At 34.9% G+C, this 53,062-nt stretch overlaps 1 protein-coding gene across 1 annotated transcript; it reads left to right on the top strand.

The window, feature by feature from the left end:
• The first annotated feature begins 30,561 nt into the window (after nt 1-30,561).
• LOC129233490 (transferrin-like) lies at nt 30,562-51,660 on the top strand. The gene is made up of 8 exons (XM_054867512.1): nt 30,562-30,676; nt 31,404-31,540; nt 34,235-34,408; nt 40,080-40,329; nt 44,014-44,129; nt 44,690-44,930; nt 50,581-50,830; nt 51,367-51,660. The coding sequence occupies exons 1-8, from the start codon at nt 30,636-30,638 to the stop codon at nt 51,616-51,618; spliced, it is 1,461 nt and encodes a 486-aa protein (XP_054723487.1). The 5' UTR covers nt 30,562-30,635; the 3' UTR covers nt 51,619-51,660.
• Nucleotides 51,661-53,062: the final 1,402 nt, after the last annotated feature.

The raw sequence follows: 53,062 nt of genomic DNA, 5'->3' as shown, positions 1-53,062 counted from the left end.
TTTTAAGTGGGATAATGTACAAAAGAAAAATAAAATTTATAAACGCTTTTTACATAAAATTTCCCCTAGACGCATTTGTGCAAGCCGTCGAGCGGTCAAAAAAATAAGAGGGAGTAGGAAATTCCTAGCCCCTTAATTATTTCAAATGCATTATATCTTGAAAATTTGGAGTGCCCCGATTCCCCCCCCCCCACACTCGTATCTTAGTTCTTAAATGATGGGTTTGGTTACTGGAATCAATGGAAGTTATCAACCTTAGCCTAATGCATTTTCATTCATAAACATTTTTTACATTGAAAAAGGAGCTCTTAACACGTGTCTACCGAAACACGTGTCTGCAATTTAAATCGGATGTTTGTACATTATAATGTTGTTATTAGTTGAATTAAGCATTTTAAGCTTTGAAAACTTGTTGTAAAGCGAAAAATTTTGCATATATACCTGTTTTATGTTTGCAGTTATAACCCCCCCCCCCCCCCTGCACCATTTTTGGGGTTGGCCACATCCTAATTCGTTTTCCTCGTGCCAATACCTATCAGAAAAACCAACTGCCGTAATTTTATCACAAAAATTCCACGGACAACCACTTTTTCACCCCCCCCCCCTTCACTATGTTCAAGGTTCCTAACATTCTAATTTGTTTTCTGCTTACCAATACATTTCAGAAAAACTAACTCCCGTTTTTGTGTCACAAAAGTTTAACGGAAAACCACTTGCCCCCAGCGCGGTTTTAACCCCCTTCCCTCCCCTTCACAATGTTCAAGGTTTGTAACATTCTAATTTGTTTTCTGCTTGCCAATACCTTTCTGAAAAACTAACTCCCGTTTTTGTGTCACAAAAATTTAACGGAAAACCACTTGCCCCCCAGCGCAGTTTTAACCCCCCTCCCTCCCCTTCACTATGTTCAAGGTTCGTAACATTGTAATTTGTTTTCTGCTTGCCAATACCTTTCAGAAAAACTAACTCCCATTTTTGTGTCACAAAAATTTAACGGAAAACCACTTGCCCCCCCCCAGTGCAGTTTTATTCCCCCTCCCCCTTGCCCCCCTGCACCATCTCCAAGTTTGGCAACATCCGAATTCGTTTTCCTCGAGCCAATACCTTTCAGAAAGACAAACTCCCAAATTGTATCACAAAAATCGCTCAATCTCACCTACTTTAGGGCAGTCGAGATTTCTCTCCGCAAATAAGCGCCCGAAAAGTCACTTTTCCCCTTCTTTTGGCGCTTGGAATTGCTACTTGCGAGAATTTCCTTTCGAGACCGCTTTTTTCCCTATAGCGCCATCTAGTGAGGCGATCAGAACTAATCTCGCAAGGTGAATTTCGAGCTTGGAATAAGCACCCAGAACAGGACCTCCAGGGCGCTTATTCCAAGCTCGAAATTCACCTTGCGAGATTAGTTCTGATCGCCTCACTAGATGGCGCTATAGGGAAAAAAGCGATCTCGAAAGGAAATTCTCGCAAGTAGCGATTCCAATCGCCAAAAGAAGGGGGAAAGTGACTTTTCGGGCGCTTATTTGCGGAGCGAAATCTCGACTGCCCTAAAGTAGGTGAGATTGTGCGATTTTTGTGATACAATTTGGGAGTTTGTCTTTCTGAAAGGTATTGGCTCGAGGAAAACGAATTTGGATGTTGCCAAACTTGGAGATGGTGCAGGGGGCAAGGGGGGGATTAAAACTGCACTAAGGGGGGGGGGCAAGTGGTTTTCGTTAAATTTTTGTGATACAAAAATGGGAGTTAGTTTTTCTGAAAGGTATTGGCAAGCAGAAAACAAATTACAATGTTACGAACCTTGAACATAGTGAAGGAGAGGGAGGGGGGTTAAAACTGCGCTGGGGGAGGGGGGGGGCAAGTGGTTTTCCGTTAAAATTTTGTGACACAAAAATGGGAGTTAGTTTTTCAGAAAGGTATTGGCAAGCAGAAAACAAATTAGAATGTTACAAACCTTGAACATTGTGAAGGGGAGGGAGGAGGGTTAAAACTGCGCTGGGGGCAAGTGGTTTTCCGTTAAATTTTGTGACACAAAAACGGGAGTTAGTTTTTCTGAAAAGTATTGGCAAGCAGAAAACAAATTAGAATGTTAGGAACCTTGAACATAGTGAAAGGGGGGGGGAGGGGAAAAGTGGTTGTCCGTGGAATTTTTGTGATAAAATTACGGCAGTAGTTGGTTTTTCTGATAGGTATTGGCACGAGGAAAACGAATTAGGATGTGGCCAACCCTAAAAATGGTGCAGGGGGCGGGGGGGGGGGGGGTTATAACTGAAAACATAAAATAGGTATATATGCAACATTTTTCGCTTTGCAATAAGTTTTCAAAGCTTAAAATGCTTAATTTAACTAATAACAACATTATAATGCACAAACATCCGAATTAAATTGCAGACACGTGTTAAGAACTTCTTTTTCAATGTAAAATGTTAGTTTGTGAATGAAAATGCATTCGGCTACGGTTGATAACTTCCATTGATTCCACTTTCTTGTAACCAAACCCATCATTTAGGAATTAAGGTAAGGGTGGGGGGGGGGGAATCGGGGGCACTCCAAATTTTCAAGATATAATGCATTTGAAATAATTAAGGGGCTAGGAATTTCCTACTCCCTCTTATTTTTTTGACCGTTCGACGGCCTGCACAAATGCGTCTAGGGCAAATTTTATGTAAAAAGCGTTTATAAATTTTATTTTTCTTTTGTACATTATCCCACTTAAAATTTAGTTTTTCACAAAAGTACTGGTTGTTTCTGAAAATTGTATGAATTTCAAATTTACACAGAATATACAATCCCTTTTTTTGCGTTTTAGCGGGGGGGGGGGGGGGTGACATCACAAATTACCGCCCCGGGTGTCACCCATGCTAGGTACGCCACTGACGTAGGTAATTTTTTTTTCCTTTTTTTTTTCTTTTTGTCTTCTTTTGCTATAAAATCCTCCTCCCCCCTTTTTTCCTAAATTCTTTATTTATTACCTACTGTCAATATTCAATTTCAATTGAATTCAATTTGTAAGATAATTTATTTTCCTTTATTGAAATTTGATATTGATTAACTAATTACAAAACAGTAGAAAGGCTGGTAATTTCTGGGGAGTTGTTTCTAAAATTTGATTTTCCATTTCGCCAACATCAAAATTAGCAATATTATATAAATACTGTATTCGATTATACTGTAAGCATTTGTAAATTGGCTGCTATATAATATGATGCATTTCAAGGAAAAGAGAATGCTTCAAAATGCTCCTTTTTTCTTTTCTTCTTCAATTTAGGATCTTTCCTTTGGGTTGAACTTTAAAGTTCTTTATCAGCTGAAGAGAAATAATGATTGAAAAATTTATTCCTTTTACGAATATTTTTCAATATACATTTACAGAAGCAGAGTATTTATTTATTTTAAACTGCTCTTGTAACTAAGATTGCTGTTTTGACTTTTTAATCTTGAAAATAAAGATGGAATTGTGTAATCATAGGTACAAGTTGCTTGTTTTGAAAAAAAAAAAAATCTAGAAAAGTACTGTTTTGAGGATATCTTAAGATTGGGTCTTGGAAAACAATACCTAGAAAAAATGGAATTTGAAAACCGGAATATTGAAGAAGTAATACTTTTTATTTAGCATATGCTTATTTAATTATAATTTTAAAGGAGAAGAGAAAAAAAAATCTGGAACATGTCTTTGAAACTGAGATTGTTTTTATAATTGCAACTGGAGCGGGGGGAGAGTTGGTTTTCACATTACTAATCCTAATATGGAAGATTATATATTCTGTTATGTCTGCTCCCATCCCCAAAAGCTCAATTAGCACAACAAACCTTTTACATTTTGTAGGGGTGACCCTCCCCCCGAATATCCGGAAGACTCCCCCTCCAAAAGCAAGAGCCCCCCAAATAAAAAAATACCCCTCAAGCCCCTTTAAAAATTTCAATGGCGCAATTAGCGCCATTGAAATTTTTACCCCCCCCCCATTTTAGTGTTTTTTTTATTCAATTTGAATTAGCAGATTTTTTCATCAAGACTTTTGGATGCCTCTAAACCTTTCGCACTCTGCACTTCATTAGACACGGCAACAACATAATATTCAATCCACGATTACGAACTATTTATAATTTTTCATCTGCATTTATGACGGTTAAGATTTTTTTTAGTATCATTATTTTTTTTAAGTTATTATTATTATTTCGATTATAGTTTCTTGGGAAAAATATATTTCATATAAGACATTCTTACTAATATAGATGGTGTTATATAGTAAATCAACAAAATTTACGGATAATTTTTATCAAATTTATGTATTGGCTGTTTTAACCTCTTCGATTTTTGTTTTAGACACTGTAATATTGAAATATGCAAAAAATACGACTTACTTTTTGCCATTCGACTAAGCTTTTTGCACCGGAGCATTCTGCCATTTTTCCTTTGTGTACTATTTTTTAAAATTCTCGGAGAATTAATTTTTAAGAACATCAGGATTTGCTTCAAGAAAATCTAAAATTATTTCGGCGTGATTCTTTGTAACGTAAAACGTATTCTTTGAAGAATAGCCATTAGCGTGCCAGTCGTCAAAGTTCGCGCTTTTCCGTCCAAGAATTAAACAAAACAAAACTAGCTGCACTGAAAGGGCATTGGTTGGAAGAAGTCACGTGTACCTCCTGGCCGAACAAACTAATCGAAAAAATTGGCGCCTCTTCGAAAGACAGCTGCGAGCTGTTCAGAATTCAACGTTGCGAGATTTTTTCGATAACATCGATCACGTGACGGGAAATCTCGAAGTCGAAACGTAAGTAGTTTAGAATGACCACCCAGTTATGTACGAAACTGGAAGAATAATCAACGCCTTAAGAGACAGAGTCCACTGAGCTTTGCTGAAAGCGAGGGTTTCCTTTTTAATGAAGTTGAATATGTTTCACTGACTTGTGGTCTGGATGCTGCCCCATCATTACATGAACGAGTTTTCTTCAAACCTCACTTGTGCTCGTACACCAACAAGAGCTCCCAACACCCGGAGTATCTTAGACAACTTGCTTTGTAGGTTATTCACCAAATCCCATGTGATGCATTGCAAATATATACTGACGGTAGCAGGGGTGACGGCGCTATCTCCGGTAGCGGTGTTTATATCAGAGAAGGAAACGGCATTAAGATTTGTATTAAAAACCCCGATTTTTGCTCCGTCTTCCGGGCCGAACTTCTAGCTATTGAGGAGGCTCTGAATTATTGCGTCACAGAGAGTGTCAGTACTGATATTTGGATCTTGAGTGATAGCCGAAGCTCTATTCAGCATCTGTCTGAATGGTGGAAACAAGGTGACAAAACGACTCTGAACATAATCCAACATCTAAAACACTTGAGTAAACGTCTCACCATTACTTTTCAATGGATACCGTCACATGTTGATGTATTTGGAAATGAGATTGCTGATGGGCTGGCTCATCAGGGGAGCCGAGAGATCTCTCCCCATAACGTATGCCTTTCTTTTTCAGAAATTGCAACCCGTGTTAAGCAAAGCATCGGTTCCTCTTGGAGAGCCTTGTGTTACATTTTCTGCCATCACATGGTCAAAAATGTACTGAACCAAAACTTTAATATAAATTCACATGCTAAGCATTGATTAAGCACTATAAAAGCAGAAATGATTTTTTTTTTTAAAGTGCAGTTAATTGATTTGGCAACTGAGGCCTCCATTTATCGTCTGCAACTTTGATTGTTCAAAATTAATTTATATTTTTATTTCAACAGTAATTTCTTTAGTGGCAACCTTGGGTTTGTTTATTATCATTCGTTGTCAGAATTTATTTGTATTTGTTCTACAAAAAGAAAGATTAACAAGCACAAAAATGATTGATAACTAGTATTTGCAATGCAAGTTGAATGAAATGGATTTCTTCTTGAGGATTATTTTCTTTATAGAGGATTTTGTGAATTTTAAAGCAAATTTTGGGGAAATTATCACAACTTGGAAGATGCCAAGTCCCTGCAATAATTTTCTCTTCCAGCGTTCATTAAGAATTCTTTAGTATTTATGCAGCTTTTGTCGTCAAATTTCTTTCATCCAAAGCGTAGGAAGAAATGTACTATCAAAGAAAAAAAATGAATAGTACAATCAACTATGGTCAAGTGCAATTCTTGATTGCGTAAAAAACATGAGCGAAAGAGAAACACTGACAGATTTTCAAATGAAGCACCTGAGCTTAATTTCGTAATTATTTCGTTTATTTTTGTATAAAAACTATTAGGACAGTAATTTTTCACAAATGTATTACATACTATAAATATGTATAGTGACAGCTTAAGTTTACACAATTTTTAACCCTTATTTCGAAAATGTCTTCACCAAAATTTAAAAAGTTCTCTGGGAAATTTTCGGGGGAGGGGGGAGGAAGAAAGGTGGATGTGTGATAAAAATAAATTTGAGCTCATTGTTAAGAGAATTACCCTCATATATACCGAGTGGTTATAAAACAAGTATTCCTATTTGGAGCAGTCTGTAGCTTAAAGGAATCATCCGATTACAACCGAAAAAAAAAATGCTTATGAACTGAACATGCTAGTTTTTATGATTGACCGACACTGTTGTTTTCGCACAACTATTTTCTTTATTGTTAGTAATATACAATTTAACGTTTTCTCATTTTACTCTTTCGACATTATAAATGCTGTGTTTCGTTCAAGCTTTTTCAGCAAAGCATCGTTTTATCAACCCCTGACAAACAAAGGAAGGGGGTTGTAAGTTTGACGTGTTTGTGTATCTATGTGTCTGTCTGTGGCACTCTGGTGCCTAAACGGATGGACCGATTTAGAAAAAAAAAATTGAACTTTGACATTTTGAGTTCAAATTATGTTTTTCGCAATCACGAGTGTGGGTGTGGGGGGGGGGGGTATGTTTGTTTGTGTGTGGGTGGGGGTATGTTTGTTTGTCTGTGTGGGGTATGTGTATGTGTGTGTGTAGGCATGTGTGTTTGTATGTGTAGGTGGCTGTTTGTATGCGTCCGTGTATGTGTTTGTCTGTGCAGGTGCATGTGTGTGTGTGTAGGTATATGTGTGTATGTAGTTGTATGTGTAAGTGTAGGCAAGTAAGTGACGCAACCTGGAGACGTTTTTCGCTACAGGAGCAGCATCGTGAGGCGGCCGGCCGACGGTGGTGCTGCAGAGGGAGGCGGGGGGGAAATAAAATCAGCGTAACGCCAAGGACAGTCAAGTAAGAACATTAATCAATCGTGATTGCTCAAAAAATGTTCGATAAGAGAGTTGATTGAGAGTGTTCTTAGCTAGGTTGCAGCTTTGAATGACATTAATTAATGAAGATATTATTTAAAAACCTCTAAATGGTTTTTCGCGATTTTTGCAGTGAAAACATATTAAAAATTTTTTTAATTTAATACCAAAATGAAGAGGTTTTTTTCCCGCGTCTGATAGAATGTGTTTGGAACTTCCATGTTTCATATAATTTGAATTATAACGTTTTTTAAAGCAGATTTTAATAACGGCTGAGCCTTTATTCACGCGTTTGATAACCGAATTCATTGTTAGCCATAGAGTAAAAAAAATTACACAGAGAGGCTCTAAATTTTATGGTAAAAACGAGATGAATTCGAAGCCGGAATTATAGGATACAGTGGTGCAATGATGAGCGAGGTTATGATAACATGATCGCTTCGAGAGAATAGTTATCACCAATCTCGCAAAGAGACCGAATAAAGTAGCTGGCTGATTGGTTTGCATTTTAATTTATGATGTAATGCAATTCCAAAAACGTGCTTCATAAACTTGCAACAATATGTAAGTTTAAATTAACAACCAATTGAGATTCAGTAATAGAATGCTTTGAATCCAAATTTGTCTCAAGATATTTAGCAAGAAGCTAAGGATCTTGGGATACAGCGGTGCAACTTCCGGCTTCAATTTCTTAGTATAGCGGGGCCTCTCTATGCAATTTCCTTACTCTATGTTGTTGGCCGAGAAGGAAATAAAACGCAATGATTTAAAATTTTCATCTGTTGCCAGTTTCTATTTAATAGCAAATAAAATATTTGACATTGATTTTTAATAGTATAAGGCTTTCAAAAGGATTTTCAATTTTCCCTTTTGATTCTATAGTTGCGACTCAGTCGGGGTTTTTTAAAATTTTTAATTTTATCGTTGCTTGTAAACTGAAGATTTTGCGTAACTGAAGTTTTGCTCATAGGCACTGAACCCTGTTGGCTTCTGAATTATCAAGCTTTTATTTTAAAAAGAATTGCAGTCGTAACTTTTTTGTTTACATTTTCTCTCTAAACAGATCATGCGTTAACCATTGTAGTACGGATTAGTTTTAGGAACTTTAAAAATATTCTCGCTAATACGTAGGTATCTCTAAATTCTAACTATTATCTCATGCTGATGGTATTAAAGGATGGTTACATTTTCAACTTTTGACAACCCAATAAATAGGGGTTAACTTGCAATTCTAGGCCAATTACATTGTTTAGCAGATTTTTAAAAAAAAATTGCTACATTGATGAAAATCTTGAATTTCTATTACATATCCAAAGATTAAATTAGAAGCTACAAGTAGAAGCAGCAAAAAGAAAAGCAAAAAAAATTTCGATTGTAAAGCAAAAGAAATTTCTTTATCCCGTCCCTTTAATTGTAGAGGAAAATGAATGTAAAATTGGACATGTCTCGTAGGCCTTGTTAAATGACTTTTTCTTTTAATTTGTCTTATGAAACGAGAATTCCTGCATCATATCTGTTGGATGCTTTCCTAGAATGAATAAATCATTCAAATAAAATCTTACAAAAAAATCAAGCTGACATTTCAAAATAAGCTTGAATTTGCTTCTTTTGAAATGTGTTTAAGAATCAAGCAAGCGTTTTATGAATAGGAAAATTATTTCAATTTACTTTCGCATTTTATGATTGCTGTCTTGTGAAATGTTTAAAAAACATTCTGTCAAACGTCTGTCTTAAATTACGCAATAGTTTATATTTTAAATCATGAATATAAAACCGTTTGATAGATTTCACTTTTAGAGGAAAAAAGCGTAGAAGTTGGGGCTCCCAAACTTTTATCCGTTGCTAATTTAGAAATTAGATTTATTAATTTAGAAATTAGTTTATGACTACTCACGTAATTTGTGCTACACTGTAAGTCTTCGAAATACTTGACATTCTGCTTATATATTTTTCTAAAATTTACATTTCATTTTTTATTAAAAAAAAAAAACCGGATGAAACACAGCGCAGCACAAGCATACAACAGCACAATTCATAAGTTCTCTTTGCACCATCACCACGTAGAGCAAATATCTTCAGAAGCCTCCTCAACTACTGTTAGGTGTATGTTGCGATATGATGTATGCGTATGATGCGTCGGAGCACCTTTACGCACGTTCTTGCTGCGACTTACTTCTAAGCGTACCATGGCGCTTTTTTCGCTCCGGACTCTCTCAAATTTTTAAAATATTTTCAGGCTACTTAGTTTTGAAAATCACCATTTAATTTTTAATTGATTTACAAATTCGTATCTTATAACTTACAATCATGTAATGCTATCTGCATGCCCGTTCAGCTTTTACTTTACACGCCATTCAGTCTGTAATAAATTTACTTTATTTTAAAAATGGTACGACATTATATTCAAAACACTAACAGAACCACGTTAGGTGTCAAAATATATGTGTGTAGACGTGCCTCGTGTCCGGAGCAACCGACTTGGACTAAAAAATTTTTAAATTATTTTTTTTTTTTTTTAACGGTTAAAAACACAAACTGAGCAACAACTGAATTTACCAATTTGGACTCAATTAGCTGCTTTATAAAACCGCAATGTCTAAAATTTCCTAAGTTAAAACATAAAATTTAGAAAATTCATTGAAAAAAATCAACGTAAACGTGCCCCGGTCTACCCTAATGTATACCAAGCAGTTTGATTGCTCTTCACACGGAGCAACCCTACTGGTTTTGTGTTCCTTGAGCTAACATGTGTGTCTTTATAACCTCTCAGAGTTTTACATGTAGAAACAGTTCTATATCAGCTAACAGTTTGTTGAGTACCTATTTATGAACGCAGTTTAATACTTTGTAGTGGTAAAGTTGTACTTTCTGTTAGGGTTTTTATTTAAAAATTTCAGAATAACAACATAACTCCTAATTCAAAAATTACGACCTACTTTGGTCCAGAAAAAAAAAAACTTGAAAAAATTCGTCAGAAAGATACGTAAAAGAAAATAAAAGCTAATAGTGAAATTCTAAACAGGAAAAATGCAAGAAAAAACCCCAGGAATTCTCAGCAACGGATAAAGAGAGCGATTACAGACTAAAATCCAAAGTGCTCCGTTACATGGCTTTTATTATGGAAAATGAAGATGAAGTGAAAGTTTCAGGAGGTTTAGAAAACGTTGACCCAGCTGACATCTACTTTTTACAAATGTTGTTAAATTTGTTGGAAAGTTTACGGAATTTTTTATTGTAGAATGGAACGAACCCAGGTTTCCAGGGATAGCTGTTTATGCGACAGAAGAGAGGAGCTATTGTGGAGAGCATGGAACACACCAAAACTTTTTGGTTGTTACCGAAAATTTAGGACCCTTTGGTTCACGAAAGGTGTTATCTGAATAAAATTATTCAACCTCCAAAACAGATAAAAAGGTAACTTTTTTTCCGCCGGTGATTTCTGGAACAATAACCAAGTATGCGCCCACATTTTCAAAAAAAAAAAAAAAAAAAGAAATTAATTTGAATTTTGACATCTTGAATTTAAATTATGTTTTTCGCAATCACGAGTGTGTATGTGGGCATGTGTGTTTGTATGTGGGGGGTATGTGTGTTTGTGTGTAGGGGGTATGTGTATGTGTGTGTAGGCATGTGTGTTTGTGTCTGTGTGCAGGCATAAGTGTGTGGGTGGTTCTGTATATGTGTTTGTGTGTGTGTATGTGTAGGTGTATGTATGCGTATGTGTGTGTGTGTGTATGTGTAGGTGTATGTATGCGTATGTGTAGGTGAGTATGTAAGTGTATGTGTGTGTGCGTGTACGTGTTTGTGTGTGTGTATGTGTAGGTGTATGTATGCGTATGTGTAGGTGTATATGTGTGTGCGTGTACGTGCGTGTATGTGCGTGTATGTATGCGTGTATGTAAGCGTGTAAGTGCAGGATATGGATGCAACCTGGAGACGGTTTTCGCTAGAGGTGCAGCATCGTGAGGAGCCGGTCGACGGTGATGGTGCGGAGGGTGTTCGTTTGAAAATAAAATGATAGCACGCCAAAAACAGTCAAGTGAGAACAATAAGCAATCGTAATTGCTCAGAAAAAAAAAAAAAAATCGAATTTTTGGCATCTTGAATTCAAATTATGTTTTTCGCAATCACGAGCGTGTGTGTTTGTGTAGGCGCATGTGTGTGGGTGCGTGGGTGCGTAAGTGTATGTATGCATGTGTGTGAGTGAGTGTTGTGTACGTGCGTGTGCGTGTAGGTGTTCGTGTGTGTGCGTGTGTAGGCGTTCGTGTGTGTGTGTGTGTGTGTGTGTGTGTGTGTAGATGTTCGTGTGTGTGGGACATGGACGCCACCGCCCAGCAAAAGTGGATTTCGGGGGACAGTGCTCAGGACCAGCCGCGCCGCCGCCGGTGGACAGTGGTGCTGCAGGCCTGATCCAAGCTGAAAAAAGAACCACAACGCCAAAGACAGTCAAATGAAAGCAATAAGCAATCGTGATTGCTCAAAAGAAAAAAAAGAAAAAGAAAAATTAATTTGAATTTTGTCATTTTGAATTCAAATTATGATTTTCGCAATCACGAGTGTGTGTTTGTATGTGTGTGTGTGTGTGGGGCGGGGGGGGGGGTATGTGTATGTGTAGGCAGGTGTGTTTGTGTCTGTGTGCAGTCATGAGTGTGTGGGTAGTTGTGTGTATGAGTGTTTGTGTGCGTGGGGTTGGGGTATGTGTGTGTGTGTGTAAGCATATGTGTTTGTGTCTGTGTGCAGGCATGAATGTGTGGGCAGTTGTGTGTATTTGTGTGTATGAGTAGGTGTCTGTATGCATGCGTGTGTGTATGTGTTTGTGTATGTGTGTGTATGTGTTTGTGTGTGCGTGTGCGTGCGTGTGTGTTGGTGCGTGTATGTATGCTTGTGTGTGTGTAGGATATGGACGCAACCTGGAGACGGTTTTCGTTAGAGGAGCAGCATCGTGAGGCCAGCCGACGCGACGGGTGGTGCTGGCAGAGGGTGGCGCCGCACCGGTGGGAAAAATGATAGCACGCCAAAAACAGTCAAATGAAAGCAATAAGCAATCGTGATTGCTCAAAAAAAAAAAAAAAAAAAATCTTTAGAACAAATATGTGTGATTCAAACTTCTCGTAAAAATGCATTTTTCTTTCAAATAAATAGTTTTTCCTTTGAACACATATCTTTCTTTGGCTCTAATTAGTTCTACAATGTTTTAAATAGGGAAAAGCACTTCGGGCCAAAGTAACCCATACGTAGGGGTAACATTGGCACAAATAAAAAACATTTAAATAGGGTAACAATACTTTGAAACAAAGTAATCTCTATTCAAAAATTAAATTAAGAGAACTCCAGATGTGTGAAAAAGGTTTCTACTGCTTGGAAATATGAATAGTTACAAAATTATTCAGAAAAGAAAAGAAAAGTTCCAAAATGTGGGCCAAAGTAGCCCGTGTTTACGGCACGTCATTTAGTTTTTGATTATTATTTTAATTCCCCTTTCATCCTTTTCAAGTCACAAGTTTAAATTTTCCACTCTGTACACGAAAATTGAATAAAAAGTTGTAACCTCCTAAAATACGGGTAAAAAATTAAAGCTTAGTATTTTGTAAAATGTACTGAAATAGTTATTTTGATCAGTATGAAGTAGAAAAGGAAGTACCGTAAAACCTGTAAAGTTGACCAGCTTTGTAAGCTGACCACCTGTCTATGTTGACCGCTTTTGTCAGGAACGGAATTAGTCCTATCTTGTATAATGAAGGAAAACCTCTGTAACTTGACCACCTTTCTATCTTGACCACCTGTCTATCTTGACCACTATAATGTACCCAAAATTTGGTTTGGAGTATTGTAAAAAACCCTTTGTAAGTTGACCACTTGGTTTATTTTTTAAAACTTAATTTAGCAAATTATTTTATTTTATTATTATTATTATTATTTTTACAGCTTTCCAAGAATATTTTTGATGCCAGACCAGCTTAAGAACACTTTTATTCTCCAAACTTGTTTTTCTTTTGTTGTTCTATTTGAGATTACCTTTTGTACTCTCTGTTCAATGGAAACATGTGTTAGTAGAAAAGTGCAAAGTATTTTTTTCCAGTTGCAATATTTTGTGGCAAGACTGGAATTGTGCTAGACTAAAAGTTACTTGCATTGCAGTATTTCTGGTGCAAGGGATTAAGAAATAGGACATTTTCATTTTCAACTGTCTTTTTGAACTATGAGACTCCAGTTTGTTGCTCTTTGTGTTATAGTTTTACATAAAATGGCTTCAAAAAGAAAGTTGAACTTGAGATTAATAAAAAGTATGAAATATTAAAATTAATTGAAAAGGGAGAAATCCAGAGAAAATTAGCTGACACATATGGAATTTCAAAAACTAGTGTCTAATAAGTGCGCCAAACTTCAATAAAGAGTTATTTTGTTGAAAAGTAGATCATCATGGTTATAAATGTAATAAATGTATATGGAAAAAAAATACGCGAAAAATTTGTTATTCTTGATTAGCTATGAATTTTTAGGAACTATTAATATCAAATAAATTTTTATAAACAATGATTTTTTTTTGATAAATTTACTGAAATTTTGAATTTACATGACACATTATACGTCATTCTGAGAAAATAACCTCTAAAAATATTTGAATAACATTTTAAATTATTGTTTTAAAGTAATGTTAAACAATGAAAGTGAGTTGAATGGAAAGAGTAAGTGTCAATTAGTCAAAAAATAAATACATGGTGCAAGAAATGACAAAAAAAAAAAAAAAAAAAAAAAAAACATCATTACCTCCTTTATAAGTTGACCACCTGTCTAAGTTGACCACCAAAGTACTGCACCGCAAGTGGTCAACTTACACAGGTTTCACTGTATTCAAAAGTGTATACTTGAATGGTAAAAAAGAATTCCATGGCGAGAAAAGACAATTTGTCCTCATTCAAATCGGTACTAAGAACTCAATCCTGGTCAAGAAAACTGAAGTGTTGATGAAAAAATAACATTTTTTGAGATACAGTCGAGTCCCGACTTACGCGAGGGATGCGTTCCAAGACTACTCGCGTAAGTCGAAATTTCGCGTTGTGAAAAAATATATGTACATAATTTTTTTAGAATCGTACCGCATTCCTTTAGACACTTATAAACACCCCTCAAACTGCTTTAAAGCCTTTCTCAACTATACATTACAGTTTCTTACATAAAGAACAGAACTTTTACTGTATTTAAAAAATAAAAAGAGTTATTCAACATGAAATACTTTAAGATGCACAAAATGAATGATCAATGAGAGGGAAAGACATAAAATAAAACAACAAGTTACGCACAGTACGTAGTAATAATAAAATGATGCACTGTAATAGTACTATACACTGTACAGTAGATACAGTAACATATTTATGAGTTAAAAAGGGAAGATAATGATAATTTATGCTCTATAATCATTTGTGGCTCAATTTGTGACAACAGCCCCTCTTCCTGATCTCTTTAACCCATAATACAAGAGCAGCTTCTATTATCATTTTATTTACTTTGCTAGACTGATCTGCAAGCTTAAATATATTGAAACTAAGTTCTTAACTTTTACGGATATCGTTTTGTTTCGACTTTAAATTGTACGCATGGAAGATCCACTTATATTTATTGTTGCGCTATCATCAGCGTTTTGTAGTTAGTTGTCCAAGCATCTCGAGAATCTAGCCCCCCCCCCCCCCCCCTTTTTTTAAATCAGAAACTTTTTTTTCGTCCCATCTTCACAATGTGTAGATAAAGGTGCCACTAAGGAACCAATATATTTCATCAACTTTAATATTTAGAATGAAAATACACTACTGGCCATTAAAATTGCTACACCAAGAAGGAGTTGTCAGAATGAAACAAAATTTTGCGCTCGTGATGGCAACATTAACAATAGAAAACGATTACAAAATGAAAGCAAAATGATCATTTATTACTGGGAAAATGTCACATGAATGGAGGTTTAAGTACCCTGTTGCGTCACATCTAGCTGGAATGTAACAGTCGACACGGTCGAGCATTGAGGTACAGCAGTTTCGTACGATGTCCTACGTCCTCTCGTACCACAATTGCTGTAAACGCGCCACCAATTCAATCAAACTTACAGGCTGTCCAATTTACCGTCTCAAGTGATCCCAGATATGCTCGATTTGTGACAAATCAGTGCATCGTGCAGACCAGAGAAAGTGATAATGTGGAAGAGGAAATCCCTTGACACCCTTGCTGTGTGTGACCGAGCATTGCCATGTTAAAAAATGGCTCCTGGGAGCCCCGTCGTGAGTGCTAACATATGCGTATGAGTTTGATCGAATGAGTGGCACGTTTACAGCAACAGTGGTACGAGATGACGTAGGATATCGTAGGAGACTGCTATTCCTCAATACCCGATTGTATCGCTTCGTACATCGTACATTCAAGCTAGAGGCGATTTAACAGGGTACTTAAACCTCCATTCATTTGAAAATTTTCCAACAATAAATAATCGATTTACTTTCATTTTGTAATCATTTTCTAATGTCAATTTTGCTATCACGTGAGCAAAATTTAGCTTCATTCTGGCAATTTCTTCTTGGTGTAGCAATTTTAATGGCCAGTAGTGTAATAAATGAAAGATGCTGAGCGGTTATTTGATGCACTAACAACTCGATGCGTATAGACTAGTTTGATGTGGGAACTTTCGCTCTCAGTGATTCTTAAAGGGATATAATAACATTCACGAAATCAATATTTAGTAGCCAATAACAAAACCGATACTTCCGTCTAAAAAATCGCGTTGTAGACGAAAAAATCGCGTTAGCTCTAAAATTTGTAACTTCGGAAAAAATTCGCGTTATAGCCATTTCGCGTAAGTCGAATCGCGTTGTAGCGGGAGTCGACTGTATTTCACTTTTTTTCACATGCGATACAAACACCTTGTAAACTGCACCTGCCGTTCATCCGTTTTTTTTAAAAAGTTTTAAACTTTTAATGTGATACTTAGGAATTAAGAAGTATATATGTTAATGATAGCATCATTTATTTTTAAAAGTTAAAAGTTTTTCTCAATGGACTTCTGTTTGCTCTGAAGTAGGGGTCGCTTGAAAATTATGACACATGGAACACATTTCCTTTATATCAAAACAGGAGAAAATTAGAACTTTTATCAATTTTAAAATGCGTTTCAAAGAGATTGAAAAGTATACTTTATTCAGCAAAAATAATCTTCCTGAGAGAAATCAAGAATCTGACTACATGAGTAATTGCCTCGCGTTCAATCTTCGAGTTGAACCGAACCATTGCTTCGGTCACTCGTCTGGTCTGCTAATTATATATTAGCTACCAGTTTGCTTCGCGCTCTTGGCTTCCTTAAGAGGTTTTCCATCTCCAGCTCAGTCACTTTCCTATGCCGGGCTGATGAGTGCTAATTAGCACGAAACTGCAGTCCTCGGCGTGAAATGACTGAGCGGGCGGTGTATTTCACGTACATGAGTAATGTTAGATTGGATATTCATTGTCAGGAGTACGTATTGTAATCCAATCAAGCTCATAAAATGGAAACTTTTCGATAATTTTGAATGGATTTTAACCTTTTTTTTTATTATTTGCTGTTGGCGAAATAAAGCAATGGGAACTTCTTATTTTACAATTATTTTTTTTTTTTTTTTGGCCAAGTCGGAAACGTGTATTGCACAATTCCTATCCAAAGTGAATAAATTTTTAACAGTTGACAATTGATACAAATCAATTTTTATTTTCCAGATGCCAGTATATTATTCTTTCTCAAAAGTTTCTCTTTTAAGCACAAAAAGACCTTAAAGTTATAGAAAACATGATTTTGAAGTTAGTTTTCTGCAAAATCAACTTCATTTTTTTAATTTCGAAACAACAAAAAACATCCTTCTAATTTTTTTGAACATAGCATGAGCATGATTTGTTCATACTAGAAAAAAATATATGATGCATATACGAGTTGGGTACTCCTGTGATGTTTTTCACCAAGACCACGAGAGTTTTATGATGCTTTAAATAAAGCAAGCTTTTATCTACTAATTTTTGTGCAGTAAAACAATATACACTGCAAGAAATTTTATTTAATATGGTCATCAATATTAAATGAACATTCCGATTTAAAACAGTGTTCCGAACACCAGGTTAAAGTATCGTTCGTTTTCGCATATATTCACACCGTAAACTTTTACATGAACATGTGAGGCAGTGAGAAGCAAAAGGATGTAAGTGGCAAAATTAAAAATTTGGAGATAACCAGTACAAATTGTAGGTGAACCTCTCCTCTGTCTTGGGGCAAGAGATAGTACTAGTAGTCCTAGTAGGTGCTGTTATACAACATGATTAAAAAAAATCAATAAAAGCGTACCTAGGACGTTATCTTTAAAAGCGTTTTACTCAAAACTTGAAAATGTCCCCTTACATCACTTTGCTTCTCACTGCCTCATATTAACAAATGTTTACGCTTCCAACTTAAATTAGGTTTTTTAAACACACAATCCGGAACACTTTTCAAGTTTAAACACAACTGATTTTCACGGATTCATGCACATGTTTCGGAGTAGGAATTTTTCATTGTTGCTCAATAGTTTGATAAGAAAAGTATTCAACTTTTTCTTAAATGTAATAACTATTTACAAATTCTTTAGGTTGTTTTATTAAAAGTTTGTGCTTTTCAGCTCAACACTTCTTGGAAATTTCAAGAGGGAATGGAAGGGAAAACTAATTATTTTCTTCGTGTGACGTAGTTTTTCATTTGACAAGTCGCAATGACACATACTAACCGACACTTCAAATTCGTGTGAGTGCGGACAAATGAGATAAATAGAAGCGCAGCAACATTTAGGAATGGCATATCAGTCTTCAGTATGATTTCCTACGTGTTGCTAATAGGAATTTTCGCCATTGCCCGGTCGAATCGTAAATATTCAGATTTTTTACTGCAATTTCTTAGCATAGAAATAAACAGTAGCTCAATAATGTTTTTTCCTGGATTTTATGTGGTTTTTCTTTCTTTATTTATAACTCAACTTCTCTTTAGTCGCTGTAATAAAGTTATTAAATGTGCATCAGAAATAGTGAATACTTAGGTATGTTTTTTTCCTACAAAGATCGAATGCTAATTTTTCTTTTGATGAGTTAAAAAAATAATACTTATAAGTGGATTAAAAGGAAGTGCGGGGGTACCTTTTTCCATGTTAAAAGCTTTATGCAATAAATAAGTTTCTCATCTAAGCAAAAAATAAATAATCAAAATAAATAAATAACGAAAATAAAATTTATGAAAACTACATAAGTTAATTTGAATAAGCAGGGGGTCCATGAGGTGAGATTCAAGGCATAGACTGCGCCATTGAAATTTTTAGGGAACAAGTTCAAACCGCGCAAAAAAAAAAAAAAAAAAAAAAAACTCTTGAGATATTTTTCACGGGCTTACCAATGAAACTATAATCAACGATAATTATTTCGAGTAGAAACAGTCATCTAAAGCCATTTTTGACCCACAAATCAAGATAAACCTCGATTTAGAATATGGAATCCACTTAAAATGATAAACTAGGGAGTGTTCTAATTACCTCTCGAACTTCGGGTGGCATTCTCTTTGTGTTTTAAGGACTTTAACAAGCCGAAAAGGTCGAACAAATATTATCTTTTTTCGCAGAGATGCTCTTAAATTATGAATTGCTTTAAAATCGGAATGAAAATATTGGAATATGTTTTTTAAATGAAAGATACCCTACGTACTACTTTGTACCCTTTTCGACATGTATACAAAATTTCATGACGATCTGTTGAGCAGTTCAGGCGTGAAAACGTAACAAACAAACGAACTCACTTTCGCACTTATTAATAATAATAAGGATATATACTATTTTCTTCCCATGCCTAAGAACGCATGTTTCAGTACTATAGATTTATCGTATATGCTCCTTTAAAAGGTATAAAGTGAAACTTTGCAAAAATCAAAAGCCGAATCACATTTTAAGTAGAGTTTGACTTAATATAAGCATGGAATCTGAAAGTTGCGATGTATACAAAGCCTAACGTAAATGAATGTGGGACTTTCAATTGGTTGATCAATTTGATTGCATGAATTTTCAAAAGTATTATTCTTGTTGTTTATAAGGCTTGTCCTAGAAAATTTTCCAGTTTTGCAAAACAATCTTGAGTTGTGTCTTTAATTAAATCATTAATTGACTGTTAATGAATGAAAATATTAGACATTAAATAATTAACTTTCAGTTTTTTTTTTTTTTTTTTTTTTGCTCGGAAATCTTAATGAAAAAAATGACATAGAAACGTGAAGAGGTAACATCCAAAATTTTGTACGAGTAGTTCTAAAAGAATAAGAAATCTTACAATGATAGAAAAGTTGATTTTTTCACACTTGCTGGGCCTCAAAAGATTAGTATTGAGATTACGAATAACCATCCAGATTCTGAAAGAGCATTTACATTGAAAAATTCGGCCTCAATATTCTTGTCAAGTCGTCAATGTAGCGGTAGTAGTTCACTGACCTTTCGTGAAAGCACAATAAAGTTTTTTTAAACATTTACTGTGAAAAGATACGAAACTCGCTGAACTTTTACATATATCAAACAATTCTGGTTACAAGGGAGCAAAAGGTTTTAAAATAACTGCAAAATTGATGTGGACTATCAAGAAAAAAATGCGACTATATTCTCGAAAATGTTTAAAACAATTATAATGATTTTTTCTTATAAAATTAGTATACATTCGTAATAATGCGTAAAGAAAATGTCTTATTAACTGCAAATTTTCTTAGTTACTTACAGTCAAATATGTGCAAAACTTTCTGGGACAAACCGTGTATTATTTATTTTTTGCAGCGGTAAGGATTTGTGTTCCGGAGTCTTTATCTAGGTCTTGTGCATTAATGTCCCAAGATGAACCTAATTCATTTACTTGCGTCGTAGCCACAGACAGGTAAGCCGTTTAAAATGCGATGTGTGTTACAAGAAATATTCTTTTCATTGCTAACCTGAATTATCTGCATTAAAATTCTTTTTTGTTCTGATCTCGAATAAGTGGTTTTAGTGACTACTTTTTTTTGTTTGTTTGTTTATTGCGTTTTTGGTTGTTTTTCCTCTTGTGTCTCATTTTTCTTCGCATTTGAATGTTTTTTTTTTTTTTTTCAATTTGCTTTGGACCTTTCTCTTTTTTATTAAAAAAAAAAAACCTCTAAAATTTTAAGTTATGTACTGCAATCGTACAAAAATTGCTAAAATCTTTTTAAAAAAAGATAAAATCTTAAGTTGTTTAAACTTAATTGTTACCTGAATTTGACCGTAAAATAACATTTAGTAGATGAGAAAAAAAGATGAAATAATCGTTTTAATAAAGCAATATGGATTTAAAAGTTACTTGCAGAAGTCTCTCTCCACTGTAAGGGTGAACTGAAGCTTCCATTAGCATTCCGTTGTTTTAATTATTTGGATTCGCTTCGGCTTTTATACTGTCTTAGCACGACCCAAATAGTTAAACTTTTGTAACACCTAATTAACTATTCAATTTACAATGAATATGAAAATAAGTTTCACGTTATTCAAAAATAAATAAATAAAAAATTAACCCAAGAAAGTGAAATATTTTTGCTCAAATAAACCTGTCAACCCAAAGGGTTGTCCAAAAAACCAGGCGTGGGAGCACAAGCAGGAACTTAAAAAGAATCGTGCAATCATGCATGCACTTCAAGTATTCACCAATTACATCTGCAGACGTCCGAAAGAAGTTTCTCCAGGCATAAACAACCGAATCTACACCACAACTCATACAGCGCCCTCTGGAAATACGGGAGATTTATTTGCCGCACCCTGTACATTTTAATGCAATATTTTAAACACTTGTTCTAGAATGATGCTCTTATGCTCTTGTTTATTTATTTGAGCATTTTTAAACCTTAAAGACTTTTTTTTTTTTTTTGCTTTTTTTTTTGGAACATTGAAAAGTAATTTGAAATGAGTTTTTCAAGGTCGTCAAAATCCACTATACTAACTAATAATCTTGCTACATATTAAGGGCCTGCTTCACCAAAATTACCGGGGCATATGCTCCTGTTAGAAATTTTCAGAGGGAGAATTCCTTTTTTGGGGAAACTTTGCTACTATTCATTTATGGCGCGTTTCTTTTGCTTGTGTGAGTTCTCTTCACAAGACAATGCTGTAGGTGGAAGGGAGCACCGCGCCGTTCCCATGATTATTCGATCTGCTTTTGATTGGTACATATGAGGCAGTGAGAACCAAAGGGATGTAAGTGGACATTTTAAAGTTTTGAATAAAACGCGTTTAAAGATAAGGTCATAGGTAGGCTTTCATTGAAAAGTGTTTCTAAATCATGTTGTATAACAAAACCAACCAGGGCAACTAGTACTATCTCTTGACACAAGACAGTGGAGAGGTTCACCTACAATTTGTACTGGTTATCTCCAAATTTTGAACTTTGCATCTTACATCCCTTTGCTTCTCACTACCTCATATCGTTATTTTAACTATGCAAAAAAATAACTAGTTTTCAATTTATTGCAGAATTGATATTTTTGCTCATAAAAACTCAAATCGGGAATCTTCAGAAGTTTAAACACCGTTGACATCAGAATAGTGTTATCTATAAACCAATTACTAAACCACAATGGTACGGTCACAAGCCCCGATCTGCTATAAAATTGCAAAAATTGCAAAACGAGCTATGTTGTTAAATATCATAAATAAATACAATTTTGCATAAATAACAGTGTCATACATTATTTGGTTTTGAAATTCATAAATGAATTACAAACATTCATAACTTTGAAAAGCATTCTCAAATATTTATTTCCAACGAAATTAAAAATCATAAAAATGGTCTGCAATAAAAAGTTTTTTTTCATAATATTTTTTAGGTTCAACTGCCTGAGAAAGGTGTCAATAGGTGAAGCTGATGTCACAAACATTGATCCAGCTGGAATTTGGTTGGGAGGAAAGTTTTTCAATTTGAAGCCAATACTTACTGAGCTCGTAGACGGACGTAAGTAGTTAAAACCCTAATTGAGTCAACATATCCAAATAGTTATTTGTTATAACATAAACTAACAGTGCACTTAAGTAGGAATGGTTATCTATGTATATATATATAAAAATGAATGTTTGTCTGTATGTCATCCATGAACTCAAAAACTACCCGGCAGATTTGGCTGAAACTTTCACCGTTTGTTATTTTTGGTACTGGGAATGTTTATAGACCAGTTCGAAAAAAATCCGATCGATAGTTCCTTTTTTATTCCAATTTAAGTCACAATCCATTGGATAAATACGAATAAAATTATCGGCTGCAGAAATTAATTCGCGTGAAAGATCTCAATGATAAGAAGTTAACTGTTGCCATTTTTCTTGAGTTTGAACAAATAAATTCTTTCTTTATTGTTTTATGGCTTTTCATGCAACGGGGGATTTAAATCTTTTTCTATTTGATATTTTTAGCGATTGATTGATTGTGCAAACTGCGTGAGTACAAAATTTGAGTATAGTCACGGCTTCACTTGATTCGGAACTCCAGCGCTCGAATACGCTACCTTGCAGTGATTTACAAAACTGCCGATGGAACTAAAACATTGCCACGTTTTAGTTCCATGGTGTCTGTTGACGTAAACACAGGCAGTTTGTTCTGAGTATTTATTAACGCAATCGATGTGTCTTAGTTTGCTTTCAGCTACAGAAATTAATTCGTCCCCTAAGAGTATTCTCGAGCTTCTCAAAATAATGTTAGTTTTCCTTATTTCTTTCAAAAAAGTATTAAATGGTGGACGCGTAAACAAGAAAACTCAGGATTAACAAAATTGGATAACTTTATACCAGGTAAAATTTTTTATTGTTTTGTATGAATTTGTAAGAATATGAGTTTTTTTTAATCTTAAATTAATTTAACTAATCATATTTTACAGCAGCATTTAGTTGGAATGGACAGTATGCAAAATATTTTCTTGGATTTATTATCGTAGAACAAAATGAAAAATGTTTAAACTAGAAAGAATTTACTTTATTCCTTTTATTCTCAGCTGAAAGGTTTCGCCAAATTTGTTTAGGGTTATAATTTTGGTATTGTGCGAGCAAAGTAGCCTTGGCGAGATTTCGCGTTTTTAGTTAAACCATTTTTAATTTTTATCATGAGTGGAATAAAATGGTAGTAAGATTACAGAATTCGATAAGTGAAAAGAAATAATGGTCAATCAACTGAAAAGAAAACTACCACCATATATCCGTGAGAATTTTGTTGATGATTTGCATAACATGACACAATTAAATCGTAACTCAGAAATTAGAAAAATCGAAACAGAAAATTTTTAAATGAACCGATTCGGGAATTCGAGAGAAATAACTCAGCTACAAATGGAAAAAAAATAAGCGCTAGCCAAGCAAGGCAAAGAAGTATCATCTTCTTTCGATAATAATTTGTAATGTCATATTGAATTTTCTAGCATTAATTGTTGTTCTTGTCAGGCTACAATTATTATTTAGTTTTATCAAGAATTGATAAATATGGAATACAACATCATGGAAATAGCTGCTTAGAACTACGAACTACGTAGTTTGCATTAATCTTTGGCGTTTAGTAATGCTTCTTGAATTCTCATTTCTTTCTACGTGGGCCAGAATATCCACAAGACTTTGAAAATTAATTTAAAAAGAATAAAGCGAAAAAATCATACGTACGAACAAAAATCACAACACTTTTAGCATTTTCTTCGTTACCATGTGCGTTTGTTTTAGTTTTCAATTCCGCCATTAGACAGTGACTTCAGTGCCCCCTACAGTTCGTTGGAGTTGCGAATACCTGAACCGATTATTATGAAAATTGCTATATATATGTATTTTTCCACGGAGAAAGTGCATAATATGCTCATTGAAGCCACTCGCCACCAGGTGGCACTGCAGAGTAGCAACTTCTGCCCCGTTCTACCGATTGTCATGAAAATCAGTATAATGATGTATTTTTTTGTTGGCGTAGCAACGCGCGTCGGGTACAGCTAGTTTACTAATAAATTTGGAACAATGGCAATGAAGATAGTTAAGTATTTCATGCGTCTCGTCACAACAATACCACTATACTCAAAGAAAAGAAATTAACTCTAATTTGAATTCCGAAACTTTGAATTCAAATTATGTTTTTCGCAATCACGAGTTACGACAAGACTCTACTGGTTAGAGTTATTGTTTCTAGAAATGGCTCCCCCGCCCAAGCATGTCCCTCCTCCTGGGTGCTTACGTGTATATAGTTGTGTGCGTGTGTATGTGGGCTTACGTGTGTGCACGTAGGCGTGTGTATGTGTGTAAAGGCGTGCGCGCGTAGGCGACTGTGTATGCGCATGCGTGTGTAGGACATGGACGCCAGCGCCCAGCAAAAGTGCATTCCGGGGGACAGCGCTCAGGACCAGTCGCGCCGCCGCCTGTGGACGGTGGTGCTGCAGGCCTGGTCCAAGCTGAAAAAGGAACCGGAACATCAAGGACTGTCAAGTGAGAAGAATAAGCAATCGTGATTGCTCAAAAAAGAGTGAGATGCAATCAAACGTTTCATTCGTGAAACTTGACTGCTATAGTTCAAGATATAATGCGAGGTTTCACATAAAAATTAGTGTAAAGATGGACCTTTAATGATATGTATGTTACTTTTCTTCTTCTTCTTTTTTTTTTTTTGACTCAAATGGTCTAAAGAAGAGTATTAGAATGAAGCGTTTTTCTTTTAAAGCTTGACTGCTACTTTAAGTTCTTTACATCTACATCTTCTTGTAGAAACAACTCAAAACATTATTCAAAGGCTTGTAGAAGAATCGGTGTAGAAGTTGGCTTAAACAGGGGCAGGTGCTTCTTTGTTTTTAGTGCCAATCGATCCAATAGAGGAGGCGCAACCGTTCGTTTTTTCCGTTTTATTTAAACAAATGCAAAAAACCGCGCTCTCCTAGTAGGGATAGTACATAAGTTTGAAGTTTTGGAGGGATATCAAATAGTACCAACCTGGTTGCTGTAATAATTAAACTTACACTTTTACCGCAACAACGCGTGAGTGCTGAGTAATCACTTAAAAGATATACATAGTAGAAAGTTTTTTGATAGCTACAACATACTATTAAAGATAGAAAAAATGGCAATGAGTTAACGCAAGGGTGTGTTACTTAAAGTAGGCAGAACCAATGATGAGCGTTGGGAGTTTACGACGCACTTTTTGCAACTGCCTCATTGGATGTACGACCATCCTGAGGCGATTTTCTTCTGTTTCTCCTACTCATAGGCACTCTAGTCAAAAAGTACCACTGCGAATTATGAAGTGAATAGAAAGACAACATACACTTAGCCTCCATTACTCCGCGTTTTTAAAGTGCCGTCTGTTATAAAAAGAATAATCTTTTAAATGTAAGCTTATTAAGTTTTCTTTAAGGGAAGTCAGTACCCTAAATACTTTCAAAAATTCGATTTTTTGATTTTTATATATTTTGAAACTCCATTTCAATACCTTTTTAATGATACAAACCCTCTTGATCGTGCTCATATTAGAAGTAAGTTAAAATAAGCTTTAAAAAAAATTTAAACCTATTTTTATGAGGTATGATTTTCCCCTTTAAATTGCAATATCTCGAAATGGTATTTTTGAAACTAAATGTTCCTTTTTCTCAGAAACTAAATTGTGTTAGGCTTTGAAATTTTTACCACTTATTCCATACATCTAATTGCATATACTGAAGCAAAATTTTTCTCATATTCGAAATATATTTTTTTATACAGCTGATTTCATGTTGCAAAATGGCATTTTTTGAAAAAAATAGTGACTTACACATTAGAATTAAAAAAAAAAAAACAAAGCTTTCTTTCTGTAAAATTTTACTTCAGTATAGAGAAAAGAGTCTACTTAAGATACAGAAATATTTCATAATTGTATCTTTAAGTTTTTCAGAAAAAGGTACATGAACCTGTGCAAATTAACATTTACGGTGTAGGGAGTACTGACTCCCCTTTAAAAAAAACCTTAATAAGCGTAAAAAAAAAGTAAGAGGAAAACAGTATATCTTACTTATGAGGTGAAAGTCACAAGCAGAGCATATAAAACAAATGAGGACCATGTTAAAAGAAACCTCAAACTACTCATGCGGAGAGTCAAATTATGATATCATATTTGCTATCGCGTTTTAGAATAAAATTTTGCAAAATTAGCTGGAAATATTGAAATTCTGATTGTCTGCACTTATACCATAACGCAAAGCGGAGCTGGAGCGTTATTGTTTTGACATTGATATGTTTTTAAGATGAATTTATGAACATTATAAAACATGAAGGATTTAAAAACTATAACGATAACCGAAGTTGAATTGCTTCCAGGGCCATACAGATATCGAGTAGTTGCTGTGGTGTCAAGACGATCGAATATCCAGTCTGCACGTGATTTAAAGGGCAGTACCTCCTGCCACACTGGTTATCGTCGCACTTCCGGATGGCAGATTCCAGTGAGTAGATTGCTGTCGAAAGGCATCATGGCTCCTTCCTGTGAGGAGGGAGAGCTTGCTGCTGTTCAAAATTTCTTTGGAGGAAGTTGCGTTCCAGGGAACTGGTCCTCTGATCCTGTTGTGGAACAAGCTTTGAGTGCGTACTAACATTTTTCTTTACTTACATTTAATGATTCGTCTGTTTATTTTGTAGTAGGCTGTGATCAAACAAAATTCATTCAAAACTCATTCAGGCTCTTTGGGCTAAATGCTGAACAAGTAATAAAGAGCTAAGGAACGCATACATACATAAAGACAAACACAGACACGCACATGTATCTGTACCTTGAAGCAAGAATAACCGATGTCAGATTTTAATCAAATGTAGTTTGTGGCGGAGATCTGTCCACGATGTAGTAAACTTTACGGCGCAATAACAACCAAAGTGATGTAGCGCCGTTGAATAGAGCTATACACAACTGGCCACACAAAATGCAACACCAAGAAGGAGGAGTTAGAATGGAACGAAATTTTAAACACGTGATGGCATCTTTTCCGCGTCACAACGCACCCACAACTGGGGTGAAGTTGAGGGGTTGCTGTCCTATACAAAACACGGTTACTCCTAATATTGATCCACAGCACCATGACATCAGCCCTGAGGGCCCTCTGTTCCTATCAAATGGTGACTAATCAGATTCATTCATATTTTCCCCTGGTAAGTTCTGGTTAGGTGCTAAAAACAGATATGGTGACCGATTCCATCAGGACGTATACATTGTGGAATAATATTCTATCAGGACAACGAACTCATTGTCCTTCACGACATCAAACTTCAGTGGAGTTAAAATTCTATTCATCGTAATTTTTGGCAAGAAATATTTTTTTGGAATATATCAAGCTTTTATTGTCATTTAGTCTTTTTTTTTTCTTAAACTGTGTCAATGTTTTCAGAAAATTTCAAATCTGATTGAACGAATATGAGCAGACAAATCAAATCAGAAGATAGGCATCCAAGGCCCTTGGTGTTTTTATTTTTCTTTTCTGCAAATTGACGTCCCACAACGAAATTTTAAACTATCTTTCGTTGCTCTAATAGGGGTCATGAAAGTCACGATTCATCCTCTACATCCACACTTGATCTTATGGCTTGATACTACTTGGAGTGTAAGAAATGCAAAAGACGTGTTTGAAATTCCTACACTCCGCAGCTTATATTTTCGGAATTGATAAAGGAATTCCTTGTTAATTCTGAAATACTCGTCTGCAATTCGATTGTTTATTATAATTTTATTATGTTGTACTCCTCATTTATTTATTCACCTATATATTACTGTGCAAATTTTTTCTTGCATTTACAACTATACTCAAATAAGAAGTTTAAATAAATAACACCACCGTCATAACATTTGACTTCAAACCATTACAAGAGTAATTCAATTGATTTCTTTGTTGTATGTATAAACCCGTAGCTTCAAAATTTTTCAAAGTTGATGTGCTACATTTGTTTTTTCCTAGAAAAGAAATATCGTGGTTTGTGCAGCAAGTGTAAGAATCCGAACACCTGTTCTTCAGACGATAGTTACGCTTATTATCAAGGTGTGCTGAGGTGCTTGTCAGATGGAGCAGCTGATGTTGGTTTCACGAATCTTCCAAATCTGAAGTAATTTGCTTTCAGCAGTTATTGAAGTTATACTTATTTTGACATGATGAGAGTGTAATTTCAACCTACAACGGAAGTTTTTGGTGCCGCTGTATGACGTCATGAGTAAGAGCTGTCGGAGGAGCTCTTGAATTTCTCTAGAATATGTAACAAAAACTTACTTTTCGATCCTCGATTCATTGAAGTTATCTCATGTTATTTAAAAATAATTATAAGCCTGGAAATTTAAAAACCGTGACAAATGACAATCCAGACGTGACTAATCACATCACTGTGGAAAAGATTTAAAAAAATGATTTATTATTTTCACTCAATTTACAGTTTCAGCTTTTTCTTTCAGTTTTTTAAAGGTTATAAATAGATTTATATTAATTTTTCCAACATTAATTTTTATTATAAATATCAGATGATACAAATAGCTGCTTTTTCTGTGAATGATCCATCTACATCTATTAATTAAAAATTGTGGTCAGGAAAAACCATTGTAAAGTACAAACATCAACTCCTCGTGTTCATCAAAATTTCTATATTAATCAATCTATCGATCACTCACAGCTATGGAAATTTATTTCGTATTTGAGATCAATGCTTGGATGAAATTTCATTGTTACAGATTTTTAGCTAGTAAAAGTAAGTTTCTCTGTTTACTACAATGCTCTGAAAATACAACAATTAATTAAAGCACTAGTTCAAGCAGTAATAATAATTAAAAAAAATACATTTAATGACATTATATGACTAGACCGCTAATAACTAATAATTTGAAATGAAAAAAAATGAAAATTATTCTACTGTATTTAAGTTAAATAAATTTTTAAAGAAGAAAAGTGACTTTTCCTTTTTATTTTCTAAGTGATGCCTCATAACTTTGCATTTCAAACATTTTACTTTCTTTCTGTTTCTTTTTTCTTTCCAGAATAAATTTCGTTACCATATAAGTGGATAAATATGCGTATGTTGCCTAGAAAACTTTTTACCAATGGTGAATTCCAGGAAAAAGGAGACATGACACTTAAATTTTAAAAATTAATATTCTGTCTCTTGCCATATACCATTCTCTTCAAAAATAAATAAGTTTCTTGAATCTTAACTTGTTTTTCCCAAATAGTTTGATGACTTTTATAAAATCAAGTGCAAAGTCAAGTTTTCTCTCTGTGTTTCTACAGAGCAAAAAATTTCTTTTTTGTTACATATTGTAACTTCAATAAACTTGTTATCAGCATATAATACTTAGGTTAACTTTTATCTTTTGAATGTCTAGTTAAACCCTTTGGTAAGTAATTTAAATTTTTTTTTCAACCATGAATTTGGTCCATTACTAATGTGACAATTTGATGTCCTTCCGTTACCAAAATAATACATTTCAGTTCACCAAGAGTCTGTTGTGTATAGAAGGTAATGTTTTTTTTTATGCAAAACAGAATTATGTCCCTTGTCAAAGAGGCATAGTTAGAATGTTAATGTAGATTTAATTTATATGGTTTTTAATGGTAACGGAAGGACAAAAAAAAATACGGTAACGGAAGGACATTTAACTATTAGCTGATACAGGTTAAAATTTAAGAATACTTGTACAAAACAAACTATTATTTAAAGTTAGTAGTCACATTTAAAGCATATATAAGTAATATTCGTACGAAAGTTATTCGTATTTTTTTTTAACTTTAACTATAATTTAGATTTATTAAAAACTGTTTCGTGATTTTATTTCTTCTATTGTATGTGAGGAAAATCATGAAAACTACACTTAAAAGTTCCTAAGCATATGAAAATCATTTTGGTATGACATGTTTGTGATATAACAAGCCAATTCAAGCAGAAGCATTTGTTAAAAAACTTCAAATTTATATTGGAACAATACAATATTGAAACTGCTTTCAGATTTGTTGCCCCAATTCACAGGAAAGGATCGTTGAGAGCATTGATTTAACCGTTAAACGTACTGCGAAGAGATCAGTAAATTCATAGATCAACTTTCAAAAAGTTGGAGAAAAAAATTCCAAAAATATCCAATTCTCATCCTGACACACAAAATATGAGCTATTTGAATCCTGTAACAAGTTATGTTATTGAATAGAGTAAATACTTCAACAAATTGAAGGAGATTTCACTTCAAAGTCAGCAGACTGACTTTGAAAGTCAATAAATAATGTTGAAAATGAAGATACAGCTGAACCAAAAGCACCAAATCACAAGAATATGGCAAAGGATTCATTAACGTTTGGACAAGTTTTGTTTATTGGATGTAAGGGAAAGAAATGATCAAAGAGCAATGTTGCACAGGTACTTCATATAGAAGATGAAGAAATAGAGAAGTATCTTGTTTGAAAATGCATAAAAATGTGGGAATGATCTTCGTGTTTGCTGAGAAGTAAGATAAATATTCTATGGATTCTGATAAAATTATTGAGTATTTAAAGAATTCAGAATTGTAACAGTTGGCTCAGGCATTAGATATCATTGTTTCAGACTGCTGTATTAGCTGAATTAATGCTTATAAGTTGAAATTAACCAAGTTTAATTGTTTTGGACTTCTTGTCCTTCCGTTACACTAAACAGATACATAATTCATATCCTTAAAATAATTATTTTTTGAAACTAAAGGTGAAATTGTAATGATTGAACACTCCCGTATGTGGTCTAATTTTTTTAATAGAATTTTCCCTTTTATAGTCTGGCTGAACTTTTGGGGAGAGCATAATGGCGTGAAAATCATGTCGCAAAAATGTCCTTCCGTTACCATTTTTTAAATTTGATTTTTAAAATGTTATTTTCATCAGTTTTTGGAAAAATATGTATTTTAATATGCTCACAGACAGAAATGTATCTATTTTTTTTTTTTTTTTTGTAAAACTGACCTTCTTTTACCGCTGGAATCCACCCAATATTACTTACTTTTTCATTAGAAAATAGTATGACTTCGTTAGTTACATATGTTCATTGATTTGCAATTTAGAAGAAGAAAAAGTATTGTAATAACTGCATCGCTATTTTAAATAAATGCAAGTGAAGCTTAAAACTGCATTAGGAAAAAGTTAAGTGATTGTTTTAATCTGTTATTAAAATAAATTATTTAAAAAAATGTATTTTTCTACTAGTAACTATGTAAGAGCCAATCCAGAATTTGCAAAAAAGGCAGACATCCTGTGTTTTGATGGAGGTAGACAAAGTGTCAACGATCCTGAACCTTGTGTATGGGGTGAAAGACCTACAAATGCGTATCTTTCTAGACAAGGTGAGTATGCATCGTTTTTAGTGATATTCTCTGGTTTTTACATTTCTTTAAATGAAATTATGCACAGCGAATTTACTTCTTTTTAAAACGAAAGGGTTATTTTATCCTTAGTATGCGCAGAGAGCAAAGTTTTGAATGTATAACGTAAGGGGCTTCCCATGAATAATGTTACCCGTTTTTCACTAAATTGGGACCCCTGTTTGTTGTCATACCTTACCTTACCTCCCCCCTCCCCTCTGCTTGTCCCGTGTCTTGCTATTTTTCAATCGCATATTTTTATTTAAAATTATGTGAAATCATAATGTTTGTTACCTCCACCCTCCCCTTTTCAGAAAATTTAACAATTTCACGAACCCCACTGTCCTTCAAAGCAACATCATTTGTGGACGCTGGACGTTTCCTAAAACGTGTGTCGATGCTATTGATATTAAAATCTGTTTTTCAACGCAAAAATGACGGACTTGATTCTATAAGTTGTTAAAATGGAATGCATGCAGCGTCTCTCCGTTTAACCTACAAGACCTCTATTTTCTCAACCGTTAGTCTTATGTACATACTTCCAACTCTGAAAAAAATGGTCAAAATGAGATGCAGAGTAAAGATATTGAAAGTTTGAAACGAAAAAGAAATTTAGTGGAAAAGTACTGAATCTTAAATTTTTATATAATCCCTATGTCCCTTCTTCAAATTTAGGAAAACCACAAGCATTAAAAAAAAAAAAAACCTACAACCAATGTTTACGGAAATATTCAAGCTCAAAATTTTAAGGGATCGTATCGAAAATGAGATTGGAACATATCGATTTACCAGAAGAATACCGATTACAGTAATTTTTGAAGCAAAAGACAGGGTATATATTTATTGCGGTTGAAAAATAAGAAAATGTTTCTTACGGTGCGTAAAAACACATTACAAAAGCTGCTACAATTTGATGGGGGAAAAAAAAAAAAAAAATTTATAAAATCGTTATATGGCTCCTGAAAACCACGAATGTACAGTAGTGCAAAAGTTGCAAAACGATGCATTGTACATCTCAGCGAATATTGATCGTATTGAAAAAAATTGTTAATGTTCGAATTGTTTGGTTATGATTTCTCTAAATATGAATGGGGTGGAGGGGCATAGGATACCATGTAAAAAGTTAGATTTCGTATTTTGACACAAGATTCTTTTTTCGCTTCTAAGTTTGACTATCTTAACCCTTTCGGGTGCGGTGGTCACAAAAAATAAGGAATCCAATTTTAAAATTTCTCTAAAAAAAACTTTTTTTCTTTAAAACCCAATAATCGCTGTATATATAGGTTCTATTTCTCTTAATACACATAGATGGCAGCACTATTAAATATGACTCTTTTTTTTTTTTTTTTTTTTTGTTGGCTTTTTTTCTTGTTCAAAATATCTCAATTTTCAAGCTGAAATCCAATCATTTTTCCGAGATTTTAAAATTCACACCATGAACTAGATTAGTCAGCTATTTTCTCTCAAGCATTCTTGAGGTATTCAATCATAGTTTTGCAAAACATTCGAGTTCATTTTAGAATGCAGAAAGTTTCTTTCCAAGTGTAAACACCGCGCTTCTAGATAGAGCTTTGATCTCACTGCAGTGGATGAAAGTTGTAACTTGATACATTTCAGAGAAGGGGAACCTTGACACAGAACAGCTGAGTTTGAAGCATCCATTACTGAACACATCTGAGATTTGCTTTTCTTGCCAGACAGTTGTTTATTTTTTATATTCTCAGCTTTGATTTTTTTCTGTAAATGGTATTATACAGTCGCATTTTTTTTCATATAATATTTTATAGCACAAAAAGAGGGCACATAAAGCAAGAACAATATGCAAAAATTTTTTTTAACATTTTAAGTTGTTTATTTAAATTATTTTTGATAATCTGTGTGAACTTCCTTGAATTTTTTTTACCTTTAGTCTAGAATTTTTACAGTAAATACATTGGATTTTGTGTTCTAAACATTCTTAATGGGAAAAATTGCCAAAATAGTTCATAAAATTTTTTAAAAACTTAAAATGTTTGCAATTACTCCAACTGAACTACGTGGTAAAAATAACTACTTAAAAAAATTGCTCTAAAGTGGCGGTGGTCACAAATGGGGACACCTCCCCCCCCCAGCTGAAGGGGGTAAGTTAAAAAAAAAAATTTGACGGTAAAATCTGTGTCAAGATATCCAATTTATCCCATCCATTGTATTTTTTTTTAAATTACATTTCAAAAATTTTAATGACCTGCGTCTGTAAGGGTTAACTCTGTATCTCATTTCGACCATTTTTGCAATTGGAAGCATGCATCTACGACTAACGATTGCGAAAACAGAGACCTCTCTGGTTAAACGGTGACACGATGTTAGAGCTATGATTTCCTCCTTTCAATCAGTTCATTTCCATGCTTTTACATAACAGAAAAAAAAAAGTTTGCTAAACCATATTGATTCTAGATATATTAAGCCATAATAAATAGTTGAATGCAACTAGTATAGTTTGCTGTGGAAGTGTTCTTCGATAGCTGGTTCTTCCTTTTCCAAATAGTAAAGGGTTTTTGTCATCTTCAAAATATATGAACAAGCTTTATACATAACTATTTAAAACTGAACGAGGTGAAAAATTAGTGAATGAAATCAGTGTTTTTTTTAAAGTAAGAATTAGTAAAAATTTCGCTCACGGTCTTATATATTTTTCAGTGACTCCTAAACAGCGGGAAAGACTGGTGAAAGTTTTTCTGGATATGCAAAATCGATACAGCAAACCTTCAATGAAAAGACCAGTTTGGTACTACAATACGTTTTTATCGTACATAAACGCAAGTGGATTGGAAAGAACACCAAACAAACGGAGCACTTACATCACCTATTTAGGTATCATAGTTAAATTTTGATGTAATTTAAGCTAAGTCTTGCTGTTTCTTTCACAAGAGAACCTCTCGCCAGTGAACTGACCATCGACCCAGGTATTGATAGATTCGTAATTTTTCCGTCCCTGTGCATGGCTATTTAACATAGTCCTCCGATTATAATTAGTGGAGATATCAATTAATAACTTTTTGTTATAATGCTTAGATTTCGACATAAAACTCTTATTTTTCGAAGGTTTTCCTCCACTCAAATTATTATTTAGTCTTCATCTCCACTTTCCGGGTCATTGATGAACAATGCTTCTATTAAAATTTATAACGTGTTGAAAATCATTGAGAAGAAAGATCTGTTGCCATTTTTGTTCACGAATATGAACAAATAAAATTCTGGCAAATTGTTTTGAGGCTTTGCCTGTAATCGGGGGATTTTAAACGTTTCTTTTTTGGTTATTTTTCCGCAATCTGTCGGGAAATTTTACAGATTTTTCTTTGTTCAAGCGTGATTGTTGAACACGCTTCACGTGTCATATCATTTATTTTCGAGATAAACCGTACAAAGCCGGGCGATGCAGCTAGTATATATAATAATAGTATATATTTTTAAATTTTAATGATTGATGAAAGTCTCTTTTTTTTTCTTTTTGTGTGTTTTTCGGGTGATCTAAGTTTTACTAATGCGGTATCTAGAGAAAAGGTGGAGAAAAATTTTGTTTGAATGAAAAGTCAAGCTAAAAGGTTGAGAGATCACTCGCGCCTGCATTTGTGGTGTATCATTTCCTTGTTGCTGGGTTCTACAAAATACCCCACGCTGTTGATCGCGTGTTATGTTGGGGAGGGTGGCACAAAGCGGGTAGGTTTTCGAAGGTTTGAGTGTTCCAGCAGGGAATTAAATATTCTTTATGTGCAAAATATTTCTTTTGTTAGCAACAGTGTTAGGGCAGCTTTATTTGTTTCTTCTTAGAATGTGTACGTCTAAAGATGGATATATTTATTCGTTATATGTTGCATATTGAAATGTACAGTTTAATCTGAAGAGCATTTTTATCACCTCTCATGAGTGTTACCCATTTATTTTGTAATATTGTTTTAAGTATAGAAATATACAATTAGGCAGTAATGTATTTTTTGCTAAGGAAACGAGAGATATAATTAAATTTTAAAAAACAACGAAGGAATTTATTCCAGCGAAGAATTTTTCTATAAATCTCATAAAAACTACCGCTCATGACGGTAACTTGGAACAGGTAACAATCATGAGAAGGGAGTAACACTGATGATAAAAGAGACCCAAATAAAGAGTAGATCCCAAGTTATAGAAAGTGCGTTATCTTTAAATCATACCTTTATCAAAGAGATATATTTTTTCATAATTATATAATAAAATTCACATTTATTAAAAATTGAGGAGTGAGCACATACAAAAAGCCAATGTTTGCACAAATGAGATTCATGTGTGTTGTTTAGAATAAACTTTAATTCTTAAGAAAAGATATTCAAAAAACAACATATTTAAGAGGAACTACAGTCAAAACTCTACAACAAACTATTTTTTGAGTCCATTTCTCATGGGTGTTACTATATCTAAAATTCAGCATTTGTATCAATAAGCTTTTTCTTTAAGCTTTAAAAATTGGTTTCAATATTGAAAATTTTCAGCTATTCATGGTAATTGCAATAAAAACATTTAATGTTAAATTTAATATGTTTTTATCGTAAATTTTACTTTTATTTAGGAAACAAAGTAACACTCATGAGAAAAACAGCTATCCAAATACTTAAAATATCATAAACAAATATTTAGACCATTTTGTCTTATTACTGAGCATTTAAGATAGTTTAACCAGGATTTGTTAGATTATTCATTTTTAGCAAAGAAATTACAGAATGTTTTACAAATTTAACACTTATGAGAAAAACTGAGACTTGCCAAGTTTCTAAAATAAAAACATATTTAACTCATAAATAACCACCTGGTTAGAAACTTATAAAGTGTAAGTCATTTATACCTAGGGAAGTTTTAAGGCTTAGAGCAATAATAATTTTCAAAATGTGTCGAACCTAATGTGTCAATGCATCTGAAAATCACCCACTTACAAAAAAAAAAAAAAAAAAAAAGGGTGACATTTTTCACTTCTTTTTTTCCCGGGGAAAAGTGAAAAATAATATATCTTCCAAAAAAATGGTTTCTGTCTAATAACTAAAAATATTTTTTTATCAAATAAATGAGGAAATAAGAGAAATAATAAGGGAATGAACAGATGATGTGTGTGTGAAGTAACGGATAAATGAATAAAATAATTAATCAATACACGAGAAAAAATAAATGAAAGTAGCAAATAAATAAGAAAATAAGTAAATGGGTCAATAGGTGAATTTTCAAATGAAGGGATAATATTTAAATAGATTGAATAACGAAAGAATTCGAAAGTGCTTTAATAAATAACTGAATAAGTAAACAAAATGAAGTCTTTCCCTTTGCCCCCGCATGCACTTGACTAATCGTACAAAATATTTAAAATAAAAAATAAACGTAATATTAAATAAATACTGCACCGGATCTTAGTCGGTTTCAAGCAGGGAGGTAGACTTTTTTAGAGGGCGCTGTCGGCGAGCCGCTCCCAGGAACTCTACTCCCGACAATCGCAGCAAATCAGTGTAAATGATGTTAAGTTTCTCTTCTTTTTTTTTTTTTTTTTTTTTTTAGAGGCAGCTACTAAAGCAAAAAAAGGAAAAAAAACTGCTGGAAATTGGTTGTAATAAGGGGTCGATGTAATGGAGGATGTACGGCTTTCGTCCACAGAAGTTTGCACAGTATTTTGATTTAAAAATTCATTTTATTTTTCATCACCAACTTGCCGAATTCGTCTGCTATTAATATTGCGCTGTACGATGTTTTATTTTTTACGAGTTGGAATGTTTCTATTCCTGTAAATAATTGACGAAATGAGAGTATAGTAGAATTAATTACGTAAATACTTTTTTTTAATTAGTTGTAAATTTCGTGACATGTTTCGAGAACTAATTAAAACGAAACAATCTTTAACAGTAGGGTACTAACAGAAAGAACATTACTGCATTATGATAGCACTGAACACTAGATATCGTAATTTTCATTATTTTAAAATTTATGAAGTTTATATGCAGTGTGGGAACACTACTATTTCTGGCCTGGCTTCCTTTTTCATGATGTTTATATTTTTCTCAGACACTACTCCGCGAACTTCATTATTAAAACTAAGTTCTGAACTTTTGCGAATTTCCTTTTCTTGAACTTTAATTGTACGTATCGAAGATTAACTCATACCTAATTGTCGTGCTACCTTCGAGGCACTTTATAATTGTTTAAGCATCGAGAATCTTTACCTTTTTTTGCATTGTCAGAAACTGTTTTTCTTCCCACTTTTGCTCGCTTGAGATGAAAGTCCTTGTTTGGAAACCATTCTGTTTTATCAACGCTCATAAGAAGGAAAAACAAAACCGTTAAGAATCGGAGCGGTAATTTGTATAAACTAAAGCAAAGCGTTGTTTAGACTAATACAATGTGTGAACTTCCGCTGTCAGTGATGCTAAAGAGATGAAAGTCTATTCACGACACCAATATTTAGTGTCAACAAAGCCCATTCTAATGCTCTGCTACTCCTTTCCTAAAAAATTCATATTGCAAGCGAGTAATTTGCGTCAGCAATAAAAAATTCATAACTCATGAAAAGCTCGCGTTATAGCCATTTCGCGCAAGTCGGATCGCGTTGTAGCGGGATCCGACTGTATTTACTCACTGCTTAAACAGAACTGCTATCATTTTTTTTATTATTGCATTTTTTTCGACAATCGAATGGGGAAAAAATCGAGAAGCCTTATTCATTCAAAAAATTATACCTTGGAACGCTTTTTTGAGATAAATTTTCTGTTGAAATTAATCAAGTTTTCGTAAATTACAATTTACTCTTATTGTACATGTGTTTTTTAAATGAAAAAGGTTTCCCGATTTTTTTTCGATTTGGTTGTAGAAAAAAATGCAATAATAATAAAAAAAAACAATGATAACAATTATGTCTAAGCAGAGTGAGTAATTACATGAATAAAATTATTATAATCAATATCAGCTTGAAGTTAAGTAAATAGAACATTAACATTTATTTTTATCTGTTAAAGGTCGTGAGAGCAAAAAATTATTTCGCTTTAATTAGTTCTCGAAACATGTCACGAAATTTACAACTAATTAAAAAAAAGTATTTACGTAAATAATTGTAATACATTCTCATTTCGTCAATTATTTACAGGAATAGAAAAATTCCAACTCGTAATAAATAAAACATCGCACAGCGCAATATTAATAGCGGACGAATTCGGCAAGTTGGTGATGAAAAATAAAATAAATTTTTTCATCAAAATACTGTGCGAACTTCCTGTGGACGAAAGCCGTACATCGTCCACTATATTGGCCCCTTATTACAACCAATTTCCAGTAGTTTTTTTTTTTTCTTTTTTTGCTTTAATAGCTGCCTCTAAAAAAATGAGAAACTTAGCGTCATTTACATTGATCTTCTGCGATTGTCGGGATCGGCTCGCCGACAGCGCTCTCTGGAAAAAGTGAACAAGCGTTGCCACTTTTACACTAGCAAACCCGTAGGACATTTCTCTCCTTCTTACTTACTCCGTGGTTTCAAGAAATATTTAAAATGCTAAAAACAAGAACTTAATCACTTTTAAGACCCAAAATAATTTTTGGTTTACTGCAAAATATAATAATATGAGAATCAATTTATGAAAATTGCTTGTATTATAATATGCTTTGATCTTCAGCAGAAATTTTGCCTGACTGGCGTAGACGACATATGGCCCTACATGGTTAAAATTTTACCAGATAGGTGGCGCTAAAGGCACAGCAAATATTTCCCTACTTCACTTTCTCCCACTATTTCCCATTTCCCACATTCCCCTATTGTAATTTCATTAACAAGGCATTACTAAAATTTAAGATAATTTATTGCTATTATTACTACACTAGAAAATCGTGGCATGACGGATGCAAATTGCTTCTACATTTGAGTGTTATTTTAGTTCTATTTTGATAGTTGAAATTGTAACCATAACTACCGTGGATTAACACTAAAATCCAGTATATAGCGTTAATTGTTGACCTCTTTTTAGTTTCTTCCTTCTCCTAAAGTTACCATCTTAGCAGTGAAACAGTTAAGTTACCGGATCCACTTCTGCGTTTTCAAAATAAGGCATTTCCTTGCTGCCAAAAAATATTATCAAATTATAAATACCTTTCTGAATTTTTGGTGCTTCAACAATGAAATAACGCCATCTCACATGATATGGCTAGAGCCGCTATATAGATTGGCCGACGCATCAGCTTAAGCTTAGCCATTTTGGATCGGAATTTTCATTGTTGCGCTACTAGGGCTACCACAGCAAAGTTTCGGATTTCGCCAAATTTGCTAACAATTCACGTGCCGCCATTAATTGCTTACAGTGAACAATTACCAAACGCGATAACTGGCCAGAAAAGACAACCACTCAAATATGCGCTCCGATCCAAAATGGCTAATCTTAAGCTGATGCGTCGATGGCAAGAGATTCATTTTTGGTGTCGTCAGAGCGTTAGTACTCAATCAGTTATTTTATCTATTACCATGTATATGAGGATTATTATTGTTATTTTGTAGGTGACTTCATTCACACCATTCGCAAACCTCGAATGGGATGTGTTGGTAATTATGACGCTGGTTTTTGCGTTACGTCCGACAAAGAAATGTCGAAATGCGAAGATTTCTCAAGATCTGCAGATACCCGAGGAATGTGGCCTAGCATCAAGTGCATCAAATCACCGTCGAAAGAAGCTTGTATGCAGAGAGCAAAAGACGGGCATGCACAGTTGGTAGTCTTGGAAGGTGGGGATGTGTACAGGGGTGGCAGGTATGCAACTCTCGTTACGCATATTTTTTCAATGTTTCCAAATGGATGTAGATGCTCAATGTCTGTAACTGCTGTTGAAAGTGTCTAATCATTTAACGATAAACAATTAGCAACTGAGCATAGTAGAGAAGAGGTGAGAGGGAAGTGGGATATAGAGTAGATTAGGACAGATGGAATTTCTCTTGTAGTTTTAAGCACTAAAAACTTAGAAGGTACAGTGAACTCTCGATTATTCGCGACCGGATTATCCGCGAGTCAACCAACGATCGGGAATTATGTACTTCAACAGTAAAAAGCAAATACCAATGGCTTTTTTTCGTCGAAAAAGTAAATTTAAACTCAGCTTTTGTTTTATTAATTAACTAGTGGTACTCGCAAGGCTTTGCCCATAGTAGAAAATTAAAAGGTCATTTGGTTCGCCTGTATAATTAATGGATGATGAAGTTCTCGTCAATTTGCTTTGTTAATTTTCCTGCCCATGTTATGGGCCCACGTTATGATAATTTACTCGTTCATGTTATGAAAATTTAATCTTCCATGTTATGATGATTCGCTCGGTAAAATGTTCTTAAAATTGGAATAGAAAAAGAACAAAATCGAATTTCTGAAAAATCGCTTCTAGGTGTTCACCGCTATGCTACGAACGAATTTTGTGACAAATTTCATGAAAATCGGCCGAACGGTAGAGGCGCTATGTGCGTGACAGAGATCCAGAGATTCAGACACCCAGACTTTCAGCTTTATTATTAGTAAAGAAAAGATTTATTTTTTGTGCTTTCTTCCTTTCACTTGTTCCTTATCGATGTTACATTCTGTTGTGCAAAGGTACGAAACATTTTCAGTGTTTTAAGAAAGTATTGTGCATCAATACAGCTAAATTTTTGAAGAAGGATAACTTTTTCCTTATTTGCCCCTCATTTTATCCTTTTTTGCGCTTTGTCCGCAATTTTTATTATCCGTGGCACTTGTGCCACCTAATTTCGAGGATAATCGGGAGTTTACTGTACGCCATATTTTAAGCCACAACCCAAGTGTCTTACTTTACCTCCGTCAACATTACCCACTATAAATAAATTTTTTTAGAATAATACAAAGCGAATATGTTTTAGATAATTAATCTTTGAAATTAGATAGTTAATTGACATTAACTTTAATGAATCGCTATTTGAACTGTTTTCAATAACATTTATGCACATCCAAAGAGTGCATTTAATAGCATACTTATCTGCTGATACTTTTCTCCACCACATCCCCCTCTTAGCAGATGCGCCTTATCTGCTGATACCGGTTTTATCTGTTGATACTGGTTACTAAGAGATAGCCTAAATATCTGCTGATACTCAATTGTTACAGTCGAATGTTTCGCGTGAAATGTACTCTCTGAATACGTTTTTCTGAGTTTTTGTACCTCAAAATATCTTGAAACACTTTGGAAATACGACAGCTTAGGGCTTGTGAAGGTTCGAAAACAATAAAGAAATTATTATCATTTTTTGAAATCTTACAATTTTTTACCAGGTTAAAATTAACTTTTTATTATTAAATATATTTTATTATTTCCATATTTTCAAATCTTTTATGTTTAATTTTGTTAATTTATTATTTGCAACTATCCCGGAAAAATTAGACAAAAAAAAAAAAAAAAAAGAAACGTGAAGGTTTAGAAAAATTTGCAAAGAGCTTCAAATTCTCTAGCTTCCAATATAATAGATTAATATCGATGAAACAATGTTTTCACTGGTTCAGGTTACGAATGTCAGATTGTTTGACCCTCCATCAGACGCTCGAACCGCCCTATTGAGTCTTCCCTTCCATTTGGTTAAAGAAAGCTTCCATCAGCGGTTTGACTGTCTGACCGAGGGTCGAATCGTTTAATGAATATGACTTTACGTCTTGTATTCATCCATTTCATGCAAATAATAATTTTCAAATGATGTGCTCTCATTAAGAAACATGATGCTTATTAATCCAAGAGCCCATGAGTACCAGACCTACGTCATAGTATAAAGGCCCAAAATTTGTTTGTGTAAGGACATCACAACAGATAAGAAAGATTCGCTATTATTTAAGCTGAGTCATGCTGGCTTTGGCAGGAAATAGCTGCAAAGTTGCGTAAAATTGCTGCAAAAGCTAAACATCATAGATTCATTTCATGTCACGTGACCTGGTGGTCCCCATTCAACGATCTCCGGAGGACGTTTTAGAGAGGTGTAGGCATGCCTTTTAAACTAACCTAAGCACCTTTTCAGCTTCCAAGACACAAATCACGAGGATCTAAGATACATCCAAAAAAAAAGAAAAAAGAAAAAAAAAAAGAAGAAAGTGGCCTCCAATGGGGGAACCGTGCTAAACACGGCAAACCGTTTCACAAAGATCGTTCGACATTTTGGAGCCCTTTTTTGCTTTTATCGTTCTTATAGATCCTCAGGTCTCAGAAGCTGAAAATTTGCTTAGTTGAGTTTCAAAGGCATGTCTGCATCACTATAAAATTTCGTCAAATCAGAGACGGATGGGTGGAGCCGACGAGGTCACTTGGCATGGAATGACTCAGTTTTTGACGCAACTTTTGCTACCCGTTTCCTGACTTAGCTGGAAGCAACTTTTGCTACCCGTTTCCTGCCCAAGCCGGACGCAACTTTTGTTACCCGTTTCCTGCCTAAACCGGACGCAGCTTTTGCTACTCGTTTAATGACTCATCTTAAATAATAGCGAAACCTTCTTACCTGATGTGATGTGCTAACGTAGAAAAATTTTGGGGCTTTATACTATGACGTAGGTCTGGCGCTTACGGGCTCTGGCTATACACTGTGTTCCGTTTTAACCTACAAGACCTTTATTTTCGCAAGTGTTAGTAATAGATGTATACTTCCAATTGCAAAAAAGGTTTAAAATCAGATGCAGAGTTAGGACATTGAAAATTTGATGCAAAAATAAAAATGAATCCAAAAATACAAAATTTAACTTTTTATACGGGCTCTAGGTCCCCTAACTAATATTCAGAGAAATAATCTCCATTGAAAACTATTATTGATACAAAAAACTTGATATTTGTGTGAGCAAGGAATAACTCAAGGAGATATTCCAGTTTAAAGTTTTAAGGGACCATACAGAAGACGAGATTAGAACTTATATCTCTTTCCGAAGAATGACAGGTCGTCAAAGTAAGAAAAAGAAGGTATTTATCCTTTTCATTGCTATTCAAAAATAAATGCAAATGTTATGACGTGATACACAAAAACACACGACAAAACCTCGAATAATTTGAAAAATCACACCCTGCACACATACAACATTAAACACTTTTTAACCTCTATATTTTCCCCCAAAAGGTGTTATTGACGGCGAGTGAAAAGTGGTGTAAGTCAAAAAACACTGCGTTTCATATCTCGGTGAATATTGCTCATACTAATTTCAATCTTTTTGTTTTAGAATTATTTTTCAATGGAGATTATTTCCCTACACATAAGTTAGGGTACCTGGGGCCCGTATAAAAAGTTAAATTTTGTATTATTCGACTCATTTTTATTTTCACTTCAAACTTTCAATATCTTAACACTGCGTCTGATTTTGATTATTTTTGCAATTGGAAGTATACATCTAGGACTAACGGTTGCGAAAATAAAGGTCTTGCAGGTTAAAACGTAACATCCTGTATAACTTTGTGATACTTAATTATTCTCACAGATATTTTGACCTGCAGCCCGTTGCTAGGGAAGATTATAGCGGTACCGACGCAGCGTTTTATGCTGTTGCTGTTGTGCGGTCTACTTCTGCTGTTAAGAACCTACAAGATTTAAGAGGTAAAAAAATTAAGCACAGAAATTAATCTCATTAAAAAAAATTTGTATGAAGAATGCGTAAAATATCTTAAATTTGTCAAAATCAGTTCATGGATTTTTTATTACATTAAACACGTTTTGTGGAACACAACTTACATAGCATCAAGAAAATAAAAAATACTAGAAAATAATCCAACTGCTACCGAAAATAACTAAAATTTGAACAACGTGCAAACTTTATTCTGGTTTGAGACTGCAACCTCTTTAAAATTAATTCTATCCTTTATGCATTGGTTTTTAATAACAGATTGCCTTTTATTTCTATTTTGTGGTGTAAATCTCACACCCATAGACATCTTCATTTAGTAATTTGTACGGATATTTTATGTTTAGATTTTCAGCGTTTATATTTTAGAGGAATAATGTCCGCCGCCCTCCCCAAGAAAATATGAGCATAAAAATGGCTAAGAAAAAATATTTATGCTACATGAATGTAATTTTACTGATTCTTTTTCACATTTTATCACTAGCATTTTGATTTTTTTGCAAACCCGCGCAATATTGATGTATTTAATTTATAGGAATGCGTTCCTGTCATACTGGAATGGGCCGAACAGCCGGCTGGATCTTGCCTATTGGAGTTCTACTTTCACAAAATCTACTGCCCTCTAAAAACGGCTGCAACCGAACTGTTGCTGTAGCAGAATTTTTCTCAGGTGGTAGCTGTGTCCCCGGTGCTAACGACCCGAAATACAACCCAGGAAGATCAAACAGTGGGCTTCTTTGCAAACACTGCATTGGAAATGAAAAGAGGCTTCACAGGTACGAACTGTTATAGTTTGACCACGGAGAGATGGCGGATGAACTGGAAGCGGAAGCGGACCTAGCAGTAAAACCAATATCACGTTCTCTGCTGGTACGATCTTGCTGATCCTACCTATTATGAAGTGAAGTTGCCTGCTTCTGCTTCCAGTTCATCCGCCATCTGTCCGTAATCAAGCTATTTTTTTTACCGTATTACCCCGCATTATCCGGCATGCCGGAAAAAAGCGAGATTGACCAGCATGCCGGGAAATTCGAATTTTCTGGCATGCCGAATAATTCGAGGTTTGATTTGCAAAAAAACAAAGGTAAATTTCCCCGTTCAGTTCCTATCAGAAAGCAAACCACTGTAAGGAAAAAAAAAATAAATAAATCCCCAAAGTAACCTTTTTTCAAAACAAATGTGTATTGCATATATAATATGTGCTTGTTATTTATGGTAGGCCATTATTAATGGATTTAATCATATGCCAATAAAATAATCAATTCATAAGCACTCATCGTTACTGCAATTTATTCTTAATTTTTTAAAATAAATTATTTTAGGTTCCTTTTAGAAAAATAAGTTTAATTTTTATTTAATGAATAGTTATGGTAAATTCTTTAGCACTGGTTTAGTGGTGTTAACTTACTGCTTAAATGTTTTCTTACTTAGTTTTAATTTATTTTTTTAAAATAATTATTCGTTATTAAACAATATTTTTCTAGAAATACACCGCCAGCTCAGTCATTTCCAGCCGAGGACTGCAGTTTCGTGCTTATTAGCACTCATCAGCCCGGCATAGGAAATGACTGAGCTGGCGGTGTATTTCATGTATTTCTGCTTTAGCCCTGGCTAACGGGCGGTAATTTACTGAATATACCATGCCTTGCCTTCAATCTTCGAGTTGAACCGAACCTTTGCTTCGGTCACTCTTCTGATCTGTGCTAATTATATTAGCTACCAGTTTGTTTGGCACTCTTGGCTTCCTTAAGAGGTTTTCCTACTCCAGCTCAGTCACTTTCCTATGCTCGACCGTCGCACCCAGCCGTGCGGGGGGCCCGCTACGCGGACCCCCCGGGCGGTGAAACCTAAGGCTCACAGCTAAGTGGTGGGGTGTGTGCGGAGAAAAGTCACTTTCCTATGCCGGGCTGATGTGTGCTAATAAGCACGAAACTGCAGTCCTCGGCTTGAAATGACTGAGCTGGCGGTGTATTTCATGTATTTCTGCTTTAGTCTTGGCTAATGGGCGGTAATTTACTGAATATTTTTCCTGTCAAAGTAACAAATAACATTATAAGTAAATAGTTTTACAAAAATAAACTGTTTATTAATACTGATAAGATATGTATAGAACTTACATTCATTTTTAAGCTGAACATATATTTTTATAGCATTATTTTTTCCCTAACCTCGATTTTCCCGGCATGCCGGAAAGGAGCAGGCAAGTGTTATTGACAATCTGGTGACCCCCGATTTTGCGGCATGCCGGATAATGCGGGGTAATACGGTAAATAGAAAGTTGAAGTTGAGACATTTATTGGAGCTCAGTTGTGCTGAAAGCACAAGGTGATCCATAAGCCAGTAAACTTTTCAAAACCTTATTGAACTATTTACAATAAAACGATGCGTTTTGCACTAGAATTGTCAGAAACACAGACTTTCTTTTTTTTTATGGAAATATACATTCTATAACAAAAAAAAAAAAAAAAAGTCTTGCCAAGAAGCAATCATCCGATTGCTTTGAAATTTTGTATGCATGAGTGTTTTGACTACATATGCAAATGATTAAAATTTTTTGTCCAATGAATGAATAGTTTGATCTCCAGCGCAGCGAAACTGCGCATCCAGCAGATGTACATAAAGAGCAGTTCTTCAGCAGTTGTTAAAACTTTCGGTTTGATTGCGATTCAGATTACCTTTCAACAACTTAAAAATGCCTCTTCGCATGGTTCGTGCTCATTACGAGCAACAATCAGAGTTTAAAAGAGGTCGTATCATTGGATTGAAAGAGGCTGGTTGGTCAAATCGGTGAATCGTTCGTCATTTGATTCGAAGCGATGCGGCGATTCGAAGATGTTCGCCACGGATGGGTGGAAAATGGCTGAGTTCAGCGCCAGGATGGTAGAGCATAGGCGGATTTAGCTCTGAGTTCGTGGGGGGGGGGGGGGGGGGGGGGGGCAGGATTTTTTTTGGAGAAACATTTTTAATTGCCCTCCGCCCTCCCATGTCTTTGTCTGTTTTCTGTGATGCGTAAGGCCATTCTTTACTTTTTTATGTGTCGTTTTCATTACTGTGTGTAATCATGCTGTCCTTTTTAAATTGACCTTAAAAGAGAGGGGGTTGGTATTAAGAGAGTAACGCAGTGCTCCCTTTTAAGTGGGATATAGAATATCTCCAGTTTTAGGGGACCCGGGGGTTATTCCCCCTGAGGAAATTATCTAAAATGGATATAAAATTCTGCATTTTGAAGTCTTATAAGGGTTAATTGGAAATAATAGGCAAATAATTTTTTTTTTAAGTTTTACGCTTTAAAAGTGCTTTGTGATGCAAGTTAATACTTTAAAAGAAATGGTGCACAGATTTAGAGAATAGGTATCAAGAGAGTAACATACTACCCATTTGAACAATTCTTAATTTATACACTTGATAAGAAATAAAATTGAAGCACACTTTGCTTAGGAATTTCAAAGACTTGTCTAATTATTTTCAAGGTTTGGTTGGTTAGATTGGGTTTTTGGTTCAAGAGCCCTTGTAGGCTATACTGCGCCAATTCTTTTCAGGGATTTTAGAACCTATTAATAATTTGTACTTTCCAGCCTCTGAAATTGAGTAGTAGATTATACACTTGTACAGTATTGTTCAAACTTTTTAAGAAACGGCTATTTTAAGTTTAAAAGAAAAAATATACTTTAATTTCCTATTCAAAAAAGAAAAAATCATGATTTTTTTTTGTTATAAGATTTTGGAAGATAAGTTGTTACTACTATATAAACTCCTCCCAAAACTGGGAAGCATTGTCTACTTTGTCCCCCCCCTATAAATCCACCCATGCTTTTCTAAACTGTTCAAACACGAAAAAATAATTTTTTTTTTTAATTTTTGGAAGATGTGTTGTTACTACATAAAGTCCTCCCAAAATTGGGGGGGGGGGGAGGCATTGCCCCCCTCTGACCCCCCATAAATCCGCCCATGTGGTAGAGGTCACCCTAGGGTCACAACAGTTCGTGATGACAGAGTTATTGTCCAATCAGTTGCTACAGCGCTTTCTCCATCTCTATGAACCATCAGATGTTCAACCCAAAAATCATTGTCCATCATGACAATTTACAGATGATTGGGACAGCGAAATCTACGCTCGCGCCGAGAGTGTTCCAAAGAGCGAGCAAGTCGAAGATGAAATCGATTGGATGATCGTGGAATCTTATTACCTGTAAATTTGTATATTGTTGTAATAAAAAAATTTTTTGTTAAAAAAAAAAAGTTTTTTCGAGCCAATATTGGACGGCACTGAGATTCAAATTTTGTTCAGTTTAGTTTTACACATCGAAACAAAAAAAAAAAAACATAATGATCAAATTGTTTTTATTTATTTATTTATTTATTTTTTTTTTTGCAATTTGATACAAATATGATTCCCATTTATTGTAAAATTGGCATAAACCTTGCATGTTTAGCACGTTCGAAAAAATGTTGAATGATTCAATTTCGGAACGTGTGTGTGAATGACGAAAAAAAAAAAAACAATTTCGCAAGCGTCACTCGAGATTAGGTCAGTGCGCGTTCGCGTTTCCTTCCTCCTTTCTCCTTTTTTTAGGTCACGCGATCGGTTCGGCATATATAGTATAATATATTCCACCTCCCTGATATAAATGAAGGAAACGGAGAGACGGGAGATTCATTCGCTGGCTCGGTCACCATGCCTTCTTCTACGTGTTCGATTCTCGCCACCATGAGCAGAGATCATTTCGGTTTTTTCCGCACGAAATACTTGAATTTAATTTGTTTTCTCGGGGATCGTCGCGCGGTTTGTTTACTTTGACGTATTTGTTGAATTATCTTCAAATATGCGTGTTCGATTCCATCGAATACCGAGACATTGACCGTAAAATTCAAGAGTGGCGTAAAGAATTGTTGCTCAAAGAGGACGTGAAAAAATGTGGTATCTACTTCGACGCGCTGGACGAGGACGGACGCCGGGACTTTGTTCGTTTGACGGGCGAACACAAATTGCACGAGAGGTGTCTATACAAATGGTGCTCGAACAAGAACGAATCCTGCCCGTACTGTCGGGGTCCGGTCGACCGAGCTTTTTTGGATTACGTGGACGTCTCCATATCGTACCAGAGATTTTGTAAACTTTACAACTTAATGAACAATCTTAAAGACAGCTTTATGTATTCTATGGAAAAGGATGGCGCACCATTACGCCACCTGCCACTGACGCCTACACACTGCCGAGCTTTATTACAGTGGTGCATGGCTCAATCAGGTTGGAATGATGCCGACTGGGGACGTACAGTCTTTAGCGACAAATTCCGCTTCCAACGGTGTCTTGACGATCATCGAGGACATGTTTGGAGACACCTAGGACAGAGGGAGAACCCTGGTTTCCCCTTTGCACGCCACACTGGCCCTCAACAAGGCCATATGGTCTGGGGTGCCTTTTACTTTGATAGCTGGTCCCCTTTGGTTGTAATTAAAAGTACGCTTACTGCGCAGCGGTACGTCGAAGACAGCCTAAGACCTGTTTTGCTGCCGTTCCTTTTGTATTATCCCCGGCTGATTTTGAGCAGGACAATGCCAGATAACGTACGGCACGTATTGCTATGAGCTGCCTGCAAGCTTTTCAAACTCTTCCGTGGCCTGCCAGATTGCCACATCTCTCTCCAATCGAGCATGTCTAGGATATGATGGGATGGCGATTGCATCTGGCCAGGAATGTTGATAAACTCGTTTGACAACCGGAGTGAATTCGGCAGGAAATACCGCAGGATACCCTCCGGAAGCATTATCAAATTATACAATTGTTCTGATAATTTAACCATTTACTATTATATACATTGCCTTCCTATTCACCAATTTTTGTCTCAATCGGACCACCCCTCTTGGTGCGTCGATTTTTTTTGTTATAGATTGTATTTATTAGTTACATTTTTGACTTAAAAGTGACACTACTGTTATATCCAGAATAGAGTCTAATTATGCGTGAATAGAGCATACGAATTAATTATATGCTCTAGAGTTTCGCCGAATATTGTTTTCAGTTGAAATTTAGATTTATATGTTCTACAGTTGTCTTTCATCTTGTGATTGGACAAGGCTATCAGAATGCTCACCTACTTTCCATTGTGTGTTTTTTTTTTTTTTTTTTTTTTTGAATAGAGCATTATATAGCATTTGTTTCAAATAAATAAAGAAATACAGAAAGGAAAGTGAAATCATCAAAAGAGGAGGTGCATATCTACTCTTGACTTCAGAATCCATTCTTAATTTAATACAGAACTTCATCTTTCAGAACTTGCACAAAAGGTTCTGATCATCGAACAGACAGTGTTATTAAAAGATACGTTCCTTCTGGAATATTTAGCTTTCTCTTTCAGCAGTAAATTGTATTTTCAACTTAAACGACAATTTTAATCATAAGTAAACGTTTGATTTCCGTATTAGGTGTTCCAGAGAGTATTCAAAAGAGAGATTCAGTGGTAATGGAGGTGCTTTTAGGTGTTTGGCTGAGGGCCATGGTGATGTAGCTTTCGTTAAGCACACGACAGTTCCTTATTACACGCATAGACGCAGTCAGACTCCTTGGAGCAAGGACCTCGTACCTTCTGATTTCAAGCTTGTTTGCGACAGTGGAAGCACTGCAACCGTGCAAGACTACGGACGCTGCAACTTGGGGGAAGTTCCACCGCAATATGTGAGTATCTTATATCATTAGAAACTGAGTGTATTTTTGTATCAGCCGATCTATCTACATGTATGTCTTACTTTTTCTGAACGTCAGAGAATTGACGATCGAACCAGGTATCGATAGATTCGTAATTGTTTCGAGCATTATATTTTTGAAGGTTTCGTTTTTTTTACGTCTTTAGTTAGCGGATATATTAATTGAAACGTTTCTTTTCAAAAACCCTCCTACCGCCCGAAGGAAAGATATTTTACATCGGACCAAATTCGACTACAGGACCTTCTTTTCCCAAGGCTACGTTGATCTCGCCTCGATCGGGGTTTCTTCTAATGCGGTTTTTAATGTTTCTATTCTTTTCTGCTTAAAACAGAAATCATTGAATGGTTTGAGTTCATAGTTAAGTTACAAGCCCCCAGCGGACAGGGAAAGGATTTTGTTTTGTTTTTTTTTTTGGAAACTACGAACATTTATTTGATGTTCTGTGTCGCTAACTGACATTTACTTTGCATCATACTCCAAAGATAAATCATCATATTTTAATCTAGGTCGTAACCGGTGGAAAGGTGTCCGAAACTCGAAAACTGCTTCTGGCCAAGTTAATGGCAGATTCTTCGAACTACTTCTCAGACACGTCCAACCTTTACCGAATGCTCCGTCCAGGATCTCCACCTAATCTCTTGTTCAAGGACATGGCAACAGCACTCAGGATCACACCTTTGGGTGCTTCTTACGATCAAGTTCTGGAAAGAAGATTTTTAAAAGCTTCCAAGGCTGTAGATCCTAGGGCATGCACTTAAAGTATTTTATCTCATATTATGGATCTATTTTCTTAAAATAAACTAGTGTTTAGTGATATTTTGAGATTATTTTTACGTACTCACGTGTTTAATCGGTATCAACAATTGATGAAACTTTTATTATTTACTATATATTTTATGTCAGGGGCTCCCAAACGTTTCCGATTCACGGCATTCTTTGGAACGAATTTGAATTGCCTCGCGGCCCCTTAGTCAATCTCTCGACTTTCCAGGGTTATCTTTACATAGTATAAAATGAAGTCTCCAAAAACCGTCTGTGTGTATAAACGCGAAAAACTCGAGAACTACCCGGCCGATTTCGCTGAAATTTTCGCAGCTTGTTTCTTTAAGTTGGGAAAAGGTTTGCAGACCGGTTCGAAAAAATTCGATAAATAGTTCTTTTTTTATTCCAGTTTAGTCCCAATTTTTACATAAATGCCCGAATATGGGCGTGAAAAGTTTTTTTACACATATTAATATTATATACCGTTGGAAAGGGCAGATTTTTCTGCGTTCTACGCAATTTGTTTCAATGGTCTAACTTAATTACGGTGGGAATTAATTGTGTTTTTAGCTCGAATATTTTTAGGCTTAGCAGAAATTGAGGCACTGCTTTCTTCATTAAATATATCAATAAAAGTGAGGGAGTAGAACAACAGTTTTGTTTTTGACACCATTGGAAAGAGCGACTTTTTTTTACTCCAAATCTAACTCAAGCTACGGTCGGAAAACTGAGCTTCTATCTCCAAAGGAAAAAAAGTTCCAAGCTGTTTTAAATCATGTTCAAAAAATCCCAGCTTCATTCAAATTGTTAACCATTTTATTTCTCGTTTCCATGGTTACGCTTTCTAATTCCATCTTTTCTTTCTTCCTTTCTCATTTTAATTCTTAAAAGTATTTTAATATCCGTCGTCATTGTTTGGAAGGGAAATTTTGCATGATGTTTTTTTTTTCTGTTATTTAAGCCTAATTGTTGAATGTACCGGCACTTGACACAATTTTTATTTTCAATGTAGACCAGGGAAAGTCGGGCAACGCAGCTAGTTGTAAATAAATTTACTATTTAAAAATGCTCTGGGCCGTGGAAGCCCGATCGGTAGAGTGTCGGATTCGGGGCCGGAAGGTCCTGAGTTCGAACCTCGATGGTCGAAGATCCACCGTCGTCATTAAAGGGGACTGGGCGACGTTAAATATGCTCGTGGTCTCAATGTCCTCCAAGTGAAACGATACCTCTCGAGGTGCTAGCACCAGGTAGCTATTAGCTCCTGGTCTAGTTCTAAATTCTCATTAACTGTTCGATCTGGTGATGGTGCTGCCATCTATCGGTATAAAAAAATAATGGAGGCAAGGCACTTAGTATGCAGACATAAATACAGTTGTAGTCAGTTGTGACTCGGAATCGAAATCGAAAAATGCTCTAAATTTAAAAATACCGGTTACTACC

The sequence above is a fragment of the Uloborus diversus genome, chromosome 1 (assembly GCF_026930045.1).
Source record: "Uloborus diversus isolate 005 chromosome 1, Udiv.v.3.1, whole genome shotgun sequence".
NCBI lineage: Eukaryota > Metazoa > Arthropoda > Arachnida > Araneae > Uloboridae > Uloborus > Uloborus diversus.
This window is presented reverse-complemented; position numbering and strand designations above follow the sequence as displayed.

What these genes read in the sequence shown, in the direction of transcription:
- LOC129233490 (XM_054867512.1), top strand. Translation starts at nt 30,636, where the DNA reads ATGCATAAAAATGTGGGAATGATCTTCGTGTTTGCTGAGAA. An exon ending in GATGTGTACAGGGGTGGCAG is followed by an intron (nt 40,330 to 44,013) that starts GTATGCAACTCT and finishes TTATTCTCACAG; the next exon opens with ATATTTTGACCTGCAGCCCG. An exon ending in GAACCTACAAGATTTAAGAG is followed by an intron (nt 44,130 to 44,689) that starts GTAAAAAAATTA and finishes TTTAATTTATAG; the next exon opens with GAATGCGTTCCTGTCATACT.